This window comes from Gymnoscopelus braueri (assembly GCF_963280865.1).
Source record: "Gymnoscopelus braueri genome assembly, chromosome: 23".
Lineage (NCBI taxonomy): Eukaryota > Metazoa > Chordata > Actinopteri > Myctophiformes > Myctophidae > Gymnoscopelus > Gymnoscopelus braueri.
This window is the reverse complement of record NC_137625.1, coordinates 23,381,905-23,445,115: the sequence shown is the minus strand read 5'-3', so window position 1 is coordinate 23,445,115 and position 63,211 is coordinate 23,381,905. Positions and strand designations below refer to the sequence as shown.

At 41.9% G+C, this 63,211-nt stretch overlaps 3 protein-coding genes across 4 annotated transcripts in view; 1 reads left to right on the top strand and 2 right to left on the bottom strand.

The window, feature by feature from the left end:
- Positions 1-3,353: 3,353 nt before the first annotated feature.
- On the top strand, positions 3,354-32,945 carry prkcq (protein kinase C, theta). Its single transcript, XM_080420930.1, has 18 exons — positions 3,354-3,450; positions 7,351-7,870; positions 13,395-13,591; positions 14,723-14,783; positions 15,478-15,664; positions 16,145-16,176; positions 16,565-16,650; positions 17,440-17,569; positions 21,029-21,138; positions 21,751-21,883; positions 25,334-25,503; positions 26,961-27,134; positions 27,652-27,743; positions 27,865-27,927; positions 29,361-29,499; positions 29,685-29,873; positions 30,689-30,817; positions 31,572-32,945. The coding sequence occupies exons 2-18, from the start codon at positions 7,753-7,755 to the stop codon at positions 31,728-31,730; spliced, it is 2,169 nt and encodes a 722-aa protein (XP_080277056.1). The 5' UTR covers positions 3,354-3,450; positions 7,351-7,752; the 3' UTR covers positions 31,731-32,945.
- Positions 32,946-46,218: 13,273 nt separating this feature from the next.
- Positions 46,219-55,666, bottom strand: pfkfb3 (6-phosphofructo-2-kinase/fructose-2,6-biphosphatase 3). Its single transcript, XM_080420933.1, has 14 exons — positions 55,347-55,666; positions 51,430-51,558; positions 51,203-51,299; positions 51,001-51,067; positions 50,782-50,856; positions 50,607-50,663; positions 50,353-50,477; positions 49,997-50,204; positions 49,596-49,742; positions 49,398-49,502; positions 49,158-49,287; positions 48,915-49,042; positions 48,627-48,806; positions 46,219-47,360 (listed from the first exon to the last, which is right to left on the bottom strand). The coding sequence occupies exons 1-14, from the start codon at positions 55,429-55,431 to the stop codon at positions 47,307-47,309; spliced, it is 1,587 nt and encodes a 528-aa protein (XP_080277059.1). The 5' UTR covers positions 55,432-55,666; the 3' UTR covers positions 46,219-47,306.
- Positions 55,667-61,437: 5,771 nt separating this feature from the next.
- The window catches only part of rbm17 (RNA binding motif protein 17), an 11,014-nt gene continuing 9,240 nt past the window's right edge, over positions 61,438-63,211 (bottom strand). For both annotated transcript variants that reach the window (XM_080420955.1, XM_080420956.1), the window contains exon 13: positions 61,438-61,826. In XM_080420955.1, coding sequence (XP_080277081.1) covers positions 61,720-61,826 — 107 coding nt within the window. In that variant the 3' untranslated portion in view covers positions 61,438-61,719. The remainder of the gene's footprint in view (positions 61,827-63,211) is intronic.

The following is a 63,211-nucleotide window of genomic DNA, read 5'->3' as shown; positions in this document are numbered from 1 at the left end:
GGGAACCAGGGAACATAGCAAAAACAAGGGAGACGCAGTGTAAAAAGTATACTTAATATTTATTAATGATCAAAACCCAAATCAAACAAACTAGACATAACAGATGAGGTGTGGAAATCAGTAGTCAGTAATGTAATGCGTGTATGGAAGAGTGGATGGTGTAGTGTGGGTGCGAGTGTTGTATGTATTAACAAATGTTGGAAGGAGTGCAGGTAGGGAAGTGCAGAAGACAGAGATCTACCAAAAGACTGGGGAGCAGGCTTTTTATAGGGGCGTGAGCACCCGGGCCCAGGTGCACGCCAATTAGCCTGATGACCTGCATCACTCTGCTCCCCAAGTCCTAGGAACCAAATAGAAACAACAATTAGAAGGGCAAAGCAAACACAACTCATAACCACATAACTTAAGTGAAACATATGAAGGTGAAATACATGTAGCTACGTAATACACAATACAGGGAACCGTCACAGCGTTCATGACTATTTACCAATGGACAGAATGCCCCATAGATAGAAAGCAATATGATTTTTTTTAACACTCATCTTTTAATTATTATCATTACAAACTAATAAAATAACCCTTGTTGTAAAAAACCAAAGTTGTCCTTTAAGTAGCCTAATGTAAAGTAGGCCTAAACATAACATGAACATACACGGTAGGCTACATCATTATGAGACTTCATTTTATCCTTCAACTTCTTGTTTATGCCCCAAAATGACCAGATATACAGGTTTTGTAGTAGAAATATTAGACCTTAATTATCTAATGTTTAAGCATGTTCTAATCATGTATACTTTACATTACTTAACCATTTTGGACAAAATAGCCATGTATTATGTTTAAGGGCGATCGACTCGCTTCTTATTTTGGGCTTGTTTCCATAGACCTGGTTGCTTGTTTCTCTCGCAAAACCTGGCAACGCTGAACTCAACCGTTATAATTCCACAGTACGACGGTGCCGCCAAGCGACGTCCCCTGGTGCGACGATGGATTAAGATTAACTCTTATATAAATATTTCCATTTAAGCCTGTATTAAATAAATTAAAACACAAGCCTCATGCGGTGTGATAGAAATGTGTGTCCACATACATAGTAAATTAGGCCTATATACCTCCTTTTATGTAGGCTACTATTATTTCAGTCAGTCAGATATCTAATTAATTATATAATTATAAGCTCATGCCTTTAGCATTCTTGCCCATTTAAAAAGTATGCGACGACTGCCTTGTGGCAGAGTCATAGCCATTGGTGGAAACTAACTAAGTAACTAAGTAGCCTATGTACTCAAGTAATGTACTTAAGTAGCCTACAATTTTGAAGTCTTTTTTCTAGTATTTCCAATTTCCGGTAGCCTACTTTTACCTTTTATCTCAAATGCAAATATTATACTTTTACTCCACTACAATTAGTTGACAACTTTAGTTACTAGCTCCTACAGTGTAGATTTAGATTAGTATCATTTACAAATCATGCATTAACCACTTCAGCCGATCTACAAGCTTACAATGCTTACAATGCATTGCAATGCATTGCAATGCATTGTGAGCTTGTAGATCTGCTATTTTCAAAAGATTTGTATACATTTGTAAACTTGTGAAATGGGACATTCGGCATAATCATGAGTACAGTAGGCCTACTTTCTATTTTTGATACTTTCCAAGTATATTTTGATTCCAATAACCTACGCTTTTGTACTTTTACTAAAGTATATGGACTAGAGTATTTCTACATTGATTGCAGTATTGATACTTTTACTTAAGTAAAAAATGTGAATACTTTTTCCACCACAGCCCAGAGAATGAAATGAGTGTGATAAGCAGCCAGGGTTTAATTTCCGCTAACACAGTCAGTAGGCCTACATACAGTCATGCAGTAAAACTGTGGGTCTGCTATCTGGTTGCAGCCAGCTGTCTTCATCATGGTGCTTCACTGTCGTCAGCTGTCTCTCCTCCTCGCAGACAGTTGACGGAAGTTTACAATTACATGCTTGTTGTAGCGTCTGTTCCGGTTCATAATGACCACCACCAGACCAGACGAATGGCTGTTTTGAATAACAGCCTCGTTACTCGTCTGCGCAGAGAAGGGCTGGGACCGAGGCTAGTGTTTTGACCCATCCGTGTCCTGTGTCTCACCGTGCATGTTCACATCGTGTAGCGTGTAAGGGTCTTCAACAAGGGGTCCGGGACCCCTAGTGGGTCCTCAGAGTCAGTGGTGGAAAAAGTACTCAAATTCTTTACTTAAGTAAAAGTACAAAATACTGCATTATAAAAATACTCTGTTACAAGTAAAAGTCCAGAATACAAAATTTACTTGAGTAAAAGTACAAAAGTATTGGCATCAAAATGTACCAAAAGTACCAAAAGTAAAAGTACTAAATATTTGAAAATAGCCGATCTACAAGCTCACAACGCGTCGCGATGCGACGCGTTGTGAGCTTGTAGATCTGCTATTTTCAAATAGCCTAGGTTTAAAATAGGTTTAAAGTGGTTAGTGTATGTTTCATTATATCATAATTTATATCTGAAAAGTAACTAGTAACTAAAGTTTTCAAGTGCATGTAGTGGAGTAAAAGTACAATATTTGCCTCTGAGATGTAGTGGAGTAGAAGTAAAAGTATTGGAAATTGGAAATACTCAAGTAAAGTACAAATACCTCAAAATTGTACTTAAGTACAGTACTTAAGTAAATGTACTTAGTTACTTTCCACCACTGCTCAGAGTTACTACAGGGGGTCCGCCAAATCTTTGTGTGATATGATTTTTTTTTACCTTAACCACTTGAACCCTAGCTAGCATCTCTTTTCTGAGGAGAACTTTAGCCAAAAATAGCAGATCTACAAGCGCGAGCCATTGTGAGCTTGTAGATCGGCTATTTTTGGCAAAGAGGTATAGGTGTAGAGGGGAAAAACAGCAGACCAAGTAAAAAAAAAAAAAAGAAAAACAGTTTAATCTGAAACACAATTTGATACACTATAGAGGGGGTCCCTGGCCTGCTTCATCTCTCTCTCAGCTAGGGGGTATTTGGCCTGGAAACGTTGAAGACCCCTGCTTTACATTATATACACACCATTTTTCAAATATTTTATTTTTTAACATCTTGGGCAAAATAGACAATTTTACATCGAGGTGCCCAGATGTCCTTAGTGCCCACCTATCTATCCTGTATCCAAAAGAGCCCCCAAAAACTAACAATATTTGCACAAGCAATTTACCAGAAAAACAAGCCCAAAGTCGCTTATAATAAGCGGACATGGCAACACTTGAGTTGCGGGTAGAGGGGGCGGGTAGAGGGGCGTGCCCCAAAGCGCAGCACTTCAACTGTAGTTGTAGCGACTTTATTCTAACTAGAGTATTTTACACAATTAGAGACAGAGAGAAGGGTGCGAATGATCCACAACTGGAATGCACATTAAACTGGACATTAAACTTTACCGGACACGTTTTGTACAGGTCTGTGGCTCTATTTTCTGTGGCCTATATTTAATTTTCCATGTTTCTTGAACTACAGTTATTTTAATAAGCCTGTGTTTTCGCACAAATGCTTGGACATTTTGACATAATGGCTAACCTATAGGAGTCAAAAATGTGTAGTCCCAATAATCTCTATAATGAAATAATGGATGTCAATTCCTTCAAATTTGATTGCATTGTATAACACAAAAGCAGTTTGAGATGTGAAGATTATTACACTTTTGTTGGACTTTTAGCTCTGTGAAACGTGTAATTCATTGTTGGAGGACAGACTCTTGTGAATTAGAGTGGTAGCTACATTGTTAATTAGTATTTCAGAAGACACATCATCTTTGTAGAATAAGGAATACAGTACAGCAAGATACTTCACTGTTAAGCAGTGCACTCACTGCTTAACAGTAAAGTATCTTGCTGTACCCCTTTTTCTACAAAGATTATGTGTCTTCTGAAATAGTGTATTATGATGTCATGTCACCATAGTCTAGAACTGAGCAACATTATTTTATATGCACAATTTGTTATCTACAATCCTGTGTACAAGCATGCTTTATTTCTATAAACAAATGGAAATTTAGTTTTAAAAGAAAACTTCCCATTTAACCAGCCAGGGGTCCCTTTGAATTGCTATCTCATTGATGGTGAAGCTTTCTAGAAAACAGTATTTATTTAATCTGGTTTGAATGTGGTATTAGTTTAAGTTCAATAAGAATCATTTGAATGATAACATAATGTCAAGACAGGGGGAGTAAATGTAACTTTAGTATAAAGTTATAATAATCATTTATACAAGGTCTGAAAATGGATCTTGACACACAAAAAGTCAGAGAAATTACTATCAGCCACAATGACTATATCTACCTGTTAGATATATTTTTCGTCATACCCCTTGCGGGATTTGTCATCATAACTAACGGATTTCTGCAGTTTTTACATGGTCCACAGTCTGCTGCATGAGCAATGTCATTTGATAACTTAGAAAGTATGCAACATGGTGCTAAGACCAGGCTTAAAGTCAGATTGCTATTTTGAAATAAAATGTTCAGTTAAAAACCATCTCAATCAATTGTTTACCAGTTGCTCTATAATCTTAGCCAAACATGACAGTTTAGCATGTGAGACCTCCTTTGTTCACAGGCAATACATGAGCAGCTTTCCTCCTCACTGGAATAATTACAGTAATTCCACTAAAAATGTGAGTCAAAGTGTCGACTATAATTGGTGCAGCCAGTAATAAATTACTTAAAGTCATAGAGTACACACATCATTACTAGTACACACCTCCACAAACACAGCATGCACGCACAAGCGCGCGTGCGCACACACACACACACACACACACACACACACACACACACACACACACACACACACACACACACACACACACAACACACACTTCTCTTTGATGACACACAGAACAGAGGGTTTGAAGGGAGCACACAGAACAGAGGGTTTGAGGCCCCCCCCTGCCCAAAAGGTCTCTGAAAGGGCAGTGACGTGGGACATTGCACTTGACCTCTGTGTGTGTGTGTGTGTGTGTGTGTGTGTGTGTGTGTGTGTGTGTGTGTGTGTGTGTGTGTGTGTGTGGTGTGTGTGTGTGTGTGGCATTTGTGTGCCCCTGCATGGTAAAGGTGAATCCATCTCTTTATATGTCCACCTAATGTCATCCAGCTGCTCACACACACACACACACACACACACACACACGCGCACATGCACACGAACACACACACACAAACACACACACACACACACACAGCACACACAGCACAAAATATATTGTGGATTACATAGTTTGATTTGTCAATCAAAATGTTGACACATTGTCAACATTTGATTGACAATGACATCTCCATCGGCCAACATGTTGAACAACAGCACAGGGTCAACTTTAGTTCACAACAATGAATGAACAAAAATATCAACAAACTTATGTTGACGCTAATCTTCAACAGAGCATTATAGATCATCTCAAACTGATTTAAAGGTTCCCTTGGTGTTAAACAGGGATAATGTTTTTTGCAATCTTGGACCAGCAGGTTTAACAAAGACCCATGTGTTGAACCCCTCTAAATCCCTAACACGTTACACATACCATAATTTATCTAGGTATCCTGTGATCCTGCAAGGCTGTCTGTCACAACACATCTTACCACTGTTCCTAACTCAAACAATAAGCAGTGAATAAGCAGTGACCACATCCACATACATTGGTGGCAGATTAGTACCCCAAAAAAAAGTATGTTTTAAGTATAGAGGTGTTTTTCAAATCTCTGTTAGCAGGGGCCACACCTGTGCAGCTTCAAAACCTTCAAAGAAAAGAAGAAAAAGCACAGACACAGGAAGTGTTGGTTAAGCAGTTGTAGCCTAAGTCAAACACAGGAAGCCTAACTCCTCCTCTACACTCACAGGAAGACTGTGCATGTGTAATGGTAATAAACAGGTACAGAAAGTGCTCAAGTGGCTGTTTGGGGGTCCTGTCTGTCGCCGTAAGGCTTAGAATCAGTAGCGCTGGTCGATGGAGGTATGGAATGGGGGGTGTGATTGTATTTGTGGGTGTCAGTGTCTCAGTATCAATGGCAGCTTGTCTGTGGCTCTTAATCTGTGTGCTATAGTACAATGTGCTATATGAACAGTTTCATACAGAATAAAAGATAGTTACTACAACATTGCAATTCAATTATAATTATTTCAAGATGGAAAGCAATCCTGCATGTGTGCATGTCTATCTATGGCAGGGGTCTTCAACGTTTTTTCAGCCCAAGGACCCCCTGGCTGAGAGAGAGATGAAGCAAGGGCCCCCACTACATATTGTATGACATTGCGTTGTAGATAAAAAATGTCAATAGATTTCATAATAATACACTTGTTTGACAGCACTGTCATCAGTGTATGTTGCATTCATGTTAATGTATATTTTCAGCCATTTAACCACTTAACCCTCAATACTAAATTGTATAATAATACTCAATAGTAAATTTGACCTTTGGCTCTGCACTTGGTCTTCTCTTTTTCCCTTCTACACCAAACCTCTTTGCCGAAAATAGCTCACAGCACGAGGCGTTGTGAGCTTTTAGATCGGCAATTTTTGACTAAAGTTCTCCTCAGAATAGGGATGCTAGGGTTCAAGTGGTTAATGTAGAAATTATCCTCTCACACAAAGATTTGGCGGACCCCCTGTAGTAACTCTGGGGACCCCCTAGGGATCCCGGACCCCCTGTTGAAGACCCCTGATCTATGGTATCTGTATGCACGTCTGGGGTTGGGGTCAAAGGGGGTTATACTGTAGCCTACATTTAGAGAGTGACTTTTGCCAGGCAACGGTGATGACTACCGGGAGTGGGAGTGTGGCTCCAGTAATGTATTCCTGATCAGCGTTTAGTATTTCAGCTCTATTAATAGGACTTTCACAGTCCCCTCTACACCACTGAGGGCTGACACACGCACACACACACACCACTCTCTGGTGAGCCTCAAATATCAAACCCAAGGCCTCTCTGACACAGTCTCTATACCATCAGCGCTGAGCTAGCCATAAAACACTACAGTTGCTTGGGTGCAATAGCAAGGAGTTCAGGCTAATTGGCTAGCATACTATTAACTGTGTTATTGGGGAGTTGCTGCATTATTGGTCTCAGCAGTAGAGCTGTTTCAAGACTTCCAAGAGAGACTGCTGGTGACCTGTCCTGAAGGTATGGCCGTAGAGTTGTGGAGTTTGACACAATTGGACACAAATGCTAGTTGGCTCGTATTGGTTTTTGAATACAGGTTAGAGGTGGCTCTGTTTTCTTTTTTTTCTCTCTTTTTTTTGTATCAATTTGAGACAAAGATACTCTTTGTTTGATGATACATCTCTCTCTCTCTCTCTTTCTCTCACAGGGTGACAGCCACCTCCTATCAGAACAGGATCGTTTGAAGCATCAAGCGCGGAACTGCTGCCGCTGTGAGACAAACAGCCCTCCCTAAACCCCCGCCTCACCTCCCTTCCTCCTCCTCCTCCTCCTCCTCTCTCTTTCTGTCTCTCCTTCCCTCCCCCCTGCCAGGCCATCTCTACCCCGGAGGCAAAGGCAAGTGAGCCCAAACAGCGGTCCCCATCTCAGAGGGGACGGGGTTGACAGAAACAGAGGGCTGTCGACTTGTGAATCGACCGAACCACAGGAGCGGGGGGGCCCCCCAATCTCCTCAGCAGGCCGATGCTGTTATTCTAAACAGGATCTTTGAGGGGTTTCTCCAAAGGCTGTTTTGAACATTGGAGGTCACGGAGCGGGGTGAACTGCAGCCATGGCTCCCTTCTTGCGCATTAGTTTCTCCAACTTTGAGATAGACCCGGGACTGGCCTATCATGAAGAGGTGCTCAACCCTTACTGCGCCGTCTACATGAAGGAGGTGATAGACACAGGTCAGCTACTCTACGCTGTGTTTTTCTGTGTTGTGTCAGTGAACGTATGCTTGCATGAGTCTGTGTTGTTTAATCACAAGTAGGCTGGTGCCCAACGACGGGAGTCCCCCAGGGGTCTGTGCTAGGCCCCCTCCTTTTTTCCTACAACGCATTTCTTCACCGAAAATAGCCGATCTACAAGCTCACAACGCGTCATGCTGCAACACGTCATGAGCTATTTCGTCCCAGAATATGGACGCTAGGGTTCATGTGGTTAAAGGATAGACAGAGAGATCGAGACAGGTGTGTAAGTAAAGATTATGATGAAACTCAAACAGAGTTACTATGATACATCAGGCTTTGCTCTCTCTCCAGTGATTGTCAAGAGACCTGTGGTAGGATCAAATAAGGCACGATACTCCGAGACAGTTGTGTTTCATGAAACACAGCAACAGATAAAAATTGGCATGTGTGAGGGTATATCATATCTGTGTACAGTATGCTAGGTATCGTACCATACATTGCTTGCTTTAATTTGACGTTTTATCTTTCAATTGCAAACTTGATACACTTGGAAAAAGTGTTGTTCCTCAATGTGTCTGTTCTCCAGCGTAAAAAAGGAATGAATGCATTTAAAACAATAAACCATTCTGTCCTTCACCTTTTAAGATGTTGAGTGTGACTGGGTAGGTCGGTTCTCAGGGTTGATAACGGACAAGAGTCAGACTAAAAGAGTTTGTTCTGCTGCTCTGTCTATCTTTAACCACTGGTGAACATGACAGCATAGTAGTTCTAAAAACAGTAAAACAGCGTGTCATGGAGAGGAAAGAGGAGGGATCTTCCGTTTCTTTTCCTCTTCTTTAACCACAGCACTGATACTGCAGCATAGCAGAGGAGGCCGCCTGTGAGTGGGCTGCGCGCGCGTGCGTGTCTGTGTGTGTGTTTCAATGTATCTATTGACTATGTCAAGTTTCAAGTTTAGTTTTCAGCTTTCAGCCCTCCTCTCTTGTGTGTGGCATTGTGTTATCTTTAGCCGCTTATATGTGTGCATGAAAGTTAAAATATACTTTTCAGAGCAAGGTGTGAAAAGCACAGTGCTTTATAACAAAGAGTAGCAAATATAGCGGTAGTGCTGGCAGCCCAAAAATGCTTTATGTGGACACAGCCCCTGTGTGCCAAGGTGTTTCTGAAGCGTCCACACCCCTTATATTATACAGTAGCCTACTGGCATGAGTGCTTACATTTGTCAAATGAATTGCCATGCATCACGGCAGGAATCCACTTAAAAAACGTGAGAAATTCTATAAAGGGCCTTCAAAAATGCCCAAAGGACATACCAAGGAAATAAAGATGGCCTGGAGGCTCATTTGATGCTGGACAAAGTTTACTGAAGCTTAAATGGGTGCATATGAAGCCCAAATGTGTATGCCAAAGCAAACCAGACAAACTGACTAGCGCACACGCAGCAGTTTATTTATTTAATTTATTTAACAGGGACAATGCACATTGATCAACATGTCAGTTATTCACGTCCATGTAAATGAGCCAGAGTTAGCCAGAGTTGGCTAATTTTCATCTTAGTCCCTGAGCAGGCTGTAGTCCCTGAGCAGTATGCAACACCTTTCAAGCAACAGGGCTTTTCTTGAGGTCTGCTTTTATGGCTTTGCTGTTAATGACTCACTGAGCGGAGACCTGCTCAGCTGAGGTCATGATTCTATGAAATGAAACTGATGATGAAAACATAAAAGTAATCAGAGAATCAATTTGCGGCCCAGTTTTAACCTTGTGAAGTGTTAAGAACAGTCAGCTGAGTTAGGCTTGTTTGTCCTTTGCGACCGACTCTCTGCTCAGTGCAAAGTGATACTGCAGCCCTGAACGGAGATATGAAAGTACATCGTCTAAATGTCACATCACCAAAGTGTGAAAAACAACACAGGAACTGATAGACAGAGCTGTGCTCTAGGTTGCTAGGAAGCGTTCTTTAAAAAAAAACGTTATCATTATGCGAGTTTGTGGAGAAAAATACATTTTATTCTCTGAGTAACTTAAGTCAGCATTGAAGCTGTGTCTTGTGCTATTTGCTAACCCATACAAGATGTGATGAACCGATGAAGAGGTCGCTCATTAGGAAAAGCTAAAGCCTTATTTACGCTCCATCATAATTACAAACTACAGTAGTACTGTGTGAGCTTGAGTGCACACACTGACCACTCTGACTGAAAAGCCGAGCTGTCCGAGCGTCTGAACATTGATGACAGTGGTGGAGGAAGTAATTGCAAAAGTCATGATTGTGGCTTGGTTGATCCTCTCTAGGTTGAGTCTAGACCAGTGCTTCCCAAACATTTCAGTTCAAGTGCAAGTTCAAGTTCAAGTTTGCCCGGGACACAAACTAGTGAAAATAGCAGATCTACAGATCTTCAAGCTCACAACGCTTTGCGTCGCGTTGCAAGATCTGCAGATCTGCTATTTTCATTACTTCTTAATCTTTTTCTTTTTTTTATTTATGGAAATTCTTTTATTTCTATTTATTTATTCTAATAGTTTGGAAAAATTGTTTTTAATTGATGAAAAGTTGCGATAATTCTTTTGTTTAAACTTTTTAAAATCTTTTGAGATAATATAAAATATTTTTAAATGTAGGAAATGAAAAAGACTTGCGACCCATAAAAATTGGTCCATGACACCCTGTTTGAATACAGTCCCGACCGAGTCTGGACTGTATTCAAACAGGGACCAGGGAATAAAATTAACACCTGCAAAAACTGCCAATGGCATATTGATTTCTTCTTTGATGGTAAATTACGGAGATAACTCAGTCACTCTTTTCTGTTGTTTTCAAGCTCTCAACATCAAGCTCTCAACATCTGACGGATGTGACGCGTTGTGAGACCTTTGTAGGACGAAGTACAAATATGGCTTACTTGGCTTTTTGCTGTGAAGTGGTGGGATGGCAATGTTTTATTATATAATTCTGTATTATGCATTATGTAAGTGGATATAATGCGATATTATGGCACATATCACATAAGGAATAAGCAGATGTCAATCATGAAAGCGAGGGGGGTTAATGTTTTGGGTTTTTTTGCGGCTAGATGGAGCATCTCTTTAATGTTGTGCAGATGGATAACCACAGACAGTGCATGGCCAGGTGGTTAAGTGTTTACAGCAGTAGCCTATATCCACTGCAAAGCAAAGCATGATACTACCATACTGTACATGCATGCCATAAGCCATTAAAACCAGGAATGAATCTGTGTAACCACTTTAACCATTATTTTATACTTTGGCTATTCAAAAATAGCAGATATACAAACTCATTGCACAGAGTGCTTGTAGATCTGCTATTTTTGAAAAATCGTGAAGATTTGTGCAAGTCTTTGAATGTATATATTTTTTAAAGCAAACATTTTTAACTAAAATCTTTGCTTCTGGGGGGTCCCTGGAACAACATATTTTGAGATGGGGGTCCGCGACCAAATACATTTTGGGGGCCCTTGACATGAAAAAGTTTGAGAACCACTGATTATAGCAACATGAGTTTTTTCAACAACAAAAAAAATGACATTTGTAGAATCCCCCAGAAGCAAAGATTTGAGTTACAAATGTTCGCTTTAAAAATATATATATTCAAAGATTTGCAAAAATTGTCAGATCTACAAGCTCATAGCGCAGCACTTGTTGCCGCGCTATGAGCTTGTATATCTGCTATTTTTTAATAGCCAAAGTATTAGATAATGGTTAAATCTAAAATGACAGATGCTTAATGGGTTAAGGCAACAGATAAGCTGATGAAAAAGATGTTCATGTCACGGCATGAATTAAAATGCCCATTTGAATGGATTATGCGTTAAGCATAGGAGAAACAGGGGAACAAATCCTAGGCATGCTGTCTGTTTATGTGGAGGATGGACCTGGGCATCCGGTGGCCAGTGGTGGAAAAAGTACTCAAATATTTCACTTAAGTAAAAATACCAATACTGCAATATAAAAATACTCAGTTACAAGTAAAAGTCCAGAATTCAAAAAGTACAAAAGTATTGGCATCAAAATATACTTAAAGTACAAAAAGTTAAGTACTAAAATATTTGAAAATAGCAGATCTACAAGCTCACAACCGTCGCGATGCGACGCGTTGTGAGCTTGTCGGCTATTTTCAAATAGCCTATGTATAAAATAGGGCTAAAGTGGTTAATGTATGTTTCTTAATGTCATAATTTTTTTCTGAAAGGTAACTAGTAACTAAAGTTTTCAAATAATTGCAGTGGAGTAAAGGTACAATATTTGCCTCTGAGATGTAGTGGAGTGGAAGTAAAAGTATTGGAAATTGGAAATACTCAAGTAAAGTACAAATACCTAGTTTTTTTTACTTAAAGATGGAGTGCCATGATATTTTTCAACCCTAAAACCTGATCATAAGGTATTATTATTATGTAAGGATTTTTTTCAACAAAAAAAAAGTGTACAGTAAGTGTTAAAATGTTGTTTTTATGTAGACACACCCACCAGTGCATTAAGTATACCTGGTTCTCACCTTAGCACCTCCTCCACCACCTTAGCACCACCCACCTGTCCTAGTCCCTCCTCCTCCTCATGCCCACACCTGTTGTGTTATGATAATGAGGGGGAGGGTGTGGGCTTTGTGATGTCACTAAAGTGCTGTTTCTCTATTGGCACGTTTGACTCTCAAGGTTTCAGCCTCCAGGAAGAAACTCCAAATAGTCAGAGAAGACATAAAACACCATAAAAACACCACCGGGGGGCTTAATGAAGTTCTATCAACCTCATAGACACATGAAAAACAGAAAAAGTGCAAAAACATGGCACCAGCTCTTTAAGTACAGTACTTAAGTAAATGTACTTAGTTACTTTCCACCACTGCCGGTGGCACAGACAGGTTATAGGTACATAATAATACTGCTGCCATTGCCCTCGTCCTTGACTCTGGACGCTGTACTGTGGCTGCTCACGCTCACGGCTCCTAAGTCGTTAGGATGGATACATTTCCTGTCACGGCATGAGGGGATAATAAAGTGTATAAACATAAACAAACATAAATGCAAATCCTACGCTTTGCATGTCTCTTCCCATCTTTCTCCTTCCCTCCCTCCCTTACACTGTCCTGTCTGCTAAAGCCATTAAGACCTGAGGCCGAGTCTACAAATCCCTTCTAAATCAGTAGTTCTCAAAGGAACCCCCAAAATGATGTGTATTTGGCCGCGGACCCCCATTTGAAAATGTTTTGTGCCAGGGATCCCCCAGAAGAGAAGATTTGTGTTAAAAACAATTTTTTTCTAAAATGTTCATGAATAGCAGATGTATAAGCTTGCGGCGCGCCACAAAGTGATGTGCTGTGAGCTTGTATATCTGCTATTTTTTTGAGAACCACTGTTCTAAACCACTGTTCTAAATCCTAAGAGTTTTCTGAAAATCTTATGTCTAGATGCACAAGGCAGTATGTAGCTAAAAATCTAAAACATGACACAGATGCTCTCCCGGACTGAATGGGTTAAATACGTGCCTCTGTTTGTCTGTATGTGTTTTCCAGAGAAGGGCCAGGTGTACAAGCAGAAGAAGTCTGTGTACCCAGAGTGGAACAAGACTTTCGACGCCCACGTCTATCGAGGGCGCGTCATGCACGTGATGGTGAAGGACCGCACGGCGGAGCTCAAATCTGAGGCCACGGTGGCTCTGGACACCCTGGCAGTACGCTGCAAGAAAGAGAACGGCAAACTGGAGATCTGGGTCAGTATACAGCTGTGTGTGTGTGTGTGTGTGTGTGTGTGTGTGTGTGTGTGTGTGTGTGTGTGTGTGTGTGTGTGTGTGTGTGTGTGTGTGTGTGTGTGTGTGTGTGTGTGTGTGTGTGTGGCGGGGGGCATGATATATATCGGGGCCTTGGCGCGGCTACACACAGGCAGTGCACACAGAGCCACACACAGAGCCACACACACACAACCCGAGCACGGTTTCATAGTAAGCTCCACTTGGGCCTCCTTCCGCGTTCGCAATAAAAACTAAGCTATGATGACTAAAACTAAGACTAAATATATTGACAGTTTCGTCAACAAATAAAAACTAGACTAAAATGTTAGTGAGGGACTAGTGGATCCAGTAGAACGTGTTGCTCTCTGAAAATAGCAAATCTACAAGCTCACAACGCTTGTAGATCGGTTATTTTCAGCATGCAACCAAGTGTAAAATCAGCCATTACGACGCCATCAAGGCACCGCCAAAATACATTTTAGTCGACTAAATCAACTGTAGATTTAGTCGACTAAAATCTCATGATATTTAGTCGACTAAAACTAGACAAAAACCCAAACATTTCAGATGACTAAAATATGACTAAAACGAAATGGAATTCTATTCAAAAGATATGACAAAAACTAAATCAAAATTTGGTGTCAAAATCAACACAGACGCAAAGTGGAGTACCATAAACACCCGTAGTCATGGTATAATGCAATATATCCCAGCCTTGAGTGTAATATCGCTTTTATAACACAGGTTCCAGCAATAAGCAGCCAGGTTCACCCGCAACATTAACCAAAAGCAAATAGAGAACTTCAAATGCATCTAAATGGGAAGCTCCAATTGGACTTTTATAATGTAATACTATTGAGTCAACAGTTAAAAAGAGTCAGGCAGTCAACAGTCAGTATGTGTGCGTGTGCGTGTGTGTGCGTGCGTGTGTGTGTGTGTGTTTTTAGAAATCAGTCTTAAATGCAGTCTAGACCAGACTCATCATTGGTATCGCCCACCACTACAACGCTTCCCCTTTTTCCAAATAATCCTCAATTCCTGCTTTTGTTCTCGGGTACTGTACCGCTGAAATGTCTTTAGTTGTTTTGGTTTTCCTTTCTCTTCCTCTCCTAGCTGGAGCTGAAGCCACAGGGCCGCTTGCTAATGGAGGCGAGATATTATCTGGAGAAAAGTGGTGAGTGGCTCAAACCTACAGTAGCATCTCAAGTTCAAGCAATAAAGGTGTATAACTTGTGCCCAGACTGGCATCACCATGCTGAGGCATATAGACTGGCATCGTCCTGGTGTAACATACTGAGGCGTGTGAAGCTAAAGGGAAGATCCTTCTCATGTCCCTAAATATAGACTTGGCAAATAATGCTGTTCACAACAGGTGGCCCTGCAAGTGTTACCGGGTAACAATTTATTCGGTATAATAACACTACACACAAATAGAAGATCACACTCTGTAACTAACACACACACACACACACACATGCACGCGCATGCACACACACGCACACACACAAAACTGTAATCCATGTACCGTACAGTATTACACATTTTGCAAATGCCAGTGCAGCTGGATAGTTTATTTCTAACTTTGGCGGACAACAACAGTAGGTCAGCCAAAGCCCCTTTGCCTAGCACACGCACGCACACGCGCACACACGCACACACACACACACACACACACACACACACATACACCGCATGCTGAGCAACACTGTCTGACTTGTGCCCATGACTTGTGATGTGTTTTCTCCATCGTCTTTCAGTGTGATATTTGCCAAAGCACATGAAGTGACTCGTGTCTCAAAGTGCACATGGCTCAGTTTACCCTGCATAATGGCATAATGTTAATGCATGTTCGTGCCCGTTTGCTCTAGATTCTACGGGTCAAGGCGAGGCAGACGCCGAGAGAGAGGCCGAAAGGGACAGCGAGGGTCTGTTCGCCCTGCACCACCGACGCGGAGCCATCAAGCAGGCCAAAGTCCATGTCATCAAGTGTCACGAGTTCAGCGCCACTTTCTTCCCGCAGCCTACCTTCTGCTCTGTCTGCAAGGAGTTTGTCTGGTACAGATCCCACCTCAGTCCTCCTGTAGAACAGTGGTTCTCAAACCTTTTCACATCAAGGACCCCCAAATTGATACATATTTGGCCGCGGACCCCCATCTCAAAATGTGTTGTGCCAGGGACCCCCAGAAGCAAAGATTTGTGTTAAAATGTTCACTAATGTTCAACATTTTTGAAAAACAGCAGATGTACATGCTCATAGCGCTATGCGCTTGTATATCTGCTATTTTCGAATAGCCAACGTATAAAAGTGGTTAAAGTGGTTAAAATGATTGTGATGCTATATTAACTATTCTTGCTTAGGACCCCCTGGAACCCCCGCAAGGACCCCTGGGGGTCCCCGGACCCCACTTTGAGAACCACTGCTGTAGAAGCACAACTCTATCAGTGATCTGGAACGTTAAAAACAATCTCTCTCACGTTAGTCATTTTGAAATGTGCCCAAAAGGAATTCATGGCTTCTTTGTTTCCACTCAACAGGGGACTCAACAAACAGGGCTACCAGTGCAGACGTGAGTGGCTGCTTTTTGTTTTTTTTCTTCCTTTGTCGCCACCGGTCACCAAATTAGTCATATACCCCCCAACCGCTTCACTGTGTCATCTGCTGTCTGTGTCATTCTGTGTCACAGAATACAATGCTCAATATCAGCAAAAGACTGCCCGGACTCACAGAAGTGTCCTTCAGGTACTTTTATTCAAATCAGGCGCAAGGGGCAATTAGACCACGAACGTGTTTCGCCCAAAGCCTTCCTCAGCGTGATTGCATATGGTTTGACCTGCGCCTGATTTGAATAAAAGTACCCGAAGGACACTTCTGTGGGTGCTGGCAAGGCTTTTGCTGATATTGAACTCTTCTGAGACGTGCACCTGGTAAATAGTTGATTTATTTTTTTCCTACAGAATGCAATGCTGCCATCCACAAGAAGTGCATTGACAAAGTCATCGCCAAGTGCACCGGTTCAGCGATCAACAGCAAAGAGACAATGGTAAGTCAGACCTGTTATATCCACAATATCCATTCCCCTAATGATACCATTCAACATTGAGTTGATTCTTCAGAGCAGCCATATAGGTGATTTATTTACAGGCTGACACATGCAAGGAGATGTGTAAACTTGTGGTTACTATGCTCACTTTTTCATAAAGTCCCCTCATATACTGTAGATTATGTTATTAACCAGCATTCTCTCTCCTCTACTTGACCTTGTTTCATTTCCTCTCCAAATTTTTGCCTGCTTGCTCTCATGCATGTGAAACCAACAGAAAATGCCAACCCCCATATAGTGCATATAGACTATATGCACTATATGGGGGTTGGCATTTCAAATCTAAAACCATTTCCTGGAACCTTGGTGGGCGCGTGGCATGCTCTATATTATAGAGCATGCCACGCGCCCACCAGGGTTCCAGGAAATGGTTTTAGCATTGAAATTGACTACAGGTACAGTTCCAATAGCTCGCACACAACTCCTTGTGTAGACAAATACCATTACAGACAGAATACAATTTGTAACACGTTACACATATATTGCCTCACATTTCAGTTCTACTACTAGCTTTCAAACCAGCTGCACCACTTGGATTTAACCATTATGCAATCTGTGATGAAGGGCATTTCGTTGATGGAGGGACCTCTGTACATTCCCTGTGACTACCTCAACAGTACACTGACACAACATGTAGTTTTGCTCCCTAAATGTGTAGCTCTGTTTACCATTAGCTGTGGTGATGTGCATTCAATCATAGTGAGAGAAGTCTGTTTTTTTTTGTTGCAGATCCACAAAGAGCGCTTCAAGATCGACATGCCCCACAGGTTCAAGGTGTACAACTACAAAAGCCCCACCTTCTGTCAACACTGTGGTACACTACTGTGGGGGCTGGCCAAGCAGGGGCTCAAATGTGAGGGTGAGAGACATACCCATGTTTCACCTCATCCTAATATACAGTGACATGAGCGAGGGAGTGAGCAAGCAAGCAAGAAAAAGTTATTAAAAGGCATTTATTTCAATTGGACTATCATGACCTGCCGCAAGGGTCGCAGAGCACTCACTTGTAAACCTGTTATGCAAAGTAACCATTTGGCTTCTTGGCTCGTGAATCTACGGGGGGGGGACACGTTCTACCGTGCCGTACCTTGCGCGTGAAAACATTTACACCACTGACACCACTGACCCCTAGTTAATTTGATTGGTTTGGGCTAGGCTCATTATGACACACACTACAGTACATATCGGAACAGTTTCACGCTCAATTTCATCGCTAGTACGCTCTCTCGCTGGCCAAGGAGGCAACCAGTCCGAGGAGTCAACCAGAGGAAGTGAACCTGCACCACATACAGCCATATGACAACATTACTTACTCAAGATCAAATATCTGGTATTTACAGATGTACAGTACTGTACAGTGAAGGGGGCAATGTGGCAACCTGAGTGTAACCATCACATTTTTTAAACAGAAAGCATTCTCAAAGATTGACCTACAAGGGAAATGGGGTTAAAGGCAAACCTCAATGTAACATCCTCCTGATTGTGTCATTAACAGCATAACTTTAGGCTACTCTGTCATTCTTATCTTTCCAAAAGTATTTGAGTACAAAAGTGAAGTAGAATTACAGATTAAAGAAAATACAAATATGCTCAATTACAGTAGCGAGAGCTTTTATAATCAGTTACTTTCCAGTGGTGGAAAAAGTACTCAAATGTTTTACTTAAAGGACAACTTTGTTTTTTTACAACCAAGGTTTATGTTTTAGATTGTAATTAAAGTAAATAAAAGATGAGTGTTAAAATTTTAAAATGTACTGCTTTCTATAGTTTTAGCAATTTTCACTATCTTTTTTACAGTGGGCGGGGGCATTCTGTCCGGTGGCTAAATATGTCATTTTTTTACACAATAACCCCACGTTTTCTTTATTATTATTTACAGTAGCTCTTCTAGCCCCCAATAACTCACATCTGGCCATCAAATAATTTTTTTTATTTTGTGAAAAAGGCATATTTAGCCACCGGACAGAATGCCCCCGCCCACTGTAAAAAATATCACGAAAATTGCTAAAACTATAGAAAGCAGTAAATTAAAAAAAATTAACGCTCATCTTTTATTTACTTTGATTACAAGCTAAAATATAAACCTTTGTTGTAAAAAAACAAAGTTGTCCTTTAAGTAAAAGTATCAATATTGTGATGTAGAAACACTCTGTTACAAGTAAAAGTCTGATAATAAACATTTACTGAAACATGTACAAAAGTATTGGCATCAAAATATACTTAAAGTACCAAAAGTAAAAGTACTCATTAAGCAGAATGTCCCATTTCGCCAATTTTTTTTGTGTTTAAAAATGTTTAGAAAATACCCGATCTACAAGCTCACAACGCGTCGCTTAGCATGTGGATCTGCTTTTTTCAAAAAGCCAAAGTATAGCCGACGATAGGTGGCCACTAGTGACTTTGACAGGTTTCACTTTCAAAACCTTTGCCTCATGCATGTCAAACAAACAGAATGCAATGCGTTTTGTTGATATAACAAGTTTGTTCATCTATCCACAAATCCACCATTTAACTTCCACAATCCACATTATCAAAACCATTGGTGTTGTGTGCTGGATTCTGTTTGTGTGACATGCATGATGCAATGGTTTTGAAAGTGAAACTGGTCAAAGTCACTGGCCACTTACTGTATATATGTCACAGGGTGTTTGGAGAGCCAGGGTGATTGAAGACAGAGCGCTTGTTTTTAGGCACGGGGCTTCGGGGCGATGCGGGGCTTTTCGAGACAGGGTTTATTAGCGAGGCTCGTGAGGAGGAGGAGGAGGACGGCGCTGCGATGCGGGGGGTTATTACGCGAGGCTCGCGAGGAAGAGGAGCCTCCTCCTCCTCCTCCTCCTCCTCGCGTTTTAAACCGTCCCGTCCTCTCCTTCTCTCCTTCTCCTCCGAGGAGGAGGAGGAGAAGGAGAGCGCGGAGAGGCGGGGCTTTGATGCGCCGACGGAGACCTGTCTTTTGTTGTTCCCCCCCACATAGCTATAGGGGAACCATAATATCTATGAGGGGAACGCTGAACACGCGTTCACACGCACGGCGCGCCGACTTAGTGGAGCTTGAGGCCGAGGAAGCGCGCCCTCGCGCCTCCAGGCGCGAGTGCCCGCGGTGACCGGCCGACGCTCCACTAGTCGACTCAGCGCCGTTTGATTTGTAAACCGATAGGGACAGAATAGTTCTTTTCATGGATCACTGTGTGTGTGTGTGTGTGTGTGTGTGTGTGTGTGTGTGTGTGTGTGTGTGTGTGTGTGTGTGTGTCAGGGAGAAACTAAAACAAAAGCCAGCAGAACACAATAAAAGTATCTTAACAGTCCATTGAAAGCATGTGCGCGTGTGCGTGCGCGCACGCGCGTGTGTGTGTGTGACTGTGTGTGTGTGTGTGGTAGCGGCCATATATGCTTGTGCACAAGCCTGGCTTGTGGCTCCCTCTAGTGTCTAGTGTTGCTTCTACAGAATTGCTGGGTGGGTGGTAAAAACGAGCGAGCCTTCTTCAATCACCCTGGTTCTCCATTCACCCTGTAACATATATACTGTATAGGCCTGAAGTGGTTAATGTATGTTTTGTAATAATAATCAAAATCTAGAAACTAACTAGTATCTAAAGTTGTCAAACAATTGTGGCGTAAAAGCGGAGTAAAAGTACAATATTTTTCTCTGAGATGTAGTGGAGTAGAAGTAAAAGTATTGAACATTGGAAATACTCCAGTAAAGTAAAAAAAATACCTCAAAATTGTACTTAAGTACAGTACTCAAGTAAATGTACTTAGTTACTTTAAACCACTGTTACTTTCCAAGCAAGGGTACGTTAAGGTTAAAGGCAACCAATACACATCTGCTGCAGTTCCCTCTACACTTATCATCATAATCTTAAGACATTTCTAGTTAGTTGGAACAACATCATCAGCAGCATAAACCATTTCCTAAACATCTGAAACAAACAAACAAACTGAAACTATATGAAATCTAAGTAAAGGTCACAATGTCAAAAAATATTGTTGCACGCCTGCTGAAAATTACAACACAGATGGTAAATATCTATGATCAAGCAGCTGCATTTGCCCACTCAGAAAGCAACCTTCAGTATCTTGAAAAAAATATAATTATTTTATAATGTTATATAATATTAATATTAAACAATTCATGCTCTTAAATTGATACGTGAGAATATTAACGTTTACTGTAGCTGACTATTTATTTTAATAATTAATACTTTTTTGCTTTTATTTCGCTGCACTTTGAGCAAATTGCTACAACGTGTATTACTATGTGTATTAGTATTACCGTTATGCCAGCCAATTTGTTGTGTGTAACTGTGTTTTCTCTGTGCAGAATGTAGTATGAATGTCCACCATAAGTGTCAGAAGAAAGTTGCAAATCTCTGTGGGGTCAACCAAAAACTGATGGCAGAAGCTCTTGCCATGATTGAGACCAAACAGCAGGTCAGTGGGGGAAAGAAGACAATTGTCAAATGGACAATTTCAACGTCACATATCACATATATATATTTGAGCTAATACTACTAGTACTCAAATGTTTTACTTAAGTTCTGACAACCTGCTGTCAGTGGCTCTGTTACAAGTAAAAGTCCGGGATTCAAGATGTACTTGAGTAAAAGTACAAAAGTATTGGTATCAAAATGTACTTAAAGTACCAAAAGTAAAACTATTAAAATGTTAGAAAATAGCAGATCTACAAGCTCACAACGCGTCGCGATGCGACACATTGTGGGCATGTAGATCGGCTATTTTCAAATAGCCTACGTATAAATTAAGGCTAAAGTGTATGTAATGTATGTTTTATAAGGTAATAATTTACATCTGCAAAGTAAATAGTAACTAAAGTTTTCAAGTAATTGTAGTGGAGTAAAAGTACAAGATTTGCCTCTGAGATGTAGTGGAGTAGAAGTAAAAGTATAGACAATTGAAAATACTCCAGTAAAGTAAAAGTACTACTAAAAGTACTAGTACAAAATTGTACTTAAGTACAGTACTTGAGTAAATGTACTTAGTTATTTTACACCACTGCTAGCATGCAATTCACTTATACTGCAGGCTAAGAGTTCCAGAGATCCAGAGACGACCGGTCGAGAGGGGCCAGTAGGTGTGGGCCAGGCGGGTGTTGTCCGTGCCCCGTCAGGGTTAGTGATGGGCTTACCTAAAACAGCAACCCCTGCACCCCGTAAAGGTGAGATGAAACCAAGGTTCATTTGCTGGAGTGTGGATGTGGGGGGGCATGCCTCTGCTTTGAGCTTTCATATCCCCCCTCTGGTCATACATTTTTAACGACGGGGGACCAGGGGGTTTTATCCCTCAATCCCTGCATCTGGTCAAACTGAATTAAATACATGCATTTCTTTTGGGGAAATGTAGACTTACAGTATGTTTGTATTCTGGCTGTAATGGTACATATGTTTGATATTTATGTAATAAATATAATAATATTAATAATAATAATTTAACAATTTAATTAAAAATGCATGTTATACATTAATCCTTGGTGACATTTTCTAAACTTTTTCATATATATTTTAAGCATTGCAATGCGATGCGTTTTGAGCTTGGCTATTTTTGCTATTTGTTGTCATACAAAGGAGTATATACAGTAGGGCTTAAGAAAATGTAAGCCCTATATATTTAAGCCCTTTTTTTTAAACAAATCTAACCCTGGATGAAAACACATCTGCACATCAGCAGATAAAGCAAACACACACACGCACGCACACACACACACACACACACACACACACACACACACACACACACACACACACACACACACACACACACACACACACACACACACACACACACACACACACACACACACACACACACACACACTCACACTCACACTCACACTCACGCACACGCGCACACACACAGTTGCCCACATGTAGCAGCAGCCCCACTTCACTCACTGCTCTCATGCAGTGGTGGAAGAAGTACTCAATTTTTTTTACTTAAAGGTATGGTAAGTGATATTTTTTTGGTAATTCTTATTTTTTTGTTAAAAAGGTTAAAGTACTATATTCTGATAGTAATCATTGCTACAGAGCGTTTGTTCGGTCACAGGAGTCTCTCCAGCTCTTTAGTAAACAGAATATAGTACATTTTCAGGTAGGTGACATTTAAGCCAATCAGGAGAGAGCACTGAAACTGCATTTTCTGTTTAATAAAGAGCTGGAGAGACATGGCAGACTCCTTTTACTGAACAAACACTCTATAGCAATGAGTACTATCAGAATATAGAGCTATTTAACACTTATTTTAACCAAAGTAAATCACTTACCCTACCTTTAAGTAAAATTATCAATACCACAATGTAGAAATACTCTGTTACAAGTATAAGTCCTGTATTACTTGAGTAAAAGTATTGGCATCAACATATACTTAAAAAAAGAGAGCGCTCGGGTGGCGCAGTGGTTAAGTGCCTGCCCACCACCACGGAGGTTGTGGGTTCAAATCCACTGTGGTGCATCCGGCTTTGTCGAGCGTCTATACGAAAACAATTGGCCCGTGTTCGGTAGCCTGGCGTAGACAGACTATATCACTGCGTGGATATGAGTCTGGTGCTTCTATGAGGAAGTTTTTTTTCCAAGGGGGCGGGATCAAAACAATGACTCTCGACGCAATTGGTTAGACCTACAAACCAACTACCAATTACAGTCTCCCATATTCGAATACTGGGCCCTGATTGGTTACCCACGTCTTCTGGAGCAGGAAATGAATTCTCTATGGAGCGGTGCCAGACCCAAATCCCAGAGTGCAATTTTTTTTTGCACTCGCAGATTCGTCTGGTCCCAGGCTACGTGTTCGGGGGAGAGAAGCGTGCGGAGAGGGTGATATTAGTCATTGCACATACTCCTACAAGCTGGGGGCGGCACCTGTCAGCGGGGAGTGTTGGGCGGGAGGAGTAGTACGAAGGCTCTACATCCTCCCGGTGGGGGCCCCTCACTGGCATGTGAGTCAGTAGGATACGACAGCAAGTGACAACGTGCGTGTTTGGGGAGGAATTAATTGGTATAACGAATAAATTGGGGAGAAAAAGGGGGTAAAAATGATTGGCTACTCTAAATACAAATTTTAAAAAAGGAAAAGTACTTATTATGCATAGTAAAGAAAAAAACACCTAAAAAAAAAAAGTACTGTACTTGAGTAAATGTATTAAGTTACTTTACACCACTGTCAGTCTCATGCAGCTCTCCTCACTCATCTTGTTTGCTTCACTTGATCATAGCGGTCGCAGAGTTACAGTGTGTGTGTGTGTGTGTGTGTGTGTGTGTGTGTGTGTGTGTGTGTGTGTGTGTGTGTGTGTGTGTGTGTGTGTGTGTGTGTGATACCTTGCTATAGTTTACAAGTGTGCAGAGCCTCTGCAAATGGTTTAGAGCCATAAATATGAGGCAGTCATACTGTGATCTGGCTTAACCTTTGTCCAGAATGGCCAGAAAACAACATGAGTGCTGTTTGGAAATCCGTTGCATTTGAGCCAAATTAACAAGGAGAAACAATGGATTCCATGCAGCAACGCATACAGTACCATATATTGTCGCTGTCGGTTGGAAGCCTTGTATGTCCAAAACTGTTGCTGTGTTCCATAACAAGGCAGTTATTTAGTCACAAGCCTCTTCTTAATACTTTTCCATTGGTTCAATGTTTATAAAACGCACACCGCATTTAACCAATTTTCACTTTAAAAAGAAATAAAAAGTATATCGCGAAAATAGCAGATGTACAAGCTCACAACGCTGCGCATTGCGAAGCGTTGTGAGCTTGTAGATCGGATATTTTTGTTACTTTTGTGTGACACTGCAGTATGATGAAGTAGGGCATTCATTTGCGAAAAAAAACTTAAAATATGGAGTTACAAGGTTTCTGCCCCACAGCAATGATATGCAAGCATATGCTACAGAGCGGTGCCAAACAAGGGTCCTAACATAAATGTAGCACATTTGGAACACATCTCTGTCATTATAGATTTATTTGGCTATTCAAAAATAGCAGATATACAAGCCCATAGCGTGGCACAGAGTGCCGCGCTATGGGCTTAAAAGCGAACATTTGTAAAATATTTTGTTCCAGGGACCTCCAGAAGCAAAGATTGGAGTTACAAATGTTCGCTTAAAAATATATATATTCAAGATTAGCAAAAAAGGTCACGATTTAAAAAAAATAGCAGATCTACAAGCTCATAGCGCGGCACTCGGTGCCGCGCTATGAGCTTGTATATCTGCTATTTTTTGTATTTGAAATGTTTGTTATTTTTCAGTAAGTTGGCCTGCCTACAGTATAAAGTTTTTTGGCAGCATGCAGAGTATACGTCACTGTTATTAAAAATTCTGTACACAAGTTTGTTTACAGCACAGGCCACCTTGAAATTGTTTGGCAAAATTAGAGATATACCCACTTCTCCACACAACACAACACAACACACACACACACACGCGCACACGCGCACACACACACACACACACACACACACACACACACACACACACACACACACACACACACACACACACACACACACACACACACACACACCCTTCCCAAAGACGACAAATACATACTGTATACTGTATACTGCAGGGCATATGATGTATAAATTAACCGTGACCCTCCATTCTTCTCTAATCAGAGGTGCAGGGTATAGCGTGGGACAGTCCTGCGGATGACAGCATGCCCGTCACCGAGGAGGAGGAGGAGCCTGAAGAAGAACCCCTCTACGCGGTACCCAGGAAGGAACACAAGTTCAACATCGACAACTTCATCCTGCATAAGATGCTGGGCAAAGGCAGCTTTGGCAAGGTACTGTTACTGTACTGCACAGACAAAGAGAAAGAGCAGAGGGCACGCCCGATGCAACAGAGGAACAGTAAAAATGTATAGAAAGAAGTATGTGAGGAATCGGGAGAATGATCATAGCATACTGTATGTCAGTGGTTCTAAAACTTTTTCATGTCAAGGACCACCAAAATGATATTTGGCCGCGGACCTCCGCCCACCCCCCAAAAGCAAAGATTTTAGTTAAAAATGCTTAAAAAAATATATATTCAAAGTTTTGCACAAAGTTTCTCGATTTTTCAAAATAGCAGATCTACAAGCTCATATCTACAAGATCTACAAGCTCAGATCTACAAGCTCAGATCTACAAGCTCAGATCTACAAGCTCAGATCTACAAGCTCATAGCGTGGCACAGAGTGCCGCGCTATGAGCTTGTATATCTGCTATTTTTGAATAGCCAAAGTATAAAAGGTTAAAGTGGTTCAAAGTATTGTGATGCTATATTAACACATTTTGCTGGGGACCCCCTGGAACGCCCCCAAGGACCCCTGGGGGTCCCTGGACCCCACTTTGAGAACCAATGCTGTATGTCACGGTCTATACACACACTCCAGAATTCCCCATTCTTGTGCTTATGCAGTAAAGTCCTATGTTCCTTTAACTCTGAGAGTGTACACTCAAGAGTTATAAATAGATAATATGAACACTGAGGGTTTTTACTGTGTCGCCACCGCTAATCCTATTATCCTAATACTGCATGCTTTTCTAATACTTACTGTACGAGATGTCAATGAGTTTGAAACAGACAACCTGCTGTCAATGGCTTCGATGCTTATGATGCAGGACAGCATCAATAAGGCGTTAAAATCAAGTAAGGGACGAGACGTCGAGGGACAACCTATGTAGATCAGGCAAAAAAAATTGGTCCATTTGGTTCCATTTGTACACTCTCAGAGTTATGGGGGTCCTTGAAATTATAAAGTTTGAGAACCACTGATTTACACAGTATGATGTATGACTCCAGCCCGATCTGACACCCATTGACTTCCATTATATAATTAAAGTTAAATATTTCAAACAATACAAATCATATTTATAAAACAAATGCGTGGAGGTACTTCCTTGGCCTACTCACCTACTGGCAGTGTGCGCAATACATTTGGTGCCTATTGGTCCAGCGGTTTGCCCGCTTATTCCCCGACACACACACACACACGCACACACGCACACGCACACGCACATGCACACTCATCTAGACATCTCGCCTCTTACAGAGAGAAAGGAGTGAGTCAACAGCTGCAGTAGTTTTCAAAACATGCATTGTGTGTGTGTGTGTGTGTGTGTGTGTGTGTGTGTGTGTGTGTGTGTGTGTGTGTGTGTGTGTGTGTGTGTGTGTGTGTGTGTGTGTGTGTGTGTGTGTGTGTGTGTGTGTGTGTGTGTGTGTGTGCGTGCGTGCGTGTGTGTGCATGCGTGTTCCCAGGTGTTTCTAGCAGAGCTGAAGAGCTCAGGTGAGTTCTTTGCAGTGAAGGCTCTGAAGAAGGACGTGGTCCTGATGGACGACGACGTGGAGTGCACCATGGTGGAGAGGAGAGTCCTCTCCCTGGCGTGGGAGCACCCCTTCCTCACACACCTCCACTGCACCTTCCAGACCAAGGTACATGGACCACGCCCGGACCGCACAGACTCACGTTCTGTGCACCAGTGGTTCTCAAACTTTTTCATGTCAAGGACCCCCAAAATTATATGTATTTGGCCACGGACCCCCATCTCAAAACATTTTGTTCTAGGGACCCCCAGAGGCAAAGATTTGAGTTACAAATGTTGGCTTAAAAAAGATATATATATTCAAAGATTTGTGCAAATTGTCACGATTTTTCAAAAATAGCAGATCTACAAGCTTATAGCGCGGCACCGAGTGCCGTGCTATGAGCTTGTAGATCTGCTATTTTTGAATAGCCAAAGTATACAATAATGGTTAAAGTGGTTAAAATGATTGTGACACTATATTAACTTATTTAGCTGGGGACCCCCTGGTACCCCCGCCAAGGACCCCTGGGGGACCCCCACTTTGAGAACCAATGCTGCACACATGCTTTTTAGCCTGCAGAACACTTACAACATCGTCCATCCACCCACTTTCCCTGACCCTGTGCTGGTGGTGTGTGTTCCAGGAGAACCTCTTCTTCGTGATGGAGTACCTGAACGGAGGCGACCTCATGTTCCACATTCAGAACAGCCGCAAGTTCGACGTGCACAGATCCACGTACGCTGTTCAATCAGTTACTTGATATAGTCAGCTGCCCAGCACTTCTCAATTTTGTCTCTTTATTCTTCAAGCCTCAACTCTGTGTCCGTCTTCTTTCGGCATCTATATGCTTTTGCAGGTTTTACGCAGCCGAGATTGTCTGCGGGCTCCAGTTCCTGCATACTAAAGGCATAATCTACAGGTAGGCTGACCACACAGAACTGGATCATATAGGTAGGCCTGTCACAATTATTACATAACCATCTAATCGCAATTATTTGAGAGTGGGGGGTCCCCTCCACCCAGCCCCGTACCCAGGATTGGGGTGCCTTGCCTGGGTAGAGGCGGGCGGCATGTCACCTGGTTCTTTTTTTTAATTGTTCCCTGCGGAGGGGGTCCCCTCCACCCAACACCGTACCCAGGATCAGGGTACCTTGGGCTGGGTAGAGGGGCGGCATGAGGCCCATGCCTTGGTTCTTTTTGAAAAATTTTAAAAATCGCTTTAAGTGTCCAGGGCCTTCTGGGAGCACAGCCTCTGCCTTCCTGCCTCAAGGAATTTTCCCGCAGGTGCGTTGAGGGCCGACTGGGGGTCCCCTCCCCCCAGCCCCGTACCCAGGATCGGGGTGCCTTGTCTGGGTAGAGGTGGGCGGCGCGTCGCCTGGTTCTTTTTGAAAATTGGTTCCTGCGGAGGGGGTCCCCTCCACCCAGGCCCGTACCCAGGATTGGGTTGCCTTGGGCTGGGTAGAGGGGAGGCGTGAGGCCCCTGCCCTGGTTCTTTTGAAAAAACAGGATCCGACGCCATCTCGTCCAACATGATCTGACGCCTCCTCGTCCTCCGGAGGGGGTCCCCTCCACCCAGCCCCGTACCCAGGATCAGGGTACCTTGGGCTGGGTTATTTTGCATAATCGTCAAAAAAAAAAGAAGCAAAAATAGCAGCTATTTATTTTCATTTTTTTTAAAGTAGATTATTAAACATGTCAGCAATTTATTTGTATATTTAAGTTACATGGTTTATTATGAAGCCTTAAAGGCATTCTGAAAATTGTATTCATATGTTCCAATGTTCAATGCCAAAAATACAATAAAATCGTTAATTGCTATTATTTATATGACAATTAAATCGTCAACTTAAATTTGTAATCGTGACAGCCCTACACATAGGGCGCTCTGGTGGCACAGTGGTGAAGTAGCTGCCCACCACCGTAGAGTCTGGGGGGTTTTGTTGAGCATCTATGCGAACACAATTGGCCCGTGTTCAGGGGAGGGAAGCCGGACGGGGAAGGTGATATTTGTCACTATACGTACTCCTACGGGCTGGGGCGGCACCTGTCAGCGGGGGAGTGTTGGGCGGGAGGAGTAGGACGGAGGAGGCTCTACGTCCTCCTGGTGGGGGCTCCTCACTGGCAGGTGGGCCAGTAGGATACAACAGCGTGAAATGTGTGTGGGGAGGAATTAATTTGCATAACAACTAAATTGGGGAGAAAAACTGGGAAAAAAGCAAAAACTGGCAGAAAAAAGAACTGGATCAGATAGGACTGGATCTGATAACAGCCCAGGCAGGGAAAACTGAAGATTAAAAAAGTTAAGATTGACATTGCCTTCCATTCTTTTTTTCTTTCCCCTCTTCTTTGCAGAGATCTAAAGCTGGATAATGTCCTGCTGGACACCGAGGGTCATATAAAGATAGCGGACTTTGGCATGTGTAAGGAGAACATGCAAGAGGACATGCAAACCGCTACTTTCTGCGGGACCCCTGACTACATCGCCCCCGAGGTGATCACATGTTCATTCCCCCCTGTTACAACGGAAGCTCTGATTTCCATTATATACAGTAGATGTCATTACAGAGATCAACCACTGAGCTATGAAGATCATGCTCACTAGAACTACAGTAAGATCATGATATGAACATAACGTTCTAGAACTAAGATCACTGGTATGCTGTGTGTTTGTGTCAGATTCTCCTGGGTCAGAAGTACAACAACTCAGTGGACTGGTGGTCCTTTGGAGTGCTGCTGTATGAGATGCTGATTGGCCAATCTCCATTCCATGGTCGTGACGAAGAGGAACTGTTTCAGTCCATACGAACCGATGACCCCCGGTACCCCAGCTGGCTACCTAATGACGCCAAAGACATCCTGGTCAAGGTCAGACATTGGGCCCGAATCTTGCACCCCAGCGCAAAACCGGCACAGAAATGCACGTTTTTACCAGTTGTGGTTGGGCACATAATGCCCCATGTGCAGGGCAGGCACACACAACTCTTATAAAGGGAGCAGGCGACAACATTTTGATTGGACATTTTGATTAGTCTAGTTGGTCTAATAACTAATTAAGACATTAAATAGAACCCCTTTGCACCTTGCGCCTTACTTTGCACATTGTTTGATTCTGACCATTTTAATCTGCTTCAATACTCGTTTGCCACAATATCGATACCAGCTGCACGTTCTCCTTTGACATTTTTTGTTATGCCTTGTGGAAGAGTCACAAATCTATGGCACAAACACACACACACACACACACACACACACACACACACACACACACACACACACACACACACACACACACACACACACACACACACACACACACACACACACACACACACACACACACACACACACACACACACACACACACACACACACACACACACGCACACACACACACGCAGAGTTGCTATGTGTAGCAGACCACCTTACTTGCAGTGCACTCAGCTCTCCTCACTCAATTCATCGCGTTTGCTCCACAAAAAACATGCTTGTGGGTGTCAGTGTGTTACTATTTGTGGGTGTTAACTTGCTAAAGGTGACAAGTGCTACACCACACCACTACACCACTGCATATACAGTATAATATATGTAAAATTCATGTTTTGTACTTTATGCCACATGATCTGTACCAGAGTGTGTGCACAGTAGTTGTGTTTGTAAGCTCTTTTTGCTGTTTGTTCTAGTTGTTTGAACGGGAGCCAGAGCAGAGACTAGGGGCGAAGGGTAACATCAGGCACCACAACTTCTTCAAAGACACTGACTGGGATGCCCTGGAGAAACGGCAGGTGGAGCCACCCTTCAAGCCAACTGTGGTAAGAATTTTGCAGTAGAGCTGTAATAACTAACTTCGATTCATCTGTTCACTATTTTACTTGATTCTTTTTGCATGCAATTAATTTCAACCATAGAATTATGGTAAAATAAGTTAATACATTTCAAAATTTGGGGTAAGGCTCATCATGAGTTATTTGAATCCAAAGAGACATTTTGTAACAACACATTTAACTCAATTTTATAAAGATGTGGTTAAGACAAGCATTCGTATTTTGGTTAAGTTGTAAATAGCGCTATCATGATTCTTTACAGGATATATAACTAAACCGATTATTATTATTATTATTATTATTATTGATAACAGTTATTTGGTAACATTTTCTGTTGATCGACTAATTGATTAATCAGTTATTCGTTTCACCCCTACTTTACAGTAAAAGGTACAACAATACTTTGTGTATTTTAGGACAGAGAAGAGAGGGGGAGAGGTCTACATACGTGTAGAAAAATTAAGTCTGCGCACCAGTAGAAAAAGCTCCACCATTTTCTTTTGCTGGCAACGTTTCAATCTGAAGAGCTTCATCAGGAATTTCTGATGAAGATCTTCGAATCGAAACATTGACAGCAATAAAAAAAATAGTGGCGATTTTTCTACCGCTGTGCAGACTTATTATTATTTTTCCATTTGTCCTGCACCTGGGCATTCCTGCGTTTTCCTATATACACACACGTGCACACAACAAAACTTGCAAACACAACTAATGTATTGAATTATTTCTGTCACCATCACAGAAGTCGGCCAGCGACTGCAGTAACTTTGACAAGGAGTTCATCAACGAGAAGCCCAGGCTGTCATGTGCCGACCGGACCCTCATCAACAGCGTTGACCAGACCATGTTCAAAAACTTCTCCTTTGTTAACCCAGGGATGGCCCGAACCAAAGGACAATGACCACCTAATGACGAGCCCCCCCCCCCCCCCCCCCCCCCAAAACCTACCAGCAACCCAGCCACAACCACTTACTTCAAACAGAGACAATATAGACCATGAATGTTGTGAGACTGATCTAAAACACATCTACTTACTGTGTGGCAACAACCGCTTGGCTCAGTGAAAGACCTGGAACAATAGCGGGAGATGAACTGTATAATAGGCTCTATGCACAGCAGCCATATTGGAAGGAAATTGGGCCTCTTCCTTACTTCCTTCACAGGTGTTACCAATGATACTAATGAAGGCTCTGTTCCATTCTGGTCAAACAAAGTCAGGGTGCTGATATTGTGCATGTTGGCTCACTGGAAACACTCTGCTACACCAGTGGGTATATCAAAGTGTGGTCCATGGACCCTCATGGTTCCTTGAGGGTGTTCCAAATGGCCCCTTACGGGTGTGTAACTCTGAGAGTGTATTGTACACTCTCAGAGTTATGGGAGTCCTTGAAATTAAAAGGTTTGAGAACCACTGTGCTCCACTAAATGGAACAGAGCCTTCATTAGAGTCATTGGTAGCACCTGTGAAGGAAGTAAGGAAGAGGCCCAATTTCTTTCCAATATGGCCGCTGTGCATAGAGCCTATTAAGAGTTTTGTTGCCCAAAAATACACGGAGGGACACATTCAGTGTATTTTGTCGTACAAAAAGGCTTTGGACTGTAGGACAACAATAAGAACTATTTGTGCATTTGATGCATACTGAGAGTACTGTTTCCACTGTTGAGAGTTATTGTTAAATCTGAATAGTTTACTGTTATGATCAAATAATAGTCCAATCCTGTCAGCATGATGTCATTTTAAATGGCTAGAGATGTAGGCAAGGGTTTATGTTTACACATATCTCTTTATTTTACCTCAGAAGTTTTATGATTGATGTAATGATCCTGCTGAGTTGTCCAGAACCTATATAGGCAACTGTAGATTGTATTGTTTCTTCATTGTGTATCCGGTACAATCAAACTACTTTTTTAGACATCTGTCCCTGTGTGTGTGTACAGTATTTGGGGGAATGTGTTTTGTTTATAAAACAAGTTGCTCTGGTTCAGAGCTGGACATCAGCACAGAAGGGAAGTCGGACAGTTTGAGTGTCAAAAGCCAATAAATACCTGCCTTAGGCTATTTATAGACTGGTCCTCACTCTTCACAAATTAATTATGGATAGGGTTTTAAAATCTATTCAGTTATGGATTGTGTTTTATTTATTTATTGATGATTTGATGATTATATCACCATATTACTCAAGAATTGATATTTAGGCAGCATACTGAGGCATAAGATTGAACCACCCATCCAACTTCCCATAGGCACCACACTCCGTTGGGACCTCGGCGAACGATACACACGCCAAGTTTGAAGTCGATCGGTCGGACAGTTCTCGATAGGTCTAGGTCTGATAGGTCTGCCCTACACACACTTACACATGCAGGCAGAGATTTTGCACAAAGATAGATGGCTTAAAACGGCATGTGAAAAGACAAAGGTTGATGTTCCTTTAATTTCATTGCCTATCAAATATGTAGATACCCAAAGGATATAGCTATACAGTAGCCAGTAGACATAAGGCATGTGGTTCTCAATTTGTGTCCTCTTGAGTCTGGACCTCAGGTAGGTGGCTACCCTGATTTTCCATCTGACACTGACTTAATTGCATGCACATGTGTCCACGTAATTATTCTAGTGGACAGATGCGTGTTCCATGCACTTGGATTATGCACTTGATGCAATGCAGCCATATTTGAAATTGGGCCACTTCTTACTTCCTTCATAGATGTTACCAATGATTAAAGCTGTAGCCTAGCAATGCCTATCCAGTGAGCCAACATGCGCCATAGCAGCTTCCTCCTCCTGACTCTGTTTGTACACAACCTTAATTAGTCATCATTGGTAACACCTTTGAAGGAAATAAGGATGCCATGCATAGAGGATAGAAACTCTGGGGTCCCAAGGACTGGAGTTCAGAACAATTAAATAAAATGAATTCCTCATTCCTAATTAAACAAGCAACCCATACTGTAAGTATGAGCCTTCCATGATATTTGCTTATGTTTAATTATGCTGGGTGAGAACACATTAGTTTGCCCCGAGCCCAGGAACACTTTGACAACTGCCAACTGTCAGTGTAAAAATGCAGTCCTACTTACCCATAGGGCTACCTGTCAAGATGTGCAGCAAACAACAGCATGGAAGGAGCCACTCTGTTGTGCCGAAATTCCACTCTCCACTCCTGCAGGTCACTCCTCCTCCTTCAATTTAGGTGGGTGGTCCAATTAGTCAGTGGTGGAAAAAGTACTCACATTTCTTACTTTAGTAAAAGTATCAATACTGCATTGTAGAAATACTCTGTTACAAGTAAAAGTCCGGAATTCAAAATTTACTTGAGTAAAAGTACAAAAGTATTGGTGTCAAAATGTACTTAAAGTACCAAAAGTAAAAGTACAAAAATGTTTGAAAATAGCAGATCTACAAGCTCACAATGCGTTGCATCTTCCCGGACCGAAGAAGAACTATCAACTAACTACCCCCTATTAAACTGTACTTTCTGTGCTTTTTGGGGAAAATTGTTAATAAAGTATTCAATCAATCAAAAACAACTTCACAGATGACACTTGCAATCATACTTGGCTGTTTTTCCACTTTTTCTCCTGAGGGGGGCGCACACAATCCACATTTCAGAGGCAGGAAACCCAGAGAGCTGGAACTTCAACTCAACATGAGTTTCCCGGACAGCCCCTGTACAGCCCACTGCCCACATGATTATCTGAGTCATGTACTATGTGGTCAGTGGAAGTGAGTCATTCTGGGAATGTTATTATTCTTTTGTATTATATACATATAATTGTTTTGCTATCTTTGACCAATCTGTGCTCTGAACCAGATGCTTTTATTGCAGGATGTCTAATGTTGATACAGGTTTTCAGTTAAGATTAGATTTCTTGATCTTGATATTATTATGACACATCCTCTAGACATGGGCACGAGAACCGTGCACGCACGCACATACGCACACACACACACACACACACACACACACACACACACACACACACACACACACACACACACACACACACACACACACACACACACACACATACACACACACACACAGTCATGGGCAATGCACGCATAGGCAAACTCCCCTATTTGTAGACAGGCTACCTGAACCTGAGGCATAATCTGTTAATACACAGTCTGTATTATTACAGTAGCCTACAATTTGTTAACCACTTGAACCCTTGCGTCCCTATTCTGGGCATGATATAATGGGCCAACATTCTACGAAAAATAGGTGAAGTGAATTAATATAGCAGACTTACAAGCTTACAATGTGTTGAATTGCAGTGCGTTGTTGTGAGCTTGTACTTGTATATTGGCTATTTTCAGCTGAGAGATTTCGTGAAAATGGAAAAAGGAGGGGGACGCCTGGGGGACCCCAACAAAATAGATACAGTTGGTGGGTTATGCTACCGCACCCAGAGCAGCAGGTGGAATGCACTTTTATCTAATCAGTTACAATCTACGTCATCTTTGAGGATGTTAAGTTTCAATACAAACATTCCTTAGTTCTGCAATCTCTCAAAGTGTCGCTAGATAGCCATAACAACCAGTGTTTTCATATGAAATGTAAATGTTACTTGGCAAACATGTTAGACACTATATAGGCTACTGCTCACAGACTGTTAACATGACACATCATAAGCTTGAGGAAGCAAACTTTTAAATACATTTTGATTTCATGACCTTATTAGCCCCATGTGGAATTTCTGTTTTCAGCTTCACACAGCTGATGGCTGCTCAGATGGGGCTAGCGTTGTGGGGGAGCAGTTAGGGGTTAAGTGTCTTGTTCAGGGACACATATATACGAGGGCCCGGGAAGGCAAACCAGTGACCCTCTGATTACCAGATGGCCTCTCTACCCTCTAAGCTATGGCTGCCGCTAAACTCTCATTCTAATTATTATTATGAATGAATGAGTCACCACTTAACCACTCTGGGTCACCACTTAATACAATCAACTACCAGCTATGTTAAACAAACTCTCGTGTTCACCTCAAATGCTACAGCTATAGTTAGTCCACAGATAAGCATCACATCCATTTGAATGCAAGGGAAATGGCAGACAACTTCAACCTCTTTGAATCCACTAAACATAATAATCTTCTTAGATATTTAAAGGGAAAGTTTACCTAGAGCTACACTTTAATTCTGCTTGCAAATGAAGCTATTTAAATCAATATACTATTTGTGTCCAGTATGGATGTTTGTTGCTTCCTAGTATCTTTTATCCTGTGCTCCATTCGTCTTTAAGACATCCTTATAGAGATCATGATATCTTAGTGGGCCAGGTATTGAGAGCTAAGAGGATAAAGAATCGCTATGTCAGATACAGTCATGCTATGTTCAGCATTAAACCTATAGTACTTTTACACTGACATTGATATAATAGCAATTTGAATTGCATGGCAGGTTGGAGCAAAAAAAACAAAAAACAAACCCAAATATAAAAGGTAATTCTCTATTTCAGCATTGACAAGTTTCTCAGTGAATTAAAGTTGGCTTGTACAGAGTCTGATCCTGTCCTGTATACGACAGTGTCACTGTGAATTTAGCTTGAAAATCTGTTGTTTTTTTTGAAAAGTGGTTAGTTTTAGTTAGGCTTAAAGGATGTAAGGTGATCCTTAGATAATAACATTACAGCTGCCCGGTACTTAAATGAACCCCAGGATCAACACGTTTATAAAGATTCCTGGAATGATCCACATACTCTGATACTATATGTGATGATTCCATGGCTGACAGAGGCTTGTATGAGGACACCTAGCCTGGGATCCAGACTGCTTTGCTACGTTCGGCGGATTTATTTTTCTCACTCGCTATACAGTCTGGAAAGCCTCCTACTGTATCTCCGTGCACAGCACGAGTGAAAACGACTCGCGGCTTCTGATTGGTCTTTAGGGGAAATTGAGACACTGGTGTTTGGGTAGGGCAGCTACAGGTTGACAAGTGTCAGTGAAGTTATTTGAAGCAGACGGCGCATTGGGTTGGACACTGGATGTGCCGCCTATGTATTGTAGTTTGGACATCGTTGCAATTACCTTTCTCGGTTGGGAGAAAGATACGACGGACATAAAACATATGGACGGTTGTCAACATGCTATTTATTTTTGTCTTGTTTAATTTCCTCTCAATTCTTTTCTTTTTCTAGGCTATTTTAACTCTTCCATGAAACTGGTGTGAAGTCTTGGGAGCCTGTACTAAAAAGAATTTCACCCACTATCTGTACTTACCCTTGTTGTTTAGTTAAGTTCAAGTAGGGTGTCTAGATTTTCTCATACTGAATCAATTACAGAAGTGGTGTGTGGCAACCCTGGGAATACGCCTTCGTTACACCACATTTGATTTGGCTTTGACTGTATCAAAGTTCTCCTTTCATGAGTCTGCAACATTGTTGCAACTACAGCTATAGTGGAACATTGTGCATGGTATTGTATTGGAATACTGATCTGGAATCCACAAAGCATCTCTATCTAGGGCTCCTCCTTCTGGAAATGTATGCATGCATCCTCATATGATGTTGTGACGCATGAAGAACCCATGTCTGGAAGGACACGGACTGCAGTATAAATCACATGGAAACAAACAGTCATTAATTACAATGCTTACACTTTCAACTAGTCCCCCAAGCACCCTCCAAAATACTGTATGTAATTTAGGTTTAATGGTGCAAAGGTGAACCTCATCGTCATGATGGGTCGTAGTTGCCTCTCTCTGACTCCTGGCCGATCCTTGAACTCCCCCTCTCACTGTGACAGAAGGATTGCCCTGAAAACAACTGTTTTTTTCTTCTTTAATAAATCTATCAAATAAAACCATATTTCAAAGGGCAGTCCATGTAAACAAATTGGAGGTCAGGTTCAGTATCAAGCATTGTATTGCACAACACAGGAAATCTAAATTTTACCTACGTCACATGGAGTCTTCAGAAGAAGCCCTGCTCATGTGACTTATGAGTAATGCTGTGTTTTTGAGCCAACTGGCTCCGACCAGAATCTGCTTGTTTTGTTGCAGTCAGTGTCATATAGAAAGATGTTAAGTGGTGGTTGACCTCTGTGAACTGTCAAGGACAGGTCAAAAAAAGAAAATTGCTGTAAAATTCTAAGAATCTCTTTGAAGACAACATCCAATTAAATTAATGTTGTTTCACTGCATTAACAAGTGTAGATGATGACAAGTGGTCTTTCTACGGCATATCGCATTGTGTGTGTGTGTGTGTGTGTGTGTGTGTGTGTGTGTGTGTGTGTGTGTGTGTGTGTGTGTGTGTGTGTGTGTGTGTGTGTGTGTGTGTGTGTGCCAAATTTCTTGTGCACACTGCCATAAAGTTAACTTTTTAAAACAAATATTTAATACTGGAAGTCAATGGAGGTCAAATTGGGCTGAAACTTTGCCCAAATATGCACATGACTGATATCTGACGTCATAGTATTGACATCATAGATTGGATTACTGACGTCATAGACTGGACTCTTGTTTTTATTGCATCTTTTTTGCATTTTCAACGCACCAGTTAGGTGGCACATTTAGTTCCTGAATCCAGTTCACCAGTGATATGAGCAAATAAGATTCTATCTCTTGGCACATCTGTAGCGTTTAGACTGTCTCCACATTCCTGTATTTATATTGTAGCTGCATTGGCCATGATATAGTGACTAAATCATGGCCATGGTTTGTTTGTTAGTCCAACAAATCATGACATTCTAAGTCTTTTTCACTTCTCTCACCAGTGTCCTCACAACATCCTAAATGGTTTGAGGAAATTACACTTCCTAGAACAAAGTTCTTGCACCTCCTGTGACCATTTCCCTGTCTTTTATTTATTTATTTTATACTATTGATATAGAGATGGAACATGGAAGATTCCACGAAGCAGTGTGAGTGCTTGGATACAGGCACAGTGCTGTCTTGTCAACATGCTGGGGCCTCAGTCAAAGAAGCTGCCATTGTCTGTTGTTCTGGGCCTCTGACCAATTCTCTACAAAACACACACACACACACACACACACACACACACACACACACACACACACACACACACACACACACACACACACACACACACACACACACACACACACACACACACACACACACACACACACACACACACACACACACACACACACACACACACACACACGCATGCATGCATAATGACTGCAGGCTATTCAAAATCATCAAGTTCATGGTGCAGTGAGGTGACGTCACAATGTATGTCTGGGTCACAATTACATTGCACAAACCAAATATATTGCTTAGTAAGTGTTTACCATACATGTTCATTCTCATCACTTGTCCACAGGCGTCTTAAAAAACAATAGTGTACAATTAAGATACACAGGAAAAAAGCATTGTATTCAGAATAAAATATTTACATGAACTATATAGATCAAAGACAACACACATAACAATAAACCAGCCAGAATTTGAGTCGCAGTCAGTCTCTAGTTGCAGTAGAGAGCTCCAGAGTTTTGCCCCCTTTACTGAAAAGACGGACTCATTGGTCAGATCATTCCAGTGTTTTTCCTCTCACTGAATATAACCACTTAACCACCCGTAGTAATAAACTAATACTTAGTTGGCCAGGGTCAGCTCTGCATAAGTCAAAACCCAATATCTTTGCTGAAAATACACGATCTACAAGCTCAAATATGAGCTTGTAGATCGGCTATTTTCAGCGAACGTTCCTTCTGGCAAGAATATATGGATGCTAGCTAGGGTTGAAGTGGTTAATGAGAGTTCTGTGCAAACAGAAATGATTTTCCAGCACGAGTCTCTACTCACTTTGCCTCACACACACCATTTGACCAGATGACGTCTGCACTATGATCGTTGTATTAGTCTGTCTGTCACACGTATACACATTCCAAAACACGGACGTGTGACAGGAGCCTCGTCAATGCCATGATAAATAGTTCAGTCACACAACTCGCGTATAGATTCTGGATTTGTAATTGAGAGTTAAATGAACACTCCACATTTTACAGTGTAAAGGGGTTATCAATATAACTATGTGTAACGCGCAGCGAGGTGAAACCACCTTATAGACAGTGTAACCACAGTATGAAGGGTTCAAAATGTGATTATTACATTAACCCACAGTCACGCATTCCTTCAGGACGTGCTTGCCTTGAGCTCCGGCCATATCAAAAAAGTAACCTGTATTCTACGACGGAATGTGTGTTAGTTAACCATTAATCTGAACTAGCAATGACTTTGTATATTGTATATCTGTATACCTGTGTGTGCGTGTGTACATCCATGCGTGTGTGTGTGTGTGTATGGAGGGGGTTATAAATGTGTTTATAATTCAATAAATATGACTGTGACTCAACTGCAGGTAAGACACAGATTGCTTAGCAAGGCCTTTGTCATGCAGATTTATGTAGATGGTTTTAAAGGTCTCGTATAACGTAATGACACTAATTCCTTCCGTGGATTGAGAATGGATCACATGTCTTTGGAGGACAGGAGAAGACTGGAGAAGACAGGAAGAGACGGGAGAGGAGAGGACATGGCAGGACTGGAGAGGAGAGGAGAGGAGAGGAGAGGAGAGGAGAGGAGAGGAGAGGAGAGGAGAGGAGAGGAGAGGAGAGGAGAGGAGAGGAGAGGAGAGGAGAGGGAGGAGAGGACATGGCAGGACAGGACAGGACAGGACTGGAGAGGAGAGGAGAGGAGAGAGAGGAGAGGAGAAGACAGGACAGGACAAGAGAGGAGAGAAGTGGAGAGGCCAGGACAGGAGAAGAGAGGAGAGAAGAGAAGAGGGGACAATAGGAGAGGAGAATGTGCGTTAGTTTCACAGTGGTGCCCTTATGTGATAAAAGTCACGTCCACCTTAAAGCTCCGCCCTTTCTCCACCCTTCCACTCTCTCACTCTATTCCTCTTTCTTTTTCTCTCTCCCCCTTTTTATTCCAGCTGAATAATTGATCCCAGACAGTGATGTGCAGCAGCTCATTTACCCCCTCGATGGGACAAAAAAAACTCCACAGACAGAAAGAAGTGTGATTACAATGATGGAGAGGCGAGCAAAGAGGGCAATTGTTATTAAATAAATAGATTTATAAAATGTGCCCATGGGCGCATCTGCACGAAAGAGCACGCACGCACGCACGCATACACACACACGCACGTGGCTTATGGCTGCACCAGTGCCAGTTGGCCCAGCTTTACCCTTTGCAATCCTATTAGTCAGCTAACTCTAACCCATTTAGTTAGAGAGATGCAGTCAGACAAAAGGACAGTGATATAAAAACCCTAAGCTGCTGTTGTCTAATAACATGAATCATAATGAAGAGGGCTCTCAACCTCTCAACCAAAGATTCTCAAAATGTGTGTAATTAAAAAAGAATTGTTGAAAATAACGAAAATAGCAGATCTGCAAGTTCACAGCACCTTGCAATGTGACACGTTGTGAGCTTGTAGAGCGCCTATTTTCACTATTCATTGTACAATGAATTATATAGGGCTACAAGTGGGTAATTCTGTGCACCTCGGTGCAACACTGAGAATAAGTTACATCACTTTGCACTAAAGTGACCATAAAACTGTGTGTGTGTCAGAGGAAGAACACACACGAGTCACGTGCAGTTCATAAAATAAACACTGCACAATCACAATTCATAATTCGGCCTGCAAAACAAAGCCCTCCATCACCGCCCTCTCCGGTCATCGTCTCTCTTTGTGTCAAACAGTTCTGGGGATTTTTTTTGCAGAGGATCACATAAACACCCTGCCACTTCAGCAGTGGTGTAATAGTGTATTAAGCCTACTATTGTAAGTACAGGGGTTAAAACACTTTAGCTCGAGACCCGATAGAGAAATTTGATATCTCCCCGGGACCCAAAATAGTGAAAGTAGCTGAACTATAAGCTCACAACGCACCGTGAGCTTATATATCTGCTATTTTTCTTTGATTTATTTATAAACTTCTTTTGAAGAATAGTTTCTTAATTTTTGGGGGAAAAAAGTTGGAAACAAAAACAAAAAAGGATATTTATTCGCGACCCATAACAATAACTGTTTGGGAACTAGTACACAAGCTACCTGCTCTATTCAAGACTTGGTGAATGACTTAGCCCAGTTCCATTCACACTGGAATCTCCCCCTGAGTGACCCCTAAACAAAGAGGTGGGGATGATCTGTCATCCGCAGGGACCACCTGACGCAGCAAGGACGGAAAAGGAAGAGGCCATGTGTGACGATGTCAGCAGACAGACTATGTCCTTGTTTGACAATCCTGTTTGTTACCTTTAAGGTCCTTACACAGTTGGGGGTGTTTTCTTTTCATGTGATTAATTCCCCCGAAAATATATTTGGGCGATCGTTGGATATAAGAGTCGTACAGATATAAAAGGTGTGTGTTTACAGGAATTCAAGTGGCACGTGGCACTTACAAGGTGTCTGTGTACAGTACGTCTGTCAGTTATGAAAAGCTTAATTCAGTGTTGACTCTGTGCAATGAATTGTTAGCATATGGCTGCAAGACGGAGTAAAGCAGTATTCCAAGGGCCAGCAGGTTAGGGGAAAATTGTGTATACTAAGTCACGACTGTGTGTGTGTGGTGTGTGTGTGTGTGTGTGTGTGTGTGTGTGTGTGTGTGTGTGTGTGTGTGTGTGTGTGTGTGTGTGTAAATAATTTCTTTACATGACCTGAGCTTGACCTGTTTGATTAAACAAAGGTAGAGAAACTCAAGTTCATAGGATATTAGGGTTTCCTTAATGACAGATCTGGCCCAGTCAGTGTGTTAACTATATCATTATAATTATATTAGTCAGGTAACAAAGTAACTCAATGAATCATTCACAGAGACAGATAGTGGCTATATCATGATCATCAGCCAAACTCTCGTATAGCTAACAGACTCATTTCATTACAGTAGCATTGCTCAAGCGAGGCCTGGATGTTAGCATGAGTGAGCAGCCAATTCGTTGACAGACGGCACCAAATCCTTCGTCAGCACACAGTATTGGACATCTATTTGTGGCGCTGCGGGCCTCGTCGACGATTCAACCGGCTGGCCCATATGTTCCATTCATGTGTTAGCTTTCTCTTTCCCACAGAGATTAGTCTCTGTCTCGCACACGCACACACACGCGCACACGCACGCACGCACGCACGCACGCACGCACGCACGCACACACACACACACACACACACACACACACACACACACACACACACACACACACACACACACACACACACACACACACACACACACACACACACACACACACACACACACACACACACACACTTGCTACTATGCATTCCAGTGCCACTCCGTCTAGCACACAGTAAAATCCTGAGTGAGTGTGCAAATGGTACCAAATGGACACCCTTACGCTGGTGAAGGCTACATCAGGTCCATATAGGCCTACTTGGTAATATCCACACAGTCTTAATTCAACCGCACCATAACTTCGGTACTGTAATTTCTGTATATTATCTTCTGAAATGTACAAAAGCGATAAGACAACCGCATGAGTGACGTACTAACCCTGCATTTACATGGACCTCAAGTGCACTTTGGCATTGGCTCATTATAGCATGCAAATCCAAATGTAAAGCAGCAGCTTCCGATTTGTGTATTAAGATTGTGTTTGTGTTTTTTGCGCCAGTGAGTTTGCCAGGCCGTATGCAGAGAGAGAGAGAGAGGTGAACATGGGGGCCTTGAGCCAAGGTTTGGTCAGACTACCCACTGTCTGCTCTGTGAGTCACACCAGAGGAAATGCCAGAGCACTCTATGTGTGTGTGTGTGTGTGTGTGTGTGTGTGTGTGTGTGTGTGTGTGTGTGTGTGTGTGTGTGTGTGTGTGTGTGTGTGTGTGTGTGTGTGTGTGTGTGTGTGTGTGTGTGTGTGTGCGTGTGTGTGTGTGGGTGCGTGTGTGTGAGTGCGTGAGTGTGGGCGTTTCGGTGGGTGTGAGTGAGTGAAACTGAAAGTGGTACCTGCAGTAAAAGGAGAACCAGACACCTGCAGTAAAAGGAGAACCAGACAGAACCAGTTCACACAAGTCCTGCTTAAGACACGAAATGAAGAACAACAACAATGACATTAGTTAACATTGGCAATATTACATCATCTGATTGTATTGTAATGACCGATGGGCTGAAGATTCGAAGGAAGCACCATGACAATGACAGGTTCATTGCAGAATTCGCAAATAAACAGCTCTAACCAAAGTCTTTAACAACAGAAGGGAGGGTGTTCTCATAGAAACTAAGGTCCATGGTGTCTCACCATCATGCCAAGGACAATGGCATAGATAGATGTTGAATTAGGAGTAAAAAAAGCACCTTAAGAGCTAGAACCAACGGACAAACTGTTTTTGTAACTCTCTGATTCATTATTATTTGAATTAGATATAGTTTTGCTATTTTCATTTTTGTAGTATACAGTATGTTTACTATTATTAATACTATTATTGCTGCTACAATGTCTGAGGGACCCGTTACTCTTATGTACCTGTGCACAAGATGTAACAGTAAAGAGGCCTTAAACCTTGAAGTAAACACACACATAATTGACAAAACAAATGACATGACCTAAAGCATGTCCCCCCCCACTCTCTGTGCTGGCGAGGGTCTGGTAACACACAGTGAACTGAATGATAGAATTGTTTGCTTGGTGAGGAAGTGGTTTGAACTCACACCACCTCCAAAAAGGAAGGGGGTTTCGGTGTTCCAAATGTGGACTGGACTTATGCACTAGGGCATGGGTCTTCAACAGGGGGTCTGCGAACCCCAGAGGGCTCTCAGAGTAACTACAGGGGGTCCACCAAATCTTTGTGTGACGGGGAACATTAGCCGAAAATAGCAGATCCACAAGCTGGTGTAGTGGAGTTGGTGTAGAGGGAAAAAGAGCAGACCAAGTACAGAGCCAACAGTCAAGTTGACTATATTGAGCGTTTAAAAGGTTAACTGTCTGAAAATACACATTAGCACAAATCCAACATATTAGTAGAAAAGACAATGTGTGTCAAACAAGTCTATGTCTATGAAATCTATGAAAAAATGTAATCTGCAACACAATTTTATACAATATGTAGTAGGGGTCCCTGCTTCATCTCTCTCTCAGCTAGGGGGTCCTTGGCCTGAAAAACGTTGAAGACCCCTGCTCTAGTGCTGCGCAATATATCGACAGATATCGTCTGGGATTTGGATATGGTAATACCATCACATGACATAAGTGTCGTCTTTTACTACTATCCTGGTTTTAAAGTTAGTAATGTTTCATATTAATTTCCCACTAGTTGGTCTTCCATGTGGAAACCTACGGCACACAGAAACAAGTCCAATGAGTCAGCCCTAATTCACTTAAACGAAGTGAATGAGTTGAGTTGTTTGCCTGTCTGTCTGTTTGCTCTCCTGTCCAGTTAAGAATCATGATGCTCAGTGACTCTGATCACTATACAGAGAGAGAGAATATAGACCACAGTCTCCTGCGTATTTGCTTACAACAGTCTAGACATCACGTCATAAACCCTGAATCTGAGATATTGTCAGTTGACTGCTGTGAATCAGACCATACAAATTATAATACCAACATGGTGGCTGATCTAAAATAAAGTCCAATAGAACACTAATCCAGAACATGGTTTCTATGGGTCTCCGAGAAACCATGTTCTGAGGCAGCCGTAGTTTAGTGGGTAGAGAGGCCGTTTGGTGATCAGAAACTCACTAGTTCGCCTCCCAGCCCGACCAGTAATGTCGAAGTGTCCCGGAGCAAGACGCATAACCCCTAACTGCTCCCCCCCAAGCACTCATGACCATCCAAGAGACCATCAGCTGGGTGAAGCTTAAACTGAATTTAATCAGTTTAAACAGTTTGTCATCCACGACTGCCAGACATCAAAAGCATATAAACACACCCTTCACAATCACATAATGTCTGTGTCACACAGTACAGTTCATCATTTCAACACTGTGTAGTACTTTCATAGTAATATCCTATAGGCTAAACTGGAAGTGAATCAATAACTACATTTCTGCTATGTAACTGTTTACAGTTCCAGTTCAGAAATCCAACAGTAACTCAATGGCCCCAAGTCTTAAATAATGTGAGGCGCTTGACTCGTGAGTGACTCAGCTCACATGATGTAATAATGACTGAACCAGTAGGTGAAAATCCTCCGTGAGAACACCTTGGCTTAGCTCCTTAAATAGATATGCTGTCAGGCAATGACACAACGGTCTTCAAGAGGCTTGCCTCTTGCCAGGTCGTCTTTGTAAATAATTTCTTTACATGACCTGAGCTTGACCTGTTTGATTAAACAAAGGTAGAGAAACTCAAGTTCACAGGATATTAGGGTTTCCTTAATGACAGATCTGGCCCAGTCAGAGGAAACAAAGGAGTACAACATGTATTATTTTAATATTTTAAGTAGATTTTATTGGTTCAGTAGATGCAAAATATACACATGTTCTTCCCCTTTCACTGTTCAAGTTATGCAAAATCCTCAAGTTAAAACATGGTACCTCTCACTCTGAGCCATCAAATCTACATAAATATAAATAAATAGTATAGTAAAACAATTCTTACAAAAACAAAAATTCAAGTATCAAATAACAAAAGTATTATTGTAGTTTCTTTTTTCCTTTTTACAGCTCCTGCTCTCTGTAACATGGCAGTACAAAATAGTCTTCTGAAAATGCACATTAAAATACTCCAAAGAGTTACAGTTTATATGCCAGCCTTGGGCCTATCCTCCTTCATACAGTATTTAACATTTACAAAGGATATTACTGATGAGGAGAATGCAGTGTTCTAACAAAAATATGTGTGCAGCAGATGTACAAGAAAATAAAATTGAATTTGAAAAGGAAGCAGCATGGGGCTTGCAGCACAAGCGTTATAGGCACTCTAAGGCAAAAATAATCTCCTTTGCCCTAGCCAGAATATGACAAAGAGAGAGAGCCACTGCATCTCGACTCACAAACACATAAGTACTCACACAACTGAAAAAACTAAAATTGCTGTGCAAAATGCTTATCTGTTTTGTGTATGCTTATGCAATAAAATAAGTATGACAGCACTGAATAGCATTGTGACAATCTTTAGAAGGGAAAAAAACAAAACATTTGAAACCAAAATGTACAATGAATTGAAAATACTCTTGTCAGGAGTCGATGCTTCCAGAGAAATGCCTAGGAGTTTACATTGTAAACGAACAAGTCTTTTTCTTTTTAATTAATAGTGCAACCATGAGTAGTAGCATGGTTAAAAAGGACAGGATATGTTTTAAGCTCCATCCTTTTGGTCTTATTCTGGCTCCATTTAAAAGGTCTGTATGCTCGACAGTCATTCCAACCAGACATCTCTGACCAAAACAGAGCCAGTTAACCAAACCAGGATTCCAAAATCCTATTCACTGTCTTGTGAGAATGGAGACTTGATGCTAGTAAGGAAGGTTCTTGAGTGATCACTTTTTCTTTTTTTTAGAAAGATCTTTGAATCCAATTCCTGGTCTCTTGGGTCAGCTGATCATTGGCAGGGCTGTAGGACATCATGGCGATCAGTTGTTCTCCTTTTCAAGATCTGGAAGTGCAAAAAAAAGTGGCAGGAATATCAATGATGCTGCCTTTGCTTAAATGATCTGCACACAACAAACAGCACTGGAACTAATTCCTTAAACCAGAGGTTACATCATGTTCTTTATTCTGTGGCCTCTGTGCTGCTCTGCTGGTACATATTAAGCCGCTAAGTTTAAAGCCATCATCATGGATCATTATGGGTTAGTTGGTCAATATGTTTGTGTGTGAAATAATGGGTGACTATGAAAGAAGCCGGTAACTTTCGCCACCCAACAGAACAATGATGTGCTCTACACGTACAGCTAGTGAATCTGTCCCCTTGTCGCTGTCAGGCAACAAAAAGAAAGAAAGAACCCATACAAAAGTTAATTTTGTATGGGTTATATTTGACCAGGGGGTGCACAGGGAGCAGTTAGGGATTCAGTCTCTCAGGGAAACAAAGGCGGTGATCGAAGCAGGTGTCTTACGGCAACCAGGCGGCCAGTCTACCTCCTGAGCCACTGGCACCATATACTGTACATCTATATCTATCTGCTGAGCTATAAGCTTAGACATGATAACTTGCTTTTTTCTCTGTCTTTCTTCTTTTTTTACCTTTGGGTTGCTACGAGAGACCCCACTTTCAGATAGTGGAGGATGACACACCTCAGAGACAGAAAGCCAGAGAAACAAAAAAGAGACAAGGACAGGACAGGACAGGACAATGAATATGAGTTGCCATGGCGACACACAGATAGCAACACTCGTGCGACGCTATGACGAAAGACGAGAGGAATTCCAACGTAGGAGGAGAGGAATGTGGACTGGGAAGTGGGGAAGCACATGACTTCCCCAGCAGCTATACGTTTGTTTTCTTTTCTTTCTCTCAAGAGCAAGACATGCCTGTTTATAATTTCTCCCAAATTATATATACAGTATATATTAGGTGACTTCTATCATCACTGAAACAGACAGAGCAAAACAAATGCCACACTGAAGCCGATCAAACTTGGCAACACAGGAATGGGGGGACAGAGATATGTCAGTGAGTACTTACAGGCAAACTTTGCTCAGCCAGTGCTGCAGGGCGGTGAGAAATGGGTGGAAGAAAAGATGGTGCAATAAAAAGAAAAGTGAATGCAAGGAAGGAAGCAAGTGAACATGCATGCAGTTTAGAGCGAAGAAGTCAGCAAACAGATAGCGAATGGTTTAGAGAGAATTAGAGTTGGTTAGATGTGTGTGTGCGTGTGTGTATGTGTGTGTGTGTGTGTGTAGTGGTGTGGGGGCCCACCTGTCCGGACAGGGTGAGGGGGAGGTGTGTGGCGCTGCAGAGTGACATGGTGCCGGAGATCTCCTGGATGGATGGCTCATCCAGCTCGTCGATGCGGGGCTTCTTGATGTTGGGCCCTGGGCTGGTCAGAGGAATGACGCTGTTCCTCCTGATCAAATAACCGGGACCCCTCTTTACCTCCTGGGGACAAGGAGATTGAATTGTACTCCATTCATCATATACATGAATGCGATCATGTGATCTGAAATCAGGGAACTGTAAGAGGCACCTACAGACAGTGAAACGTACCTCAGGCATGTCTCTGTGCGTGTTCACTGCCTCCACGTTGAGCGAGATTGACTCCACTTTACACCCATAGGCGATGGGGGTGAGTTTCAGCACCGTGTGGAGGGGACACCTCAGGTAGGGCATCTCATCTAGAACGACATTACGGACATTAAGCGTACGTCACGGTCAGCATCCGAGGATGACGGCTGTAGGACTGAAGAGACTCGAGTCCAGGGGGCTTATGGGAGTTGGTAACTGCCTTACCTGCGCTCTTGTCCAGGAAGTACGCCAGAAGGCAGCGCATGACGGCCTGGTGACAGACGACCAGAACATTCTCCTGCCTCTCCAGCGCCATAATCACTGGCTCAACACGCTGGACCAGGTCCTGATAAGACTAACATCAGGCAGAAAGAAGAGAGGGGTTAACGTCCGTTCAATTACACTTTTTTTTTACATTGGCTACACATTGGCAGATATCTCTGGAAAGATATAAAAGGTGTGTACCTCCCCCGTGGGGTAGCGGTAGTAGTATTTGTCTTGGTCTCTCAGAGCGAATTCCTCAGGGTATTTATCCTTCACCTCGTCATATGTCATCTCTTCACACACACCCTGAAGCAACAAATGATACACATACGCACATAAGAGTTTGTCACGCTAGAATTTGTGGAGTGAGTGTGTCTGCCTGTGTGTTTAAACACTCACCGCATCTAGCTCATTTAGGGCCTTCCACTGTTCATAGGGTACATCCAGGTCTTCAGCGGTCTCGATGCTGCGACAGAGCTGGCTCGTCCAAACCTTCAGATCTTTCAGGTTCTGCTCCTCAACGAACTGAGCCAGGGCAGACGCAAACTACGGACGGGAAAGGACACATGTTCAGCGAGTGGTCTGGAACCTATGGGTGTGTGATTGCGTTCCTTTCAGTCGATGACTAACCATATTCGTGTCTGTAACCATTATCCTGGTAGCGTTACTTAAATGCATACCTCTGTACAGTATATCTCTGTGCATCGGTGTTGTCGCCTGAATTTCTTTCTGAATTTAAACAGTACACTGGTGCAAAGGTGTGTCCCTCAGATTACATGCTTCTGTCTGAGTGTAAATACCTTTCTACCCTGAGGCGAGAGGCCCGAATCTCCGCCCAGGCGTCCCTTCAGGTTGTCCAGGCTCTCTCCGTGTCGACACAGGTAGATGGTGCGGGGCTGGACGTGGATGTTCATCAAGTAGTACACAATCTTACTCTGGACGTGATCCTGGATCCGGTTGACCAGAAACCGCCGGCCCACATCAATCACTTTGATGAAGGACAGATCCCTAAATAAAGACAGGGTTTGGTATAGCTGCTAGTCAAACGCTTGAGGGGATATAATATCAGCAGTTCTGTTCATGATATGATGTGTGCGTGTGAGTGTGTGCGTGCATGTGTGTGTGTGCGTGTGTGTGTGTGTGTGTGTGTATTTACCTGTCATACTCATCAGGGTCTAGAGGTTGGTATGTCGCTTTATAACATTCAATCCTTTTCTGGAAGTCCAACATGGCGTCCGTTTTGTTAGTGTCCTGGTAGTCTGGACATGACACCTTTACTTCCTATATGGAGAGGAAGTGGAATGTCAAAAGACAAAACACACTGATCCTGTAGCACAGTGACGTTGTAGATAGCATTTTCTTTCACCCTGTGTGTGGGCAAAATTTGTTAAAATTTGATTTGTGACTCACCATGATATTAGAAGCGATGACACTGGGATCGTCACACACTGACTCGATGAAGAAGATCTGTAACCACAGGGGGAGAAACGTGTGATGAGTCACATCGTGGCATGGCTCTGACTCAGTCTTCGAATGTGCAAAAGGCGTCACGCCTCCCTGCACAGGTAACCATGGAAACGCTTACCTTGAAGGCGTTTTCGCTGCCAAACTGGAGGATCATCCCTCGTCTTTCCCTCGTGGTGTTGGTGGCGTCAAACACCTGATCATCGGGCGAGTCAACAAGAAATTGCATGAGACCAGCTTTAATAGACACTGACAAGAACCATTTCGATGGGGGGAACGTTTGCAAGAGCATTTATCTATCGCTCAATGTAAGGGAGAGAAAAACTAGGATGAAACTTACCGCGACCTGGCCTCCCTCCTCGGTTAAGTAGAACTTGACATCACTTAACGCTGCTAAGGCACACTGACTACAGAAAGACAAAGCAAAGAAATATTTGTACCTACGGCAGTGAATGTCAGAATGTCAGATGTGCACCCATCAGTGGGTGATGTTTGAGTGTATGCGTGGGAGGCGAGAGTGAGGGATTTGCGGTTTCACTTACTGTCTGATTTTCACGGCACTCTCATTGTCAGATTTGAAGAAGTCATAGGAGCTGTAGTTCTTAACCGCCTCCCTACGATATTCTCCAACATTGAAGACTGCAGCGAGGACAACAAACAAGTATAAGCTAAACGTTCCATATGGCAGAAGTAGGGAACAGAACAGAAATGCAAAACAAAATGGTCGCACTCTGCATAAAAGGTACTGAAGGGTGCTTTGCAGACGTACCTTTAGTGGGCATACCGATCCAGTTGAGGTAACGGGTGAGTTTCTTGGACATGTAGGTCTTTCCTCGAGCTGGCAGACCCACCATGACTATGACAGTGGGGGAGTTAGCCAGGTGAGGCCCCCCACCAGCTGCAGAGACAGAAAAAGAGAAAGAGAGGAGGGAGGTTATTAAGATATCATCAGTCACTAGACATCACTACCTCCGCTGCAGTGCAATGGGAGACTGCTAAACTACACAGATACTGTACGTCAGGGGGTCGGGAACCTTTTTGAACATGAAGTGCCATGTTTTTATTTTCTAGCTAGTCAGTGTGCCACATCAACATTAAGTTAAATTGTGACACCACATTTCTTCTTTTTTGCAATATTTTCTTTCACATCAGGACGTTGTAATTAGACCATTAGAGCAATAACCCCACCTAGTATCTCCCAGACTCCCTCCCCAGTCAGAGTTTGAATGAATGTAGAATTATGTGCAGGATGTCATTTGGATACAGATGTGAGGGGACTTCATTTAATTGACTTTAAAAAAAATATATATATATTGTATTTTAAAAGAAAAATCCTTTCTCTCACACTTATGCCACTGTGCTGCCTGACTGCCAGTGATCACACTCCCCTTTGCCGATGTTGGCACCCGTGCCGAGTGCCGCTGCCAGCTGTGTGAATCTGTTGCACCCGTTTCGCTGTCTATGAACTCAGCGACTCTCCGTGCCTCCCCCACCCCTACCCGCCCGCCCACCACCAGCCCATCTCTGTACCCGGCCCTGCCCATGTGCCGAACATGCACGTGCCCTTTCGCGGTGGCCAGACACGGCCATCAATTCCACATCACTGCCGGTTTGACCCACTTTTGCACGCTGCCGTGAGCTGCATACTTCAGCGGATCTTGGCATGAACACACATACACACGAAACCACAGTATTGCATCACACACTGGATGCAGTGAACTACTGTAGGTCACGTGTGAATGTGAAAAACAATTTGCTTTTCCATGCTTAGGTTTGAAACTAGTTTTATACGTTGTAGTACGACCGCATGTTTCATTTTTAGGATTTTAGTATGAATTAAAGTTTAATGTTGTCTAATTCAGCAATGGGTAGCTGTAGAGATTTATAGTATACTATATCAAAATATGTCTGGGTCATCTAATGTGGTGAAACTGTTAAATGTGGCTTTCGAGACATCTTTTCATGAATGGGCTGGGTAGGGTATGTGTACAAACACGCAACTTGTGTAACCGGAGTAAACCCTTTGCATGGATTACAGTGCCTGACGCTCCTGACAACACTGATTAACCATGTTCCACAACCCTTCTCTAATCCCTTTTCCATAACACCAGGGCCACAACACATCAAGCTATTAGACAAGACAACCTTCTCCATCTCAATCTAAAAGCAGGATCCGATCGAACGTGAGACGGACATTTTTCCTCACAACTCTTTCCTTGACTACCTTAACGCACATAAACAAGAGGTTTATTGTTTAAGAAGAGTTCATCCTTGTTCATGGGCGGTAGCTGCACAGATGTATAACGTCAAGTGTCCACACAGCTAGTGGTTGTGGGCTAATGGGAGCTGAGAGGGCTAATTAAATACTAATTGAATAATTAAAAGTTCCCATCTAGATCAGTGGTTCTCAGCCAGTGGTCCGGGGACCACCAGTGGTCCTTGAGGGGATTCCAGGGGGTCCCCAGCAAAAGGTGTGATTATCCATATTGTACACGTTTGGCTATTCAAAAATAGCAGATATACAAGCTCACAGCGCGTCACTTCGTGCCGCGCTGCAAGCTTGTAGATCTGCTATTTTTGAACATTTTCAAAAAAGTGTTTGAAGTAATTTTGTAGATTTTTTGCATTTTTAACTAAAATCTTCTCTTCTGGGGGTCCCTGGCACAAAACATTTTCAGATGGGGGTCCGCGGCCAAATGTATATCAATTTAGGGGTCCTTGGCATGAAAAAGTTTGAAAACCACTGATCTAGATGACTTGCTTCATCCTGCCCCCAGAGGTCAATCTACTACCTACTGACAATCAAAACTGGTACAACTGCAATTGATGACTGTTAACCGCAAGATTGTCACAGAAGATGACCGAAACAATAACAAATACTTTTATCGCCCAGCCTCGGTCCCACAAATGTTTCAGCAGCGGCCACAATGCAGTAGAGTGGGAATGTGTGTAGCCAAAGGCAGTATTATATTCCTATATTAACTGTTATTAATGTCCCCATAAATGCACGATGCAGTGCATACGACCAATAATAACATACAAGTAAGAGATCAGACTCATTTCAGTGAATGGTACCACCCTGGCTGCAGCTATTCGGGCCAGTTGGGATACTGACGACTATGTTCATCTCCAGTGGTGTAAAGTAACTAAGTAAACTAAGTACATTTACGTACTGGACTTAAGTACAATTTTGAGGTACTTTTACTTTACTGGAGTGTTTCCAGTTTTCAGTACTTTTACTACTACATCTCAGAGGCAAATATTATACTTTTACTCCACTACAATTATTTGAAAACTTTGGTTACTAGTTACTTTAGAGATTTTGATTATTTATCACAAAACATACATTACCCACTTCAGCCCTATATACATTTCGGCCATTTGAAAATAGAATTGTGAGCTTGTAGATCTGCTATTTTCAAAAGATTTGTATACATTTGAAAACTTGTGAAATGGGGACAGTCTGCATAATGAGATTGAGTACTGTCTACTTTTGGTACTTTATAAGTACATTTTGATACCAAATTACCGATAGTCTTGTACTTTCACTCAAGTAAATTTTGAATACCGGACGTTTACTTGCAACAGAGTATTTCTACGTTGCAAGTATTGATACTTTTACTTGCGTAAAAAATGCCAGTACTTTTCCCACCACTGTCTCTAATTCATTTCATTCATCTCTAAACCCACCAGCAGCCCTACACATGCACTGGGGGCGGGGCGGTGCCCCACCATCTCCCTCTCATAGGACCACACCACCCGGCGGTCCTATCAGAGAGAGAGATGCGCTTTTGTGGAATATGCGAACCCCACAGCCCCTCCCCAGAGCCCATATACATACACACAGTCACACACACACACACACACACACACACACACACACACACACACACACACACACACACACACACACACACACACACACACACACACACACTATATATGGCGGAGCCGAGCCAAGCCCCCTGCGCGTGCCGATCGACCCCCCTATGATCGACACACATTCTCTGAATCTCGGAAAATTTTAGGGGAGGCCCGAGCGAGAGGCGATGGGGTCGCGTAACCATGGCGACCGCATCACGTCACACTCACGCTATAGTGTTTGAATGGGCCAACCATGCGATGTGCATGTTAATGTGCCGGCCGGCACATTAACAATGCACATGTGCACTTTTTTTTTTTTTTACAGACAAACCTGTTTTCCTATTTAATTAATGCACGATATGGTTGTACATTTCAATGCACGATCAGTCACGAATTCAATGAATTATGCATTGAATATAAGCTGCTTTACAACAAAGACTATACACCGCGTATGATCATGGATTTCTGTATTAATGGATATATAGGCTATATCAGGGGTCTTCAACGTTTTCAGGCAAAGGACCCCCTAGCGGAGAGAGAGATGAAGCAGGGACCCCCTCTATATTGTATAAAATTGTGTTTCAGATCAACCTTTTCTGCTCTTTTTTCCCATAGTCTACACCTATAACTCTTAAAATAATAGCCGATCTACAAGCTCACAACGCCTGACGCTGCAAGGCGTTGTGAGCTTGTAGATCTGCTATTTTTGACTAAAAGGGATGCTAAGTGTGCAAAAAAAAAACCTGTAGTAGCTCTAATTAATGCTGTACAAAATCACCAAAATTCCAAAATAGTAATAATAATGAACGGATTGTGACTTACATCTCGTGGGGACCGCAGCAGGCTTGTCATCTCTCGACGGGATCCATATCTTTTGGATCCGATTCTGGGTGAGCTCTCTGGGCATTCCACACAGAGATGGAGGGAGGAGATGAAAGGAAAGCCGGCCGGTGTTTCAATCAATCAGAAGAACTCGAACCCCCGATCGAGATGATGATCACCGCGGGTTGCAACTCAATATGCGTCCGATGATAAAAGCTTGTCCGATGGTCGACTTATTCTAGGATCTAGAGTTAGACGGTCTATGTGCGCTATTCTAATGCTTGTTGATGATGACCTGAGCCGGTACAGTACAGTAATCTACCGGGCTGGATGTCCCAGATCCTCTATTTAACTCTCGTGGTGCGAGCAGGAAACAACGTGACATCGATGACGCGACAGCTGTTCAGCCCCGCCCCCCGTTGTCTCACTGGCGCCACCCTGTGGCCGACTTGGGGTATGTCCTTAAAAGAAAGAGTTATTACGAGGTCGTAAATAAAAGTATCGATACTGAATTAACTGTAATAGAGAAATACTCCGTTACAAGTAAAAGTACGGAATAAAAAAATTACTAGAGTTAAAAAAAATCTAAATGTACTTAAAGTACCAAAAGTAAAAGTACTCATTATGCGGAATGTCCTGTTTCACAAGGTATCATTCATTATGTATATTTGTATTAAAATCTTTTAGAAAATAGCCTAAGTTTAAATAGGGCTGAAGTGGTTAATGTATGTTTTATAATAATAATCCAAATCTACAAAGTAACTAGTAACGTAAAGTTTTCAAATAATTGTAGTGGAGTATAAAAGTATAATATTTGCCTCTGAGATGTAGTAGAGTAGAAGTAAAAGTACTGAAAGTACTTGAGTAAATTTACTTAGTTACTTTACACCACTGGCTACTACGATGCACAAAAAAGTGCGAGGATATTGCCAAACGTTAACCACCAGTGCACGTGCAGAATGGCACATCAACACACTGAGTGCCACAGAAGTGGAGACAAAGGGGAGGTTTGAGTATCCTACAAAGAACTCATTAGCCTACAAGTGGTATGCAACTCAGATTAAGATTCGATGAATTGAATACACAGGACCACAATCATGGAAACTAGCCATAGTGCTTTCTTGGGTTTAATCCTTTTAGCATCCTTTTGTATGGAAATGTACTTTCTGTGCTTTTTTTGCAAACTGATGAAGTATTCAATCATTCAATCATTCAATCATTCAATCAATCATTCAATTTGTTTGTTTTTAAAGATGGTAGCCTAACTAACTGCTTTTTAAACACAAACTACATTTTGTATATGTGATGTCAATATCTTCTCCTGCCACCTCACCTGAAATGTAGCCTAACTTCAAACTGGCCATGACTGTAGGCCTACATACATCACAAAGACCACAATTTATAAAAGTCATCAAAACATACAGTGGACACTGGTTGTCTCTGAATAAGCAAATAACAAATAGGCTATTTCGCAATGTTAAAAGTGACTGGTCTGTATTATGCAGTGAGCTGTGTCTGTTGCGGTGGTGTAAAGTAGTACATGTACTCAAGTCAAGTACTGTACTTAAGTACAATTTAAGGGGTGTTTCTACATTGCAGTGTTGATACTTTTACTCAAGTAAAACATGTGAGTACTTCCTCCATCACTGTTTGTCTGTTGTCTGCGTTTTAAAATCGAGTGTTTGGTGACTGATGAGTTGTGTGAGCACAGGATTCCAAAGAAAAGGTGAGGTCACAGTAACAGAGGTGAGGTCACAGTAACAGATGGGGCTAGAAACCCATCAATGCCGGATGCAAATAGCAGTGGTGGAAAGTAACTAAGTACATTTACTCAAGTACTGTACTTACGTAAAATGTTGAGGTATTTTTTACTTTACTGGAATATCATCGATTTTCAATACTTTTACCTCGACTCCATTACATCTCAGAGGCAAAAATTATAATTTTACTCCACTACAATTATTTGAAAACTTTAGTTTACTTTGTAGATTTGGATTTTTATTACAAAACATACATTAACCACTTCAGCCCTATATATACTGCGGCTATAGATGTATACATGTTATACATTTGAAAACTTGTGAAATGGGACATTCTGCATAATAAGTAGGCTACTTTCTACTTTTGGTACTCTAAGTACATTTTGATACCAATACTTTTGTAAATTTAGGCTACTCATTGTGCAGATTGTCCCATTTCAGTTCAGTTCAAAATGTATTTAAAAAAATCTTTTGAAAATAGCCGATCTACAAGCTCACACTGCGTGGCATCGCGACACATTGTAAGCTTGTAGATCTACTAGTTTCAAATGGCTAATATATATAGGGCTGAAGTGGTTAATAATAATAATAATAAATTTTATTTGTAACGCACTTTATATTTGAAGCAAATCTCAAAGTGCTACAGGATTAAAAACATAAAAAGAAAGAGAAAACAACAATAAAAAAAGTAAAACAGTGAAATTAATAAGATTCAGATCAAGTCAGCAGGCACAGTAGAAGTTAAAAATAAAAATAAAACAACTACATCTCTGTCTATGCAAATGCCTTGTTAAAAAGGAAGGTTTTTAGGCCCTTTTTAAAAATGTCAATCGACTGTGGTGCTCTCAGATGGTCCGGGAGGGCATTCCATAGTCGAGGAGCAGCTGAGCAGAAGGCCCGATCCCCCGATGGTTAGTGTGTTTTGTAATAATAATCAAAATCTACAGGGTGGGGGGTCCCCAGTTCAAATATGATTGTTTTTTAGGGGGTCGCGGCCTGAAAAGTTTGGGAACCTAAAACCTATACTTGCCCTGGACCCACTCATGGCTCAGTTCCTCTATGCTCAGTTCCTGTGCACGAGCAGAGCATGCACTCTCCCACTCCGCTCACACGGCCACAGCATGAGTAGGCTACATGTACATAGTTTATTGACACCACTGCACGCATACACACGCACACACACACACACACACACACACACACACACACCCCCCTATAAAGTCATTTTCAACATTTGATAGAGGTCGTGATGACATTGAAGGGTCGGCTGTAAGGCTACATACAAATTTAATAACATAGCAGCACAATGTTTGACGTTTGCCCGGAATTAATTGCTGTGCTTAAAAGGAGCAAGGCTAGTTCACATGGGGGGTTTTGTGAATAATGAGACTTTTATACAAGCACCATGTTTTATTTGACTCCAATATCCTAAAAGGGAATGTGCGATTCACGATGAGTAGGCAAAAAGTCCAAAGATACTATCCTAAAGATCAAGTATACTCCCACTTAACCCATTAAGGCCTGAGGGTCCGATTCTACAAAATGTCTTCTAAATCCGAACAGTTTTTTTTTTTTAAACGTATGTTGCTATGTCAGTGGTTCTCAAACGTTTCCATGTCAAGGACCCCAAAATGTATATGTATTTGGCCGCGGACCCCCATCTCAAAATATTTTGTTCCATGGACCCCCAGAAGCAAAGATTTGAGTTACAAATGTTCGCTTAAAATATATATATATTCAATGATTTGCACACTCTCGAGCTTGTATATCTGCTATTTTTCAATAGCCAAAGTGTAAAATAATGCTTTTTAGCTCAAATCTAAAAATGACACAGATGCGTTCCAGGTCTTGAGGGAGGGTGAAAGCTTTAGCCTGTACAAAGTGCATACAAATATTTAATAGAACAGAATTAACCTTGGCCATAGGTTCACAACAATATGTTTCTGGTGTAGGGTTATTTGCAGCACTGTCCACAGCTCAGTTCACTGGAACTTGGCTTCTATCCAAGTCAGTTCATCTGTTGCAACAGATGTGTGTCAGACAGAATACCCCACACACATATACACCCACACTGACCGTGGTCCACTTTAAGCTGTAAGGCACAGCCCCTCATACAGTACCTCTTGGCCTCAGCTCACATCGCACATTGGTATTTAGGTTAGGAGAAGTGTGTTGCTGTGAGCCCTACTGCAGTTTCGTTCCCAAACTGGGGGTCCCTTAATTATTTTGGGCGGTCCCCAGATAATGTGCAACATTGTTTTCTCACTCAACAGTAAACAAACCAACATACAGTATAAGTGTATATGGGGTATCTGCACATTTCTAAAGTTACAATTTAATGACTTTTAAGACCTTTTTAATACCAAATTGGCCAAATCGTCAAATATTACGTAGGAGGCAAACATTTTGAAAATTGCAATCTACAAGCTCACAACGCGTGTTGTGAGCTTGTAGATCAGCTATTTCGTCGCGGCCTGAAAAGTTTGGGAACCCTTGCCGCGTTACATTGACTAATAATTGACAGCAGAATTGATTTAAAATTTATTTTAAAAATAGAGCTATCCACGGGCTGGCCCCAAACTAACTACAAAGGCCTTCTCAATGTCCCTAAAACAAAGCTGAAAACAAAAGGTGATCAAGCTTTTGCAGTGGTAGCCCCTACTCATTGAATGGCTTTTCTAAAGGACTGGCCTTTAGAAATGCAGTCAGTTGATGCCTTTAAAAATCTGCTAAAAACCCATTTGTTTCGCGAAAATATTTGGTTTGTAATATTGTTTATTTCTATGTACCGTTTTTGCTGCTCTTTTTGTAACTTATCTTTATTGTTGCTCTATTTTAATGTGATATTCTTGTTTAATTTTAGCTTATTTATTTTACAGCGCCTTGTAACATTTGTTTTGAAAGGTGTTTTATAAATACATTTACCCTACCCTACTGGATCCAATCCCATGGCTCAGTTCCTGTGCACGGGCAGAGCATGCACTCTCCCACTCCACTCACACGACCACAGCATGCGCTCTGCCTCACCATCACGACTGGGTTCCTAAACATAAACATGGGCCAACCTACTGGGTCCTGTTGTTGACAACGTCAACCCCACTGGCACAAACACAAACCTACCCTTGAAAGTGAAACCCCAGACCCCTATTTGGACCTCACAGTAGACCTCCTATTGCCATCTCTCATCAATCTTGTAGACAGCTTCTCACCTTCTACTTGACAACCGACCCCCTGACAAACTAGGTCAGATTTCCAAAAATCTTAACCCCGAAGGCTAGGGGTGTGCCGATATATCGTCCCGCGATATATCGCGATACGTTTTCGTGACGATATGTATAATTTTTGAAAAAAATATATATCGTTTATTTTATTTTTTTAACAATAATAATAATCAGGCATGCAAACAGCCCCGAGGTGAAAAGGGTGACATGTTTTTTTTTCGGGTCAGGTGTCACACTATTGCTCTATTTGGATTCAAAACGGCTATTGTAGCTGAAAAGCTACAAGTTCGCATATCTGAATAATGCAAAAACAGAATTATTTGTTTGCATTTGCTTTTTTTCTCCCCCATATATTTTTCATAATAAAAAAAGTGCGTATCGTATCGAAATCGTATCGAAGTTGTGAGCCAAATATCGTATCGTATCGTTTGGTGAAATTAGTGTATCGGCACACCCCTACCGAAGGCAAATTGTGTTAGTTTATGACATACATGTTTTCTAGGCAGACAAAGTGTTTTAACTGTACTTGTGCTGTTTTTACATTTCTACCTAATAAAATATTCAATCAATCAAAAGTGGGATCAGTTATTCCATTTTCTTTTGGACCTCAAGCGACTCCCCTTCTCCCTTTTACATGTTTGAATGAGGCTGAACTTAAAAGTAGTTTACAAAAAAAATTACTTTTCTATCAACACCCCACAAAGCCTTGAATTAATGGAGATTTTTTTGTTTTTGTCGCATTCCTGAGCCAATAATTTGATGACCGGTGGAGTCAAAGAGTCTCCTAGCCTCAAAGAGTCTCCTACTAACCGATGACCCGGTCATCAAATTATTGGCTTAGGAATGCGACAAAACAATCTCCATGAATCCAAGGCTTCATCGTGTGTGTAATTGATAGAAAATAAGTAGTTCTTTTTGGTTGAACTACTCCTTTAAGGGTGTGTTCACTGGCAAGTAGGTGCATCATCTTCTGGGTTATGCTAATGAAGGATGGAGCCCCTGGGGAGTTGTAGTCCAATGTGGAGTCTGCTGTTACATCAGACAGAAACTAGGTTTCATAGAGCAACAATGACAGAGCATTTCATGAATCAACTCAGAAATGAGAGCAAAAGATGTATTTATTTTTTACAAGGGAAAAAATACATGTATTATTTGTAGACCTTAAGGAAGCTATGATGGTAAAAGGTAGTTCATACCCTTGGTTTGGGTTGGCATAAACACTTTTGTGTCCGAACAGCAAAATAAAACAAAAGTAGACTTCACTAGATGCTGTTCATATCATATAAAAAGGGTGGGGCTATTTACAAAAGGACACATCGTGGCTACATATGCACAATGCACATCTGTGTGTGGTGTGACAATCAGTCTGTTAGGTGGACCAAACAGGAACCATCACAACATCTGTTCACCGAGGTCCAGCACCCGGAACTTGTCCAGATTGTAGAAGCAGGCCTTGACAATACGGCCGCCGAAATACCTGCCATTCAGATCCACCACAGCTAGGACACCGAGAGAGGGAGAACTCAACATTAAAGCCGGATTTATACTGCTGGTGTCGCGCGTCGAAAATAGCCTCACTGTATCTACAAGCTCACATCACGTTGCTCGTATGAGTGCGTGTGCATGGTGCGTGTGCATGGCAAAGCAGTGTCGGTGGTCAACCATTTATTTCAAGGATGGTCAATGATATACCACGTCAACATATTTCAACCTTTCCTGGGATGTTTGTGTCTTAACTGGACACATGCTCCAGTGTGCCTTTGAAGTAGAGATAGATAAACTACTAAACTACAATTCTGTGTATATGTTCCCGTGCATTTATCAACTGAGCATCCCTGATTGTAAGCTCCCGTGGCTTATAAGCAGAAAAGTCCCAGGAAAAACAGCTGTGTTTATCTCTGCTGTTAACATGCATGGTACATCATTATCAGACCTATATGTACTTCTTACTTATCCCCAAAATAACCTATAATCATAGGTTTTGTAGCAATGTGTAGCATTTGTAGAAATATTGGGCGTTGAATGTAATACAAAATATATATTATATGTTTTTGGCCCCTCATTTGTAGAATAAATGTAGATATAAAACCAAATATAAAATGTAACCAATATAGAAATGGTGCCCAGTGTTGCACCAGGGGTGCACCGACCCGGTTACCATAAAAAGGCACCCTGTGTTCAAGTGCGATGTCAACTAACCACACATAGACTCAATAAAACTTGCCTATGCGAGCGACATTTTGGCACAGATCTTGGGCCATGTTAACACTAGGTCATTAACAATAAATAACAACTGAACTGCATTGTATTTTAATTACTTTTCGGTCTAGATGTAAAAAAAACTGTCAGTCTCTTTGTGCAGCTCTGCCTGTGTCGTTACAGGTACATATATCTCACAAAATGTAATTAAACCACACATTTAATGCGATTTTAAGATAAAAATAAATAATAAAAAAGACACTTATTTCAAACACAAGTCAAAGCATTTGAAATCCCATTTCATTAGTGCTAAAATGCGCTGTGGACCGGGGGGAAAAAACAGTCTTAAAATGAAAATATAATAGCGTGTGGACAAAGCCTTGAACATTGTACATTTGTTCTCCTCTCTATGTTGTGCTAGAAGGCTAGAAGTTGATGTGTGTCCTCCTTTTCAGGAGTTGTGATATAAGGCGGGTGGTTGCTCGCACTATAGGGGATCAAAGTGCGTAGTAAGACCAGGCATGATGTAATACATTGGGGAGACAAGTTTCATGTTCTTTCTGATTTGGGCCGACCCATTTAGAATGGGACCCACTTAACAGATCGCTTATACAAGTTGCATAATTCACCCCAAGCTATGTCTCTCCTGACAAGAGAGAGATGATTGCAATGATGTCTATAATAA

Bases quoted from the DNA above. Each gene is read 5' to 3' on its own strand.
- prkcq (XM_080420930.1), top strand. From the start codon at position 7,753: ATGGCTCCCTTCTTGCGCATTAGTTTCTCCAACTTTGAGATAGACCCG. The intron at 21,139-21,750 runs GTCAGTGGGGGA...CTTATACTGCAG, and splicing joins TGATTGAGACCAAACAGCAG to GCTAAGAGTTCCAGAGATCC. The intron at 30,818-31,571 runs GTAAGAATTTTG...TCACCATCACAG, and splicing joins CACCCTTCAAGCCAACTGTG to AAGTCGGCCAGCGACTGCAG.
- pfkfb3 (XM_080420933.1), bottom strand. From the start codon at position 55,431: ATGCCCAGAGAGCTCACCCAGAATCGGATCCAAAAGATATGGATCCCG. The intron at 50,205-50,352 runs GTAAATACACAC...GTCTTTATTTAG, and splicing joins GACCCTGATGAGTATGACAG to GGATCTGTCCTTCATCAAAG. The intron at 49,043-49,157 runs GTAAGGCAGTTA...ATGTCGTTCTAG, and splicing joins CTTCCTGGACAAGAGCGCAG to ATGAGATGCCCTACCTGAGG.